This window comes from Ahaetulla prasina, chromosome 3 (genome assembly GCF_028640845.1).
Source record: "Ahaetulla prasina isolate Xishuangbanna chromosome 3, ASM2864084v1, whole genome shotgun sequence".
NCBI classification, from domain to species: domain Eukaryota; kingdom Metazoa; phylum Chordata; class Lepidosauria; order Squamata; family Colubridae; genus Ahaetulla; species Ahaetulla prasina.
In genome coordinates this window covers 122,012,450-122,084,538 of record NC_080541.1, presented here as the reverse complement: position 1 = coordinate 122,084,538, position 72,089 = coordinate 122,012,450, and the positions used below count along the sequence as shown (strand labels likewise).

General features: G+C 38.6%; 3 protein-coding genes across 3 annotated transcripts; all 3 read right to left on the bottom strand.

Moving 5' to 3' along the window:
* Positions 1-14,667: 14,667 nt before the first annotated feature.
* LOC131194569 (E3 ubiquitin-protein ligase COP1-like) lies at positions 14,668-18,651 on the bottom strand. Its single transcript, XM_058175704.1, has 3 exons — positions 17,780-18,651; positions 17,022-17,119; positions 14,668-14,907 (listed from the first exon to the last, which is right to left on the bottom strand). The coding sequence occupies exons 1-3, from the start codon at positions 17,821-17,823 to the stop codon at positions 14,753-14,755; spliced, it is 297 nt and encodes a 98-aa protein (XP_058031687.1). The 5' UTR covers positions 17,824-18,651; the 3' UTR covers positions 14,668-14,752.
* Positions 18,652-61,483: 42,832 nt separating this feature from the next.
* On the bottom strand, positions 61,484-62,605 carry LOC131195014 (uncharacterized). The gene is made up of 2 exons (XM_058176636.1): positions 62,354-62,605; positions 61,484-62,003 (listed from the first exon to the last, which is right to left on the bottom strand). The coding sequence occupies exons 1-2, from the start codon at positions 62,530-62,532 to the stop codon at positions 61,484-61,486; spliced, it is 699 nt and encodes a 232-aa protein (XP_058032619.1). The 5' UTR covers positions 62,533-62,605.
* A 2,143-nt stretch (positions 62,606-64,748) lies between these two features.
* Positions 64,749-66,766, bottom strand: LOC131195013 (uncharacterized). Its single transcript, XM_058176634.1, has 3 exons — positions 66,627-66,766; positions 65,645-65,782; positions 64,749-65,298 (listed from the first exon to the last, which is right to left on the bottom strand). The coding sequence occupies exons 1-3, from the start codon at positions 66,764-66,766 to the stop codon at positions 64,749-64,751; spliced, it is 828 nt and encodes a 275-aa protein (XP_058032617.1).
* Between the last annotated feature and the right edge of the window lie 5,323 nt (positions 66,767-72,089).

The following is a 72,089-nucleotide window of genomic DNA, read 5'->3' as shown; positions in this document are numbered from 1 at the left end:
CCAGGGGGTTTGCTTTTAAGAGCGAATTCCTGGATCTGAGATCCCGCTGAGCGTCGCTGTACTCTGGCTTCAAACGCGCTCCTGTTTTGTCAGGAAAAGGGAGTAGGGGTCACTTCTGCTCAAAAGGACTTGTCAAATGGATTGATTTTCTAAGCAGATGGGGGATTTCACAAGCGCTCGATCTTTGAAGTAGAAACAGCACGCAAATATCCTGACTTCCCCTTTTGAAATTGGAAACTTTTCTTTCTCTCCGCTTAATTGACTTTTAAAATGGCGTCTGAAAGCGAAAGTGAATTTTTCAGTACAACAAAGTAGCTCTATTTCTGGATTGTTATAAACGGAGCTCTCCTATACTGAAAGGAGCAAAGGAAAGTTTTTAAGTTTAAATTCTTGACTCTTTTGAAGATAGAATGACTGCTAAGCCATTAAAGCCCTCTGGAAGAAGGGGATCTGAAGCAAATCTTGAGGATATACTTAAAGAACAATTAAAACTTTCTGAAAAGAGGCAAAAGAAGATGATGCAAAAATATAATGGAGAAATAAGGGAACAGATGAAGGAGAATAATGAAAAAATAAGAGAAGATATTATGCTGGCTTTTCAAGGTTTGTCTAAAAAAGTTGAGAGATTGGAAGAAGAGATGCAACAGATTTCTCAGTCAAATAAGCACTTAGAAGATAAAATGCAAGGTATTCAGACAAAAGTGGATGAAAATAAAGATCAGGTTGTGATATTGCAGTAGAAGCTTATGGAAGGACCTCTTAGAAGCCCCGGTTTGCAGGAACAGAGAGGAGAGGACCTAAGAAAAATCATATCAGAAGCATTGGCTGAATTTATTGAAGTGGAACCCCAAGAGGTAGCTTATCAAATTGATAAAATATAGAGAGTTAATTCTTGAATCGCAAGACAGAGAAAGCTTCCTCGGGACATTGTGGTTTATTTTGTGAAAAGAACTATGAGAAATCAGATTTTGCAAGCTGCATATCAGACAACTTTGAAAATTGGAGAACAGGAGCTGAAGGTCCTGAAAGAGATTCCTTCCAAGATGTTAAGAGACAGGAAGGAGTTTGTTTTTTTTACACAAGAACTTAAAAAACACCAGATTCAATTTAGATGGGAGGTGCCAGTTGGTCTGACAGTATTTTATCAAGGAAGGAGATACAGAATTGACACTGTCTTAAAGGCAAAGGATTCTCTTTCTACAGTCTTGAAAGTTGAAATAGAAGTGATAGAAAAACTTCAAGAGATCCAAGAAGGCATGGTAACCCAAGAGGTTTCATTGCTGCCAGCACCAGAGGAGCCACAAGAGCAAAGGGTGACAAGAGGAGCTCTTAAGTGTAAAGAAGAGCAACAGCTTCAAAGTAAAAGTCAGGACCCCAGAATGGAAGCTATGGGAGGAGCTAGACGGAAGATACCGGAGGAGGATCTTCTGTTGTCTGCTTCAAAGCTTCAGGAGGCCAGTAATGGCAAATAGAACTTTGTCATGGAATGTTAATAGCTTGACTTCAGCTCAGAAAAGAAGGAAAATATTTCACTACTTGAAACAATTTAAAAATGATGTGATTTGCCTGCAAGAGACACATATCAAATTATCAGACCAAAAATACTTAATAAACTCAAAATTAGGTAAACATTTTGTTGCATCAGCTTTGGATAAGAAGCAAAATGGTATCGTTGTGTATATCAGGAAGGATATACCAGCTAAGCTAATTGAGGCAGATATTCAAGGAAGATTTATTGCTATTGAACTGGTGATAGATGCAAAAAATATTTTACTGATAGGTATTTATGCACCTAATCAGCAACAAGAAAAGTTTTATAAAATGTTACACGAGAGGGTGACCCTCTGGGATTACAGTTCGTTTATTTTATTAGGAGACTGGAATGGAGTAATTGATACAAGAAATGATAAGAGAACCTCTTCTAAGAAGATACCTATACATGCAAAATTACCAAAATCCTTTTCTGAAATGATGGAAGATTTTGAGTTTAGAGGTTACGGAATTCAGATGAGAGAGATTTTACTTTTTTTCCCGATAGGCATCAATCTTTTTTACGTATTGACTTTATCTTAATTTCTAATGACTTACTTTCCAGGGTGAAGAAAATGAAGATATTTCCGAGGTGTTTAACTGACCATAGTGCAGTATGGATGGAATTATTACAAGGGAAAAAAGGTGGTAGAACATGGAGGCTAAATGAAAATTTGTTTAGATATGAGGATAATGTAAATCAATGTAAGAAACAGATGAAGGAATTTTTTTATTTTAATATGCACAAGGGGACACCGATAGGAACTGTGTGGGAGGCGAGTAAAGCTTTTATTAGAGGGATATTGATATATTTGGACAATAGGCAGAGGAATAATAAACAAAGGCAGCGTAAGTAATTGAAAGAAGAAATTCAAAAGAAACAATTATTAATTCAAAACCCACAAGACCACAAACCTAAAGAGGCTATAAGGATATTACAGAGTCAATTTAATATGTTTTTTTAAAAATAATTTTTATTTCCATTTTCCAACATCATATTTATGTACATCATTAATCATTAATTTTTATTTATTACTAATTCAGGCCTGCCCGACTGCCACTTCCTTTCTTCACAACCTCCCTCTCTACCCTCTACTACTTTCACACCTTCATCTCCTTCACTTTACTACTTCCTCTCCTCCTTCTTCACTCCTCCCTTCTTCCACCCTATCTAACCTTCTTATTCCCCTCCTCCTTCTCAACTCTTTCCTACCTACTTTCTTCCCTCCTTCTATTTCTCTCCCCTTTTCTTTCTGAAATGGCAGTCGGGCAGCCCCAATATCATTTTAAATTTTAATTTCATATCTTCAAACATTACTGTACATTAATAATCAATCCATGTATCATTTCCCCCCCCTTTCCCCCCCTCCCCCCTCCCCTCCAGACTTCCCAGAGCAAATACCGGGTATTATGACCAACAATCACAAGCTAAAGTATACAAAATATACATAACTTCCCTCCTTCAAAAATTTAAAACTTTAAATCCCCTCACAATAAAAATAAAAAGATAGGAAAGAATAATAAAAAGGAAAAAAGAAAAGAAACAGTACTAACTTCACATATTACTTCTTCTTACAATCCATTTTTAAAATTAATCCATCTTCTCCAATTCAATTTTTTTCCACTTGCATATTCCTTCAAATTTCATAAGTCCATTTCTTAAATTACAGTCCATCTTCTCGAACTCAAATTTTCATCACTTATATATTTCTTCAATTGCCATAACATTTAATGTCCGTTCTTCTTACAGTCCATTTTAAAAATTAGTCCATCTTCTCAAATTCAAATTTCCCCCCCACTTGTATATTCCTTCAAATTTCATAAGTCCATTTCTTAAATTACAATCCAACTTCTCAAATTCAAATTCTCATCACTTATATATTTCTTCAATTTTCATAACATTTAATGTCCAATCTTCCAATACTACTCCATCCATCAAATATCAGTTCAAATAAAATCTCTCAAATACAATATTTCCAGCTTAACTTCATAACTTTTACTGTCTATAAACGTGTCAATTAAAACAAATAATCATTTAAACTACATACACAATATAACAGTAAACAGTTAAAATCATTACATCCACAACATTATCTAAATTCATAACTTTTACTTTCCATCCTTCACAATTAAATAATATCATCCCATAGATTTATACCATACAAATAGCAAATAACAAAAATCCTATAATATATATCCTAAACAAATCAATTCCAAAAATTAACCATAATCATCATATTCACATCTTAAACATTCCTCCCCTCTCCTATTCTATTTTCCATCGTTTCCAAATCAGTTAACTTAGCATCTAACAACAAAGGATTCCTACTCTTTAAAACATTAATATAAAAATGTCTTGCTTTCATAACTGAATTAAGAAAATACTTTCTGCCTCTAAAATTCACTGACAAACCCATTGGAACTTCCTATCTAAAATATATCTGATGTTTCTTAAACTCATCCACCAAAAAAAGCAAATTCTCTTCTCTTTCTTAACATTTTAGGAGGAATTTCCTTCATCATGTCCCAATATTTGAAATTTATTTTTATAAAAGGCTTGCAAAATTTCATACCTAATCTTTTTAGTTGTAAAATAAATAACCACATCCCTCGGTACTCTATTTTGTCTTGCCCACCAAGAATTAACACGATAAATTCTTTCAATATTAATCTCAAAGTCTTCTGGCTCCACACCCTTTATCTGAGCAAAGGTTTGCGTAAAAATCTCTTTTAAATTTTCCTTCCTACTTTGCTTCAAGCCCCTCACCCTTATAGCATATTCCATTAATCTATATTGTAATATTACTCTTTCTTCATCTGCCCTATCTACCTTTGCCTGTATATCTTCCATCTTATTATCTAAGTTCCAATTGTTTTGATTTTTTTGAATTTCCTCTATTTTCCTTTGCAACTCTAAATTAGCTTTATTAATTTCTTCAAGATTATCTTCCATCTGAATACAAGAGCTTAATATTTGCGCAATTGCATCCTTTACCATTTTCATTTCCCTCTTCTGCTCTTCCACCACTTCCTTAAAATCCAACATCTCTTTCTCTATTTCATCAAATTTTTGATCTATTTCTAAAAAACGACTCTCCAAAAACTCCTGTAAAGAATTCCTAATTCCTTTTTGATTTCTTCTTTTAATTTTTGAATCTGAACTGAAAAAAATTCAAAATTTTTAGTGACTTTTGCTACTATTTGCTTAAAAGCCATTTTTTAAAAATATAACCTAATAACGGACCAAAAAGCCAAAAAGAGTTTAAAAAGAAAAATTCAAAAAACTTTTCTTCTAAATCACTATAATCCCAAAGAAGAAGAAAAAATATAAATCATAAAATTCTCATTTCTTCCATTTAGTCAGTATCTTCCTATATATCTTCTAGTTCCACACTAGCTGTTAGTAAGCATTTCTTTAATTTTCGTTTCCAGTACACACATTCCACAAAACGCCATTTGCTTTCTTCTCTCCTATCTTCGCAACAAATATATCCTCAGGGGCTTGCAGTCTTCTTACAAACAAATGCTAGAACTCCAGTTTCTGCTCCGTCCACGTTACAATCCATCATAAATCAATTTCTGCCATGGAGACTGGACGGGACGTTTTTTTCCTGCCAAGGCAGCCCCCCCCCCCAGTCTGGAGCTTTTCAGGCTATGGAAGGAGCACTCCCCTCAAGTCTGTGGCTTTTTTGGGTATCTCAACTTCAGCCTGAATGCTCATCTCTCCCTCTTTGAGGGAAGAGATTTTACAAGCTGTCGGACGTGATTTACGATGTCCTGACAGCTCTACAGACTACGAGGTTAGCAGTCTAAACAAGACTGCTTTTTCAATGAAGTGGAGCCAAGCCGGAAGTCTCAATTTAATATGTTAATGGCAGACCAGATGGCAATGAATATACAATATGCTAAACATAATATATTTTGTAATGCAAATAAACCTGGGAGGTGGCTGGTATATAATTTAAGGAAAAAATAGAAAGCACGTGTCATAGAAAAAATAGAATATAAAGGTAAAGAGATATATCAACAGGATAAAATTAAAAAGGCCTTCTCAGAATTTTACACTACTTTATATGCAAAAGATAAAATACCAAATGGGGACATTTATGATTATTTGAAAGATTATAAGGTTGATACTCTAACATTAGAACAAAGGGAGGAGTTGAATCGGCCGATAGCTACTGGAAAAATAGTGGAGGCAATTAAACAATTAAAAATGGGGAAAATCCCTGGTACAGATGGACTTACAGCAAGTTATTATAAAAAATTACAGGATGAAATACTAGGCCCACTTAAGGGATTATTTAATCAGATACAATTAGGAGGGGGGATACCCCCATCGTGGAAAACATCGTTTATTTCACTGATACCAAAAGAGCAAGATTGCTCTAAACCCGGGAATTATAGGCCGATCTCACTTTTAAATAATTATAAGATTTTTGTTAAAATAATAGCAAATAGGTTAATGTTAGTTTTACAACAAAGAATTCATACTGATCAATCTGGTTTTATAAAAGGGAGGCAGATGAGGAATAATGTTAGACAGATTATTAATATATTGGAATATTTGGAAAAGAAGAATACTTCAGCAGTATTTATTTTTTTGGATGCGGAGAAGGCCTCTGATCGATTGCATTGGGATTTTTTATTTAGATTAATAGAGAAAATGCAATTTGGAGATTGCTTTGTTAGAATAATTAAAGCGATTTATGGAGAGCAAACAGCTCAGATTATAATAAATGGTAGTCTGACAGAAGTTATTAAGATTGCAAAAGGAACGAGACAGGGATGTCCTTTACCACTATTGTTTGTTTTGACTCTGGAACCATTATTGGATAAAATACGAGAGTTAACGAAAATAGAGGGAATTAAAATTAGACAATATGAGTACAAAGTTAGAGCTTTTGCAGACGACTTAGTGGTTACTTTAACAAATCCTATAAATTCAAGTAGATCTTTGTTGAAAACGATTGATAAATATGCAAAGGTATCAGGATTTAAACTAAATCAGAATAAAACAAAAGTGATAGTCAAAAATATGTCTATACAACAGAAACAAAAACTAGAGGAAATAACAGGATTTGAGGTGGTAAAAAAGGTTAAATACTTAGGGGTTTATATTAGCTCATCGAACAAGAAACTTTATAAGAATAATTATGACTTGCTATGGCAAAAAGTTCAGAATGACATGAATGTCTGGAAAAAAATGCAGCTATTGTTATTGGGGAGGATAGCGGCTATCAAAATGAATGTGTTACCTAGATTTTTGTTTCTGTTCCAGATGATACCAATAATTAAGAAAGATAAAAATTTGGAGGATTGGCAGAGTGGGATTAATAAATTTATATGGCAAGGTAAAAAGGCGAGGGTTAAAATGAAAATAATTCAGGAGTTACGGGAAAGAGGAGGCCTAAAATGCCTAATTTTAAACTATATTATGAAGCAGCAGCCCTTTCAGTAATAAGTGACTGGTTTAATTTAACGGAGGAAAGAATTTTGAATATAGAAGGCTATGAATTAATATATGGATGGCATGTGTATTTATTTTATGAAAAAAAAGTGGATAGGGCTTTTAAGAGTCATGTGTTGAGAAGTGCTCTTTTGAGGGTCTGGAAAAAATATTCCTATAAACTAGACTATAAGATTCCTATATGGGCGAGCCCCAGACATGCAATAGAGAATATAAATATAGAACAGAAACAGGAAATGATTACTTATAAAGAACTTTTGTATGCTGAAGGAGGTAGCTTGCAATTAAAATTATTACAGGTACTAAATGAAGAAGGGAGGAATTATACTTGGTTTCAATATGGGCAACTAAGTGCTAGATGGAAAGAAGATCAAAAAATTGGTATAATGCAAAGGGAGGAAAATTTAATAAAGCAAATTAGGAATCAGACCCAGGAGCATATAAAGAGATTGTACAATGTGTTGCTTGAAATAGATTCGGAAAAGGATTTGGTAAAGGACTGTGTGATAAAATGGGCACAGACTATTCAGGAACCAATAATGTTGGTAACATGGGAGAAAATCTGGGTTAGAAATGTTTACACAAGCATAGAATCTAAGGGAAAATTTTTATAAGATGTTTTATAGATGGCACTTAGATCCCAAAAAATTATCATGTATGTATCCCAATATCCAAGCAAAATGTTGGAGATGTGACTGTGATGACGCTACATATTTTCATATTTGGTGGACTTGTAAGAAAATCAAGGCCTTTTGGATAAGAATTTGGTGGATTATTCAAAATGTCCTGAAGAAGAAGATAAAGTTCCTGCTGCGATTTTTCCTTTTGGGAATTATAACGGATTGTACAGTGACTGAGATTAAATTGATTTTGAACTTAATAACAGCAGCAAGGCTCTTGATTGGACAATATTGGAAGAAAAAAGAGTTACCTACAATAGAAGAATGGATATTGAAAGTTACTAACTTGGTTGAGATGGCTAAAATCTCAGCCTTTTTGAAAGACAATACGCAGGAAAGATATTTAATTGAATGGAAAAAATGGATTATTTACAAAACAGATATCAGATTAAGAGATATCAGATTGCCTTTGAATAATTAGGATGTATTATTTTATATAATGGGGGTTAGGAAATGAAAAGATTTGGATGAGGTTAATTGGATTAGAAGGGAAAATTTTATTCTATGTTTGGTTTATGTATAACAATACCTTGTGATTGACCCGGGAAGCCGGGGGTGGGAAGGGAGGGGGGAAGGGGGTTTTGATGGGGGGGAAAGGGGGAAAATGTTTTTGTTTGTTAAAACTTTTTCAATTAAAAAAAAAAAAGATTGTCTTGGTCTGTTCCCAACAAATCTTGAAATATTTGCCACCTGTGTCCATTCTAAAGAGGGGAAAAAAAAGGAAACAAATAATCAAGATATGTTTCAGAGCCTTAAGTCAATATAGCTTAGACTTGTCATAATAAAATAAAGCGATCACAGTAATCCAATGGAAGCATACCATTCTGAGAAAAATTGTAAGGAAAGGATAAATTTACTTCAGGCTACTTTTTACTTTTTCACTATGGATGTGGTCAAACAAGAGATAAAAAGACTGAACATCGACATCTTAGGAATCAGCGAACTAAAGTGGACAGCAATGGGTGAATTTAATTCAGATGACTATCAGGTATACTACTGTGGGCAAGAATCCCTCATAAGAAATGGAGTGGCCTTCATAATCAATAAAAAAGTAGGAAAAGCAATACTGGGATACAATCCCCAAAATGACAGAATGATCTCAGTCCGAATCCAAGGCAAACCATTCAATATCAAAGTAGTTCAAGTCTATGCCCCAACCACTGGTGCTGAAGAAGATGAAATTGACCAGTACTATGAAGCCCTACAGCACCTGATAGAATTAACACCAAAAAATGATGTCCTTATCATAATGGGAGATTGGAATGCTAAAGTAGGAAGCCAAAAGATAACCGGAATTACAGGCAAATATGGCCTTGGAGTACAAAATGAAGCAGGGCACAGGCCGATAGAATTCTGTCAAGACAATACGATGGTCATAGCCAACACTCTTTTCCAACAACCTAAGAGACGACTCTACACATGGACATCACCAGATGGTCAACACAGAAATCAGATTGACTATGTGCTCTGCAGCCAAAGATGGAGAAGCTCTATACAGTCAGTAAAAACAAGACCAGGAGCTGACTGTGGCTCAGATCATGAGCTTCTTCTTGCAAAATTTAGGCCTAAATTAAAGAAAGTAGGGAAAAGCACCAGGCCACTCAGGTATGAACTAAATCATATCCCTGATGAATATACAGTAGAGGTGACAAATAGATTTAAAGAATTAGATCTGATAGACAAAGTGCCTGATGAACTATGGACGGAGGTTCGCAACATTGTACAAGAGGTAGCAACTAAAACCATTCCAAAGAAAAAGAAATGCAAGAAAGCAAAATGGCTGTCTGAGGAAGCTCTGCAAATAGCAGAGGAAAGAAGAGAAGCGAAAGGCAAGTGAGAAAGAGAAAGATACACCCAGTTGAATGCAGAATTCCAGAGAATAGCTAGAAGAGATAAGATTGCATTCTTAAATGAACAGTGCAAAGAAATAGAAGAAAACAATAGAATAGGGAGGACCAGAGATCTATTCAAGAAAATTGGAGATATGAAGGGAACGTTTCATGCAAAGGTGGGCATGATAAAGGACCAAAATGGCAGGGACCTAACAGAGGCAGGAGAGATTAAGAAGAGGTGGCAAAATTACACAGAAGAACTATACAAGAATGAGCTTAACATCCCTGATAACCACAATGGGGTGATCACTAACCTTGAGCCAGACATCCTAGAATGTGAAATCAAATGGGCCTTAGGAAATCTGAGCAACAACAAAGCTAGTGGAGGAGACAGTATTCCAGCTGAGCTATTCAAAATCTTAAAAGACGACGCAGTAAAAGTGCTACACCCAATTTGCCAGCAAATTTGGAAAACTCAACAATGGCCACAGGATTGGAAAAGGTCAGTTTACATTCCAATTCCAAAGAAAGGCTATGCCAAAGAAAGTTCAAACTATCGCACCATTGCACTCATTTCACATGCTAGTAAGGTTATGCTTAAAATCCTACAAGCTAGGCTCCAGCAATACGTGGATCGAGAACTACCAGAAGTACAGGCAGGATTTTGTAGAGCCAGAGGAACTAGAGATCTAATTGCCAACATACGCTGGATCATGGAGAAAGCTAGGGAGTTCCAGAAAAACATCTACTTCTGCTTCATTGACTATGCTAAAGCCTTTGATTGTGTGGATCACAACAAATTGTGGCAAGTTCTTAAAGAGATGGGAGTACCAGACCATCTTATTTGTCTCTTGAGAAACCTGTATGCGGGTCAAGAAGCCACAGTGAGAACTGGACATAGAACCACTGATTGGTTCAAAATTGGGAAAGGAATCCGGCAAGGCTGTATACTATCACACTGCCTATTTAACTTATATGCAGAACACATCATGAGAAAGGCGGGGCTAGATGAATCAAAAATTGGAATTAAGATTGCCGGAAGAAATATCAACAACCTCAGATATGCAGATGATACCACTCTAATGGCAGAAAGCGAAGAGGAACTAAAGAGTCTCTTGATGCGGGTGAAGGAGGAGAGTGCAAAAGTTGGCTTGAAACTCAACATTAAGAAAACTAAAATCATGGCATCCGTCCCTTTCAATTCCTGGCAGATAGATGGTGAAGAAATGGAGGTAGTGACAGATTTTATTTTCCTCGGCTCCAAGATTACCACAGATGGGGACTGCAGCCAAGAAATTAAAAGATGCTTGCTCCTGGGGAGGAAAGCTATGGCAAATCTAGACAGCGTACTAAAAAGCAGAGACATCACCCTGCCAACAAAAGTCCGTATAGTCAAAGCTATGGTTTTCCCAGTTGCAATGTATGGCTGTGAAGGTTGGACCATAAGAAAGGCTGAGCGCCAAAGAATTGAGGCCTTTGAACTCTGGTGCTGGAGAAGACTCCTGCGAGTCCCTTGGACTGCAAGGCGAACAAACAAGTCAATTCTAGAGGAGATCAACCCTGACTGCTCTTTAGAAGGCCAGATCCTGAAGATGAATCTGAAATACTTTGGCCACCTAATCAGAAAGAAGGACTCACTAGAGAAGAGCCTAATGCTGGGAAAGATTGAGGGCAAAAGAAGAAGGGGACGACAGAGAATGAGGTGGCTGGATGGAGTCACGGAAGCAGTAGGCATGAGTTTAAATGGACTCCAGAGGATGGTAGAGGACAGGAAGGCCAGGAGGAATGTTGTCCATGGGGTCGTGATGGGTCGGACATGACTTCGCAACTAACAATAACAACAATTTGCAGAAGCAACGTCCAATCTCCTTGAGGTGAGTCAGGACAAGCATTACTACAGTTGTGCAGAATCTCACACTTTGCTGTAGCAATGAGCCCTGAATAATATAATCCCAAACTTATACCACCTCCTTCCTTCACTCCCGTGCCCTCAAAATATTTTTGGAACACTCAATTGTTATTAGAGCTTCAATTATCCAATTCAGATCCAGAGAGGACTCTAAAGTCACACACATCTGACAGATTCTCTCATGTCTCCAGTTTCACTTGCCATCCCATACAAAATACTATGCTTAAACTCCCAGGTACAGCTAGATTGATGAATGGGCATGAACAGCCACATGCTGAAGAAGGGGGGAAAGCCCAGCGACATGCGCAGAATGTTCCATAGATTATTTAGGTAACTAATTCGGGTAATTAGATATGTAATGGAAATTGTGATATTTCAGATGAAATGTTAATGTATCTGTTTGAACTTGTAGGGAAATAAAAGAATGTAGTCTCTTGTTCCAAATAAAAGTTTAACAGAAACTGTATATATGTTTACTTTAATATGAAAGTGAAACCTTTTAACCAAACTATTTCAATTTCTTGTGTAAATACAATATTAAAATGTTTTTAATTTTTGTGAATTTTGTTTTTTATTTGGCTGTAAACCGTCCTGAGTCCTCTGGGAGAAGAGCGGTATAAAAATTAAATTAATAAATAATAAATAAATAACAGTCCAAATACAGTAACGTTAGCATTAGCCCATAGCTATACAATTATATTTGGCATCTGTTTATGATTATCACCTGAATTGCAACAAAAATTGTTCCCATATTTACATTTGTGGATTAACTAGTTCAATAATATACTCAATGTGCTATGATCTCATGATAGATTTATTCAGTATGGCCCCTTGCTGGCTTTTTTAAAGTCCTCTGTGCCAAGGCCTGGTGGTCCAAGTGTGTGCAGACCCATTTTATGGTTAATTTAGTTATTATAATGAGTGATTTATTCTTGGCTCCTACATATTTTTTTAATGTCATTAGTCCCTAATAATTATTAGTCACTTGGTGAGATAGGTGGCCAAATTAAATAAATATACAAATAAATGCTTCCTGGAAGAACCTTAGAAACTATCGGAATGGCATAAGCACACCACATTCACCTAAGTTCTCAAAAGAAAGATATAGATGTTATGATATGTCCTCATGCATTAAGTTTCATGTGACTTCCCTCTTTATACATGTTATAATGACTAATGTTTGCAGTTACACTGGCCACCATGATGCCGCATGTGACTTCTCAGGCATATACCACCAGATATTTCCTATGGGTACCAAAGCTTAATCAGGACTTTAACTCATGGACCATTATATTATATAATGATCTGAACTGGAATAGTCCAAGACTTCAGTCTCCTGTAGACAATTTGAATTTCACAGAAAAAGATCTGACTATGTGAATGAGAAGTGTAGTATCAGTTTTAATACTTTTATCTAAGTCTTATAAAGCATAACTTTCACAATTATCTCATTGTCATAACTTGTAATAATTACAAACTGCACTGGAAAATACAGAACATTTTGAATCTATATCAGGGTGGATTTGATTTAAATTGACTAGTAAAAAGGCTTGATTTAAATCAATTTGATTTAAATCATAATTTTTAAAGAGCAACAGTCATCTCTGCTACTCCTCTGACCCACTATTGACTTACTGACAGTCCCAATGTTGTTGTTTTTTTTAAATTTACATTTATATCCCGCCCTTCTCCGAAGACTCAGGGCGGCTTACAGTGTGTAAGGCAATAGTCTCATTCTATTTGTATATTTACAAAGTCAACTTATTGCCCCCCCAACAATCTGGGTCCTCAATGTTGCAGAATATACAGCCTCATGCTACATAACTAAGCTCCGTTCCATGCTGAATAAACTAAATTATTTATGTACCTTAAATAGAAAACTACCTTTAGGTAGATTGTTGCTCCAAAACCGTTTTATTAAAATAAATTTGATAAAAATTTTAAAAAATCCAATTTAAATAAAAAATCATTTTTTTGACTTTTTTAAAAAAATCATCAATTTTTATCCACCCTGATCTATATTCACAAATCTATCAAAACCATTATTATATTAAAGAGTAAAGTTAGACTGTATAATGAAAATCCCAAATAACACTCCGCTTACACAGATTAATTGAGCTGTGTGCTAAACAGACAGATATTCTCAAATGCTTAGAACATAGGAATACATGTTCTCCATCCCTTAACCCGCCCAAATAAGCAAATGAAAGAAAGAAGATTGGGACATACGGTGCTACTCACTGAATGGTCCAATTTGAATCTCTTTGCTTCAAATCTTTGCTTCTGTTTAAGGATGAGCTCATTCACTACAGGGCAAAAAAGATCTAAGTAGTACATTTTAAGATGAGAGATGAAAGGCAAACTATCTTAGAAATAAATGCATACTAAGGAAATCAAAGGAGTAAACTTCAACACTGCACTTTTATTAATTCAGTAAGAGCAACAAATATTATTACTCACTTGCCAATCAGAATAAAAAGATTTTCAATTTTTTTCTGGTATATGTATACTGTACATACAGTATTTTTAATTTATACAGCAGTATTGATGAACACGGTCACTCATTTTTTTTCAGCAAACTATAAAGTACATCAAAATAAGATGCATCTTTACCATTCTGTAATGGGTTCATCAAATGTGACCATTAAATGCATTCAGATTTGTGGGTATTCAGCCTCATCTAACCTATTAATGACCTATACTTCATAGTTGTAGTGCACTTAAATAAAAAATATTTGAAAATAAATCATGCCATTGTTATCACACCTTTGGATTACTGTAAGCATTCTACATAGTTTTCACTTAAACACCAAAGCTACCATTGGTAAAGAATGTGACATCCATTATGCAAATGTTACTCTTGTCCTTTATTCACTACAATGGTTGTCAGTAGGTTTCAAAGTGCTGCTTTTGACTAAGTGGTTTGATTCCAGGGAGTCATTCCTCCCCCCCCCCCTCGCAGAATCTGCTCAATACTTACAGGGAGAGGATGCTGAGAATCTCATACCTACAAATATGCAAAGGGACATGGGCCCTAAGGCGGCCCTCTTCCTTGATGGCGTCCATATTTGGTACCCCCGTTATTAGCTTTCAAAAAGGCCACTGAAGCAATCTTGTTTTAATAAACACTTGAAGGCTGTTTAATAATACGGTAGCCATGCCTATTCTAGAATTTGGATTTTGCTGTAGTACTGTGATTTCCTGCTTTTTGATATTACCTTTTGCAAACTAACATGAGTAAAGTTAGACTGTATAATGAAAATCCCAAATAACACTCCGCTTACACAGATTAATTGAGCTGTGTGCTAAACAGACAGATATTCTCAAATGCTTAGAACATAGGAATACATGTTCTCCATCCCTTAACCCGCCCAAATAAGCAAATGAAAGAAAGAAGATTGGGACATACGGTGCTACTCACTGAATGGTCCAATTTGAATCTCTTTGCTTCAAATCTTTGCTTCTGTTTAAGGATGAGCTCATTCACTACAGGGCAAAAAAGATCTAAGTAGTACATTTTAAGATGAGAGATGAAAGGCAAACTATCTTAGAAATAAATGCATACTAAGGAAATCAAGGAGTAAACTTCAACACTGCACTTTTATTAATTCAGTAAGAGCAACAAATATTATTACTCACTTGCCAATCAGAATAAAAAGATTTTCAATTTTTTTCTGGTATATGTATACTGTACATACAGTATTTTTAATTTATACAGCAGTATTGATGAACACGGTCACTCATTTTTTTTCAGCAAACTATAAAGTACATCAAAATAAGATGCATCTTTACCATTCTGTAATGGGTTCATCAAATGTGACCATTAAATGCATTCAGATTTGTGGGTATTCAGCCTCATCTAACCTATTAATGACCTATACTTCATAGTTGTAGTGCACTTAAATAAAAAATATTTGAAAATAAATCATGCCATTGTTATCACACCTTTGGATTACTGTAAGCATTCTACATAGTTTTCACTTAAACACCAAAGCTACCATTGGTAAAGAATGTGACATCCATTATGCAAATGTTACTCTTGTCCTTTATTCACTACAATGGTTGTCAGTAGGTTTCAAAGTGCTGCTTTTGACTAAGTGGTTTGATTCCAGGGAGTCATTCCTCCCCCCCCCCCTCGCAGAATCTGCTCAATACTTACAGGGAGAGGATGCTGAGAATCTCATACCTACAAATATGCAAAGGGACATGGGCCCTAAGGCGGCCCTCTTCCTTGATGGCGTCCATATTTGGTACCCCCGTTATTAGCTTTCAAAAAGGCCACTGAAGCAATCTTGTTTTAATAAACACTTGAAGGCTGTTTAATAATACGGTAGCCATGCCTATTCTAGAATTTGGATTTTGCTGTAGTACTGTGATTTCCTGCTTTTTGATATTACCTTTTGCAAACTAACATGAGTCATTTTTAGCTGGGTAATATAAAATACAATCAATAGCTAAAATTTAACAGGATTTATCCCTAATGACATTTAGAGATGTGTTGTTGCAAATACAGCACAAGTACAAATATGAGTAAATCAAGGAGGAGATTGAAGCTCATCTAATATGTAGGAATATTAAAAGCTACACTTTATTGTACACAACAGTCTACTTATAGCAGATGTTAACTCGTTTATATTTTAACAACTTCAGTTGCTCTGTGTGACTTATTCATTATGTTACTAATTAATTTTATGAAACTAAGCATTTGAACATGAATCACATTTTATGGAATATGTCCCAATCCACATTACCTATATTAAAATATACACCATAAGTACAATTTTCCCATCATATTCAGAAGGTCGTTAAAATTGCTCTTTTAATAAGTCTGTAACTATTGTCAAATGTACTAAATGGATTTATTCACGATATACAACAAAATTACATAATTGCACTTTTTCCTACTGTCCATATTAGTTTCATGTATGTCTCTCTCCTATTCACACAAAATTAAAAGGAAGAATAAACTCTAATTCAGTTTTATTTTTCCTACTTCCAATTTAACATTACATGAAACATAAATGTTTAAAATAAATTATTGATCAGCAATCTGAGAGCTTGCAAGATCACTCGCAAACAGTCCAAGATCAGAAAAGACTATTATCAAACCATTATACAAATGCCACTATTTCCAAGAAAAGAGTAGAAAAAGTTTTGTAAACCTATCTTGGCAGGAGAATTGAGTCATAGGCACTATGACTTAAAAAGATTTTATGGCAAGTATACAATTCATTTAGCATAAGGCCTATTTTGATTTCATCCTTTTCTCTTCACATCTCAAAATAAAATATGACTAAGAATTATTAAATTATTTGGTTACTAATAGTTTTCAATGTGTTGCTTTCACAATCACGGTCCACCACAGACTTTCTCAACTTCATCACTTATTGTTTTGCAAAGGTAGAGTGATTTTTATAGATCAGATAATATCTGATAGATATTCAGATATTACATGTCCAGGAATGTAGTCTATGTTGTACAAAATCAACAGAAGCATGTGAAACATAATAAAGAAATAAACACCCAGCAATAAATGTTCAGTTATTGAGAAAGTTACCAAGATACGATTGAAGACTGTATTACTGAACACTGTAACTTACCTAAAAAGTTAGGATATAAATGATCAATGTTATCCACAACATAATTACATTTGGGACATCTCTTGTTATCTTCCAGGCTTTGATGAATACTTTTGTAACTGTTCAAGAAAAGTAACAGAACAGTGAAAAATACTGCAGAAATTTATTAAGATGTGCTTTTGAATATGATACGTTACATTCTGTTTGTTAGTTAAGGAATTGGAGCTGTGGTACCAGGTGGTTGGGTATTAAAGACAGATCAAATCAATGAAGCATCTTTAAGTTCTGGGCAATTTTGGGGGGGGATAACTAATATTATCTTGTTACAAAAAGCAACAAAATATTGAATATTAAATACGATTGCCTGCAACACCGATTTATCATCTTCAAAGATATTTCATAACATACAAAGTGGAGAAAGAATTGTATTCATCCAAACTTTCAATGAGACATATCACTTCAAAAAAATAAGCTTTTAAGAGTAAGAACTTTGAAAACCATTAATGGCTTTGAAGAATTCATAGTCACTTATAAGCATCTGATGCATGTGTCCTGTCCTGCTTCATCCACCAAATTGTTTTCATATATTTTAATAGTTATTTGTTTAAAGCTATGTCAGTGTTACCATTCAGAAATAGAAGATGTTTTATGTTATCCCAGGTTATCTCCAATGAAGATATTGAGTTAGAAAGATGCATCTAACAAAATAACTTTAGTTCAAACATTTTCATTTTATAATTAAATATCTCTTGCGAAACAGTTTTATCAAGCAACCTTACCAGAAACTGTGTCCACATTTTGTCATGTAAGCTTCTTCAATCATATCAAAGCAGATGGGGCTTGAAAGGGAAAGAAAAGCACATAAATATCAATGGAATCTTTTAAATAAACACCATTGCTTTGTTTAGAGAGAAGGAAATGAACCCAATAGTTGACAAAACTCTTATTACACATCACCAGCATTGAGAAGCATCTGTTAATCTCTTATTAATAGAAAGCCCAAAGACCAAAAGTTAATCTTAAAATCTAAAGAAAAATCTAGAAAAATAGGTTGAGACATAAAAGATGTGATACAAAAGACATTCAAATATACATCCAAGTTACTTCTTTATGTATATATCTGGAAAAAGTAATTGGTAGAAGTTATCTCAGGTACTACACTTAAAATTTAAATAGGGAAATGGTTAAAAATGAGGAAATAGATCAGTGGTAGTCAACCTGGTCTCTACCGCCCACTAGTGGGCGTTCCAGCTTTCATGGTGGGCGGAAAGGGTTTTGTCCGATACCGAAGCACTTTCTTTTTTTTTTTTATTGAGTTGACTTTTTAAAAACTTTTCATAGCATTTTTAAAAAAATTTTCCATTAGGTTTTCATAAAATTCCCCGTGACAATTTAAATTTCTGAAAATATACAACAACAACAACAACAACAACAACAACAACAACAACAACAACAACAATAATAATAATAATAATAATAATAATAATAATAATATTTTAATTTGTATACCGCCCTTCTCCCAAAGGACTCAGGGTGGTGAACAACCAAAATAAAATACAAAAGAAACAATACATACAATACTAAAAAACAAGCCTTAAAAAACTTATTCAAATGGCCAAATTTAAAATGTAAAAGCGCCCTATAAAACTGACAGAAATTTCAAACCCATAAAATCAAATTAAAAATTTTAAAAATCAAGCCAGTTCAGCAAGGCGGAATAAATAGGTTTTAAGTTCATGCGAAAGGTCCTAAGGTCAGATAGTTGTCGAAGTCCAGGGGGAAGTTCGTTCCACAGGGTAGGAGCCCCCACAGAGAAGGCCCTCCCCCTGGGGGCCGCCAGTTGACATTGTTTGGCTGACGGCACCCTGAGGAGTCCCTCTCTGTGAGAACGCACCGGTTGTTGGGAGATAGAGGACGGCAGTAGATGGTCCTGTAAGTATCCCAGTCCTAAGCCATGGAGCGCTTTAAAGGTAGTAACCAATACCTTGAAGCGCACCCGGAAGACGACAGGTAGCCAGTGCAGTCTGCGCAGGATAGGTGTTACATGGGAGCTTCGAACTGCTCCCTCAATAACCCGCGCAGCCGCATTCTGGACTAACTGGAGTCTCCGGGTACTCTTCAAGGGGAGCCCCATGTAGAGAGCATTGCAATAGTCCAAGCGAGAGGTAACGAGAGCATGAGTGACCGTGCATAGGGCATCCCGGTCCAGGAAGGAGCGCAACTGGCGAATCAGGCAAACCTGATAAAAAGCTCTCCTGGAGACGGTCGTCAAATGGTCTTCAAAGGACAACCATCCATCCAGGAGCACGCCCAAGTTGTGCACCCTTTCCATCGGGGCCAATGACTCGCCCCCAACAGTCAGCCGCATCTGCAGCTGACTGTACCGGGGTGCCGGCATCCACAGCCACTCCGTCTTGGAGGGATTAAGCTTGAGCCTGTTTCTCCCCATCCAGACCCGTACGGCTTCCAAACACCGGGACAGTACTTCGATAGCTTCGTTGGGGTGGCCTGGGGTGGAAAAGTACAGCTGCGTGTCATCAGCGTACAGTTGGTACCTCACCCCAAAACCACTGATGATCTCATCCAGTGGCTTCATATAGATGTTCAACAGGAGGGGCGAGAGAATCGATCAATGTTATCCACAACATAATTACATTTGGGACATCTCTTGTTATCTTCCAGGCTTTGATGAATACTTTTGTAACTGTTCAAGAAAAGTAACAGAACAGTGAAAAATACTGCAGAAATTTATTAAGATGTGCTTTTGAATATGATACGTTACATTCTGTTTGTTAGTTAAGGAATTGGAGCTGTGGTACCAGGTGGTTGGGTATTAAAGACAGATCAAATCAATGAAGCATCTTTAAGTTCTGGGCAATTTTGGGGGGGGATAACTAATATTATCTTGTTACAAAAAGCAACAAAATATTGAATATTAAATACGATTGCCTGCAACACCGATTTATCATCTTCAAAGATATTTCATAACATACAAAGTGGAGAAAGAATTGTATTCATCCAAACTTTCAATGAGACATATCACTTCAAAAAAATAAGCTTTTAAGAGTAAGAACTTTGAAAACCATTAATGGCTTTGAAGAATTCATAGTCACTTATAAGCATCTGATGCATGTGTCCTGTCCTGCTTCATCCACCAAATTGTTTTCATATATTTTAATAGTTATTTGTTTAAAGCTATGTCAGTGTTACCATTCAGAAATAGAAGATGTTTTATGTTATCCCAGGTTATCTCCAATGAAGATATTGAGTTAGAAAGATGCATCTAACAAAATAACTTTAGTTCAAACATTTTCATTTTATAATTAAATATCTCTTGAAACAGTTTTATCAAGCAACCTTACCAGAAACTGTGTCCACATTTTGTCATGTAAGCTTCTTCAATCATATCAAAGCAGATGGGGCTTGAAAGGGAAAGAAAAGCACATAAATATCAATGGAATCTTTTAAATAAACACCATTGCTTTGTTTAGAGAGAAGGAAATGAACCCAATAGTTGACAAAACTCTTATTACACATCACCAGCATTGAGAAGCATCTGTTAATCTCTTATTAATAGAAAGCCCAAAGACCAAAAGTTAATCTTAAAATCTAAAGAAAAATCTAGAAAAATAGGTTGAGACATAAAAGATGTGATACAAAAGACATTCAAATATACATCCAAGTTACTTCTTTATGTATATATCTGGAAAAAGTAATTGGTAGAAGTTATCTCAGGTACTACACTTAAAATTTAAATAGGGAAATGGTTAAAAATGAGGAAATAGATCAGTGGTAGTCAACCTGGTCTCTACCGCCCACTAGTGGGCGTTCCAGCTTTCATGGTGGGCGGAAAGAGTTTTGTCCGATACCGAAGCACTTTCTTTTTTTTTTTTATTGAGTTGACTTTTTAAAAACTTTTCATAGCATTTTTAAAAAAAATTTCCATTAGGTTTTCATAAAATTCCCCGTGACAATTTAAATTTCTGAAAATATACAACAACAACAACAACAACAACAACAACAACAACAACAATAATAATAATAATAATAATAATAATAATAATAATAATAATAATATTTTAATTTGTATACCGCCCTTCTCCCAAAGGACTCAGGGTGGTGAACAACCAAAATAAAATACAAAAGAAACAATACATACAATACTAAAAAACAAACCTTAAAAAACTTATTCAAATGGCCAAATTTAAAATGTAAAAGCGCCCTATAAAACTGACAGAAATTTCAAACCCATAAAATCAAATTAAAAATTTTAAAAATCAAGCCAGTTCAGCAAGGCGGAATAAATAGGTTTTAAGTTCGCGGCGAAAGGTCCTAAGGTCAGATAGTTGTCGAAGTCCAGGGGGAAGTTCGTTCCACAGGGTAGGAGCCCCCACAGAGAAGGCCCTCCCCCTGGGGGCCGCCAGTTGACATTGTTTGGCTGACGGCACCCTGAGGAGTCCCTCTCTGTGAGAACGCACCGGTTGTTGGGAGATAGAGGACGGCAGTAGATGGTCCTGTAAGTATCCCAGTCCTAAGCCATGGAGCGCTTTAAAGGTAGTAACCAATACCTTGAAGCGCACCCGGAAGACGACAGGTAGCCAGTGCAGTCTGCGCAGGATAGGTGTTACATGGGAGCTTCGAACTGCTCCCTCAATAACCCGCGCAGCCGCATTCTGGACTAACTGGAGTCTCCGGGTACTCTTCAAGGGGAGCCCCATGTAGAGAGCATTGCAATAGTCCAAGCGAGAGGTAACGAGAGCATGAGTGACCGTGCATAGGGCATCCCGGTCCAGGAAGGAGCGCAACTGGCGAATCAGGCAAACCTGATAAAAAGCTCTCCTGGAGACGGTCGTCAAATGGTCTTCAAAGGACAACCATCCATCCAGGAGCACGCCCAAGTTGTGCACCCTTTCCATCGGGGCCAATGACTCGCCCCCAACAGTCAGCCGCATCTGCAGCTGACTGTACCGGGGTGCCGGCATCCACAGCCACTCCGTCTTGGAGGGATTAAGCTTGAGCCTGTTTCTCCCCATCCAGACCCGTACGGCTTCCAAACACCGGGACAGTACTTCGATAGCTTCATTGGGGTGGCCTGGGGTGGAAAAGTACAGCTGCGTGTCATCAGCGTACAGTTGGTACCTCACCCCAAAACCACTGATGATCTCATCCAGTGGCTTCACATAGATGTTCAACAGGAGGGGCGAGAGAATCGATCCCTGTGGCACCCCACACATGAGGGACCTCGGGGTTGATCTCTGCCCCCCTGTCAACACCGTCTGCATCCGGTCAGAGAGGTAGGAGGAGAACCACCGATAAACGGTGCCCCCCCACTCCCAAACCCTCCAACCGGCGCAGCAGGATACCATGGTCGATGGTATCAAAAGCCGCTGAGAGGTCTAATAGGACCAGGGCAGAGGAGTAACCCTTATCCCTGGCCCTCCAGAGATCATCCACCAACGTGACCAAAGCCGTCTCAGTACTGTATCCGGGCCGGAAGCCGGACTGGAACGGGTCTAGATAGACAGTTTCATCCAGGTACTGGGGTAATTGATGTGCCACCGCACTCTCTACAACCTTCGCTGTAAAACGAAGGTTGGAGACTGGACGGTAATTTCCTAAAACAGCTGGGTCCAGGAAAGGCTTCTTGAGAAGAGGTCTCACCACCGCCTCTTTCAAGGCGGCGGGAAAGACCCCCTCCCGCAAAGAAGCATTTGTAATTCCCCGGAGCCAGCCTCGTGTCACCTCCTGCGTGGCCAGCACCAACCAGGAGGGGCACGGGTCCAGTAAACATGTGGTGGCATTCAACCTTCCCAGCAACCTGTCCATGTCCTCGGGAGTCACAGAATCAAAACTATCCCAAACAGTCTCAACAAGACGGGTCTCGAAACTCTCGCCTGGATCTACCCAATTTTGATCCAATCCATCCCGAAGCTGAATGATTTTATCATATAGATAACCGTTAAACTCCTCGGCACGCCCTTATAATGGGTCCTCCCGCCCCTCCTGTTGAAGGAGAGAGCGGGTCACCCGAAACAGGGCGGCCGGGCGGTTATTTGCAGACGCAATGAGGGAGGAAACGTAAGAACGTTTCGCATCACCCATGCATAAGTTTAGTTCACATTATTTGTATCACCCATGCATAAGTTTAGTTCACATTAAGTAAGTGAAACTAAATGGCGCTATAGTGTGACCGCAAACAAAACAGCCTCATCCCAGAATAGCTCCCACATCTCCCCCCACACCACCCAACTGTAACAGACAAGCAGAGCTGATAGCCGGCACCCCTCCCCCCAAACCCAATCCACGATGTGTGAAAGGCATGTGCAGACAACGATAAACGGCACATTACTGTGGAACTGGTGGGTGGTTAGAAAAGTTTACTACTAACAGAGATACAAAAGTGGGCAGTAGGTATAAAAAGGTTGACTACCCCTGAAATAGATGCTTTTTAAAAGTAATTAAATTATTTAATTTAATTTTAATATTAAATTACTAAAATTATGGCAGAAAACATATCCAACACTTCTTTTGCATAACAATGGTACTACATAAAAATATACTAAAAAGAACCCAATTTTCCAGGTCAATGTCAAGAACTAGTTGAAATCTTTCATGAGGTAATTCATTTTGAAAAATCAGAAAAACTCTAAAGCACTCATTTATATATGTGTTCCTCTTTAAAAATTTAAGATGATTTTTTCCTTTTAACTATCATTTTAAAATCTGAAAAGGGAGTAACAGTTTTTTTTTTCTAAGTGCACAAATTGTTAAAATATTGCAGTTTAAAAAAACCCTGAATTCTCAGTTTAATTTCTTCACACATTCCAGAAATACTCCAGATGGTATTTCTATCAAAGCCATATTCAACAAAAACAGAATCAAATATAAAACAGCAAGGACCACTTTCTCCTGTAGTATAGAAACAGCAAAAACACCCACTCAAAGAAATATAAACAAGTGAAAATGAAATGAAATGAAAGCGGGGCTGCTCAGCTGCCATTTCAGAAGGGAATGGAAAGGGAGAGGAGTGAGTGAAGGAAGAAAGTAGGTAGGAAAGAGAGAGGTAGAAAAGGGGGAAAGGAGAGGAAGAAGAAAAGGGAAAGAGAGAGGGTTAGAAAGGGTGGAAGAAGAGAGGAATGGGGAAGGAGGAGAGGATGTAGAAAAGCGAAGGAGAGGAAGGATGAAGAAAGTAGAAGAAAGTAGAGAAGGGAGGAGGAAAGGTTTGTTAAGGAAGGAAGTGGTAGCTGGGCAGGTCCGAATAAGTAACAAATGAAAGTTAATGACTAATGTTGAATAAGAGACTGTACATTGAATAGGTTGTTGGAAAATGAAAATAAAACTTTTTACCAAAAAAAAAAAAAGAAAGAAAGATAAAAACAAATAAAAAAGAATAAAAAAAAGAAAGAAATATAAACAAGTATTTCTTTAAAATTTTTGCCAAGCATCTTAGTTTGCTTACAATTTCAACAACTTAAACATGTGTTTTTAAATATCCAGAAATACTTTCAGCTAGTCTTCTGTGATCAAGGATCAAGACTAAACCATTGTGTGTGTGTGTGTGTGTGTGTGTGTGTGTGTGTGTGTGTGTGTGTGTGTGTGTGTAGGGGAAAGGTCCATACAAAATACATTAACTGTATTACATCATAATGTCCTTTCATTACAAATATAAACATGCTGGAGCAACTTTTCTAAAAGCTTGATCTTGTGCCTTTTTTATTTGATCTTTGCTTAGATCTAAGATTTTATTTGTCTTCTGGAACTTGTTTTTGATATTCAGCTTTTTGTCTTGATTTCTAAATTAAGAATTTACCTATACTTGACTGTGAGTGCTCTGACATTACTATGAATACTCTACTTTAGAGGTCTACATCTCATCTTGAATTTCATCTCATTTGAAACTGAGCAGATAATTGCAGACATTTTAATTTGGAGGCTTTTTTTTTTTTTTCCATAAAAAGTTTTATTTTTACAATCATATCAAATAATTCATCCAATGTACAGTTATATACAATTAGTCGGGCTTGCCCAGTCACCACCACCCTTTTTAACACTCTTCCCTCTTCTACCTTCTTTTACTTTCCAAACCTTCCTCTCCTTCTCTTATCTACATCCGCTCCTCCCTCCACCCTACACCTTCCTTCTCCCTCTACTATCCCTCTTCCTTCCTCTTCTCCTCTTTCCTACCTCCTACTCTCTCTTTTCTCCCTCCTCACCGTTCTAAAATGGTAACTATGCAGACCCGATCCTACATTAATTATATTTCTTCAATAATCCCTGTACATTAACCATCACTCCATCTCTACCAAACCCCTCCCAATTCCCCTCCCCCTTACCCCCACCCCCCATCCCGACTTCCCAGAACAAAATGCAGGGTATCAAAACTAACAATCATAATCCAAAATAATTCCTAAATTATAATCTCTAGTCACACCACACTTAGTCACACTCTCAATTCCCCTCTCCTTCAAAAATATATCTAATACAAAATATTTCCTAAATTTACTCATATGCTATTCAATATTTTTTTTATCTGATACTTATTTTAAATATAATCAATCCACATTTTCCATTCTAGAATATATTTTTCTAGTGTATAGTCTTTCAAGTAAGCGGAGATTTTTGTCATCTCTGCCAGATTTGATACTTTGAGTGTCCATTCTTCGATTGTAGGTAATTCTTCTTTCTTCCAATACTGAGCAATCAAAAGTCTTGCGACTGTTATTAAGTTCAAAATCAATTTAGTCTCTATAGCTGTGTAGTCCATAATTATTCCTAGTAGAAAGAACTGGAGTAAACTTAATCTTCTTTTTCAAAATATTCTGCATGATCCACCATACTTTAATCCAAAATGCTTTAACTTTTTTACAAGTCCACCATATATGGTAATAAGTAGCATCTTCACAATCGCATCTCCAACATTTAGCAAGATCTAATATGTGTTTCTTGTAAACAGGTAATGTCATTTTTAAATTGTTTCAAATAATGAAATACTTTCCTTCTCTTCTACGGTGAGTTCAGGCCATTAACATTCCAAGATAGGAAACTTTTGGAACACCAGCCGCAGATCACATTTTACTTTAGGCCTTGCTCCTCCCACTGTTTCCGTTGTAGTAGTTGCCAGTTGTTGTTGTGCCTTCATCTCTTGTTCCTTGCGTTTAGCAGCAGCTCTTGTCAGCCTTTGTTCTTTTGAATCTAAACCCGTCGTAGGTATTTCCAACACTTGTGATAAATCTTTTTCCATCACAATCTGTTCTTGTACCTGCTTCACTTCTCTTTCCTTCACTTCAGCCTCCCTTCCTCTAGCTTCCAATGGGGGAAGACTTCCAACTTTTAATACCTCAACATAAAATTCTCTTGCTTTTCCAACCGTATTGAAACGATATACTTTCCTGCATAATATACTATTATACCAGTTGGAATATCCCATCTATATTCAATCTGATGTTTTTAAGTTCATTCACCAGGAAGGCAAATTCTTCCTAGCCCTTAACATTTTTGGTGGAATTTCCTTTAATATCAAAATATCTTGACCAGCAATCTGAATCTTCTCCCCTTATATGAAGCTTGCAAAATCTGATTTCTCACTGTTCTGTTTGTAAAATAAATAACAACATCCCTTGGCAACTTTTTGCCTTGCTATCCAAGAATTCACGATATATTTTATCAATTTGATAAGCCACATCTGCTGGACAAGCTACTAATATCTCAGCAAATACTTCAGAAAAATTTCCTTAAATTCTCTTCCTTATTTTCTTTTCAAACCTCGAATTCTAAGAGCAAATTCCATATTTCTATATTGTATCAAAACTATTTCATCCTCTGTTTTTTCCATTTTACTTTGAAATTCATCCATTTTATTTTCTAATTTTAAATTATATTGCTTAATTTCTTCAACCTCCTCCTCCAATAAAATCACATTCGTTGCCAAACTTCGTACTGCCATTACAAATCCTTCTTTAACTTCTTTATTTCCCACTTGAATTTCTGATATCTGCTCTTTCATTTCAGACATCTCATCAGTTATTACTTTAAATTTTTCTTCTATAAAGCCTTTTAAGTTCTCTTGTAACGCCTCTAAATTCAGTGTTCTAGTCTCTGCTGTATGAGCTGGAGAGGCACTAGCTGATAAAGTTCCAGAGCTCTTTGTTACAGTAGACTTTAATTGTTTGGCTGCCATCTTCTATAAAATTATATATTTATTTATTTCCAACTTAATATTCACTTTAAATCTTCTTAACCTCTAAAAAACACAGTCTTTTAAAGCAGTATTTAAAAATCTCCCCTAGATTCTATCAGCAGGCAGCAAAGAGTTAAAGAGTAAAAGCAGCAAGTAACATGCAAATTACCAACTGCAGACGGAACGCTGAAAGTATCGCTTTCGCTTTCCACTCCTTAACTTGTTAACAATTCGCCTCCATTTTTTTACTGTTTTCAAGCTTGTTACAAAGTATCGGGGAATCGGCTTGGCTACTTGCATAAAGTTCTCCCACTTTCGTTCTGTCCGGTATAATCCTTTATTGTCCAAAATAAATCTCGGTGTTTGGTCGTGGTGATTGGTTCCGCCAAAGCAGAAGAATCCTCGGATCTGGAGCACTTCGGGTTACTGGAGGGAACTTAACCCTTCAAACCCCTTTTTTCTCAGGGGCTTTAGGGAAATTCAACCTCTGCCCTCAGCTCACCACCTTCTCCTTCTCCCGAAGAAGGGGTTTTCCGAACCGCTGGACAGCAGATTTAAGCTGTCCTAGCGATTCCACATAATCCAGAGGTTGGTGATCGTAAAGATCACCGCCATCACCTACGGTGCCAAACCGGAAGTCTCTAATTTGGAGGCTTTTCATGTTTCTAAATTAATTTAAAGAAAAAAAATGATGGAATTTAAGTCCAAATCACACCAGCCAGATAGAAATCCACAAATATTTGCAGATACAAAATCAACAGAAGACTTTGATCTGAAATGTTCCTCCAATCACTCTGGGAGTACAACATACATTTTAAAATATTGTATTAACATTTGATAGTTACTTTGCAACCTTAGTCTGCCAACAAAAAAAGGGATTGGAAAATTGTAAAGTCTCAAATTCACTAATTCAGCTTACAGTGTTTGAGAAGGTAGTAGTTTTATAATTTCAGACATATCTGAATCATACTGATCATTTGAATCCATCTAAACTGGGCTTTTGGACAAGATATGAGACCAAGATTATTATGGTCACCTTTATGGCTGACCTACAACAGAAATGCCTCTATTGGTTATTCTGAATCTCTAAGAAGAGATTCAGTACTTTTGACACGGCATTTGCATGGACTATGATATTTTTGCAATGGTTAAGATCATTTTTGCCAGATGGTATTCAGCTAGAGATTGCAGTTCAATAAATAAAATTTTTGTTTATGCTGTAACACTGAGTTCCATCTTGTCCTTGTGACATTTAATACCTCCATGAAACTACTAATGATAAGAAACCTAGAAGTACGGAGTAAGATGCCTGCAATATATTTAAAATACATTGTTGTCCTTTGTCATCTAGTTCCAAATAACTGATTCATTCTTTTAACTGTTGCTTGCATTTAGTAATAAGTTAGATGAAATAAGTGAAATATAATCCAAAGGAGATGGAAGCGATGACTTTGTTGTTAACTTCTAGATAGCTTCTATGAATTGCACCCAAAGCTTTCAGGTGTCCCATGTTGCCCCAAAGTCTATACCCGTTTTTAAAGATCTAAAGTGATTTAACTTCACATAAGGTCATGGAACTACCAGCTCACTATGCACTTAAGCAAGCTTTAAAGTTAACAGATAGACTTCTTTAAGACACCTTTATCTCAAAGACCCAATGCTCACAAATAATAGAGGGACTTCCTCTGTATTAATTTTCAACTATAAAACATGCTCCTTCAGTAATTGAATTTAACCTCTATTTTCCCGACTTTAGAACAGGAACTTTCCTTTTCAAGCTTTCCGACGTGATGGACATTACCACGTTGCATAGTACATTCCTTACATGCACCTTTTGAATCTCCTATAATTTAGCTTTACTGGATGGTAGTATACTGCAATACTATATTCTAGACTTATGAGAGAAAAGTTTCTACTACTTCATACTGTACTAAATTTATAAAATATGTCTCTTTTCAGTTATTTTTTTCTAATTTGACAATATACAAGTATACACAAGTAACTATTGTTTTTAAAAAATATTTAAGGTTTATATTGAATATTGTCTTAAAGCATTGGATAAAAATACATTTCAGAAATATAAAATTAAGCACCTTTTAATTATATTTAAAAAGTCATGCGTTTGAGATGAGTAGCTATATAAATCTAAAAAATAAGAAACTTCATATTTATTTTACAGGGAGGGAAGAAGACTGGTAACTAGCAACTGTCTTTTACAACGAACCTATCAGCCCTTTGAGGTAGACCAGATCATGAAAGAGTGTCTATAGGATGACTTTATTGAGACAGGCTGTAATAACAGAATCTTGTAAGCCTGTGCTTCTCCTGCCAGCCTTCTTATACCCTAGTAGTGAATCAATCTCTTCTCAATAGTATCTACCTTCCCAGAGCTTAATGTTCTGGTCCTCTTTGTTTACAAAATAGCTTATGAATAACTTTAAGGTTGATTTCACTGAAATTATTTAGATTAAAGAAAATAAATTAAAGCTAATAGTTAAAAACCACACATTGCTGCAATATTGCTTTGGTTAATTGTTCAAAGAAAACAAAAATATAGAAGTTTAACATGGAAGGGTAAGTTAAAAACCATTGATGATCCTTGTTCTCCCGATATAGCATGACAAAAAACCCATGAAGCTACAAATACACATTTCTTGTGTTACTAAATCAACAAGCTATTATCTAATTTAAAATGAAATTTAATCTGAAACAAAATGAGAACAGCAGTTATATCTTAAACAATGACTTAATTTCCCAGTAACAATAAATTTAAATAAATACACCTTCAAAGAAGTAGAAAGGAATCATTAATCAAAACCAGAAAACCTTTCCTTAAAATTGACATCTTTGCCTAAGAACTTTTAACTTTAAGGAAGGGCTTGAAGAAAGAGGTTCAAAATAACTGATTGCTTTAAAATCTCTTCTAGGTAAGTTTGAAGAAAACATTACTAAATGTAAAGTAATTAAACACACCGAACACATAAAATAACAAATCTTCTTAAGGAATAAACTTTTTTCTGCAAAACAAGTTACATTTGTTTTAAAGTTCTTTGCTAAAATCAGCAAGCATGTGAAAGTGGGGATCTTCTTCTTTCTAGATCTGAAGGATTCACTTCTTCTTAATAGACTCTTAAGAATTCACATACCAAAGGCCCTTGAGCAAAATTAACCATCTCTGAAGTGCAGATTCTCTTATGTTTAGATACTGTCTGAATATCACTGGAGGATAACAGGCATGATAGCCTGAAACTAGTTTCCAAAGCTTATGTCTTTAAAAATGTGTTAGTTGGAAAAGGTGCTGCCAGATTCTTTCTGATAGTCTGAAGGATGATAAACCATATGTGAGCAACAGGGTCTTTGAAAACCCACATTCTTAAAATGTTAGAGGCAAAAAATAAGGCAGCCAATAATTTGCATGACAAAAATTATTTAGAACAATAAGCAAAGGGTTCCAGATTACAGAATAACAGAGTCGGAAGGGTCTTCTAGTCCAGTCTGCTATTCAAGCAGGAGACCTTATACCATTCCAGACAAATGGCTGTCCAATCTCTTCTTAAAAACCTCCAATGATGCAGCATCACAACTTCTGGAGGTAAGCTGGTCAAGTGATTAATAATAGATCCAAATTAGAGGAACAGGAACTAAGATGAAATGCAAGTAAGGATAAAGACTTTCACATTAAAGCAAAACATCTTAAACCTTCTACAATTGATAGTCTGATCTGGTGATAGTTAACCAGAAAAAAGATATTAGGTTTGTGGTAGATGACTTGATGCAGATGACAGTACAACTACTATGTAAATGTTTTCTTTTGTAGATTATTGCAAAATAAGCCTACAATAAATTTTGTAACATCATATTATAATTCCATGATTCAACATTAATATTGTTGACAGTTTTGGTTACACAACTTCCAAAATACAATGTCGAAATAGATCCAGAAAGAGCCAACTTAGTGGTTTAGACCTAGGTGGAGCAACTATGCAAGGAAGAAAATAAATGGTGGGGGGGGAAGGCTCAGTACATAGTATAGATACACAGAATGATGCACGTTGAAGAGAAATTGAATAATCCCCAAAAGGCAGAAAGCATGTTTGCTGATCAGGCACTTGGGGACCTAAATTAAAATGTCTATTCCATTAATTAAAAGACTTCTTTAAAAATAATGTATCAAATTTATATTGCCCAATTTAGAGATACTGTTTTAGAAGAAAAGACAGAAGTTTGAGGCACATTCCTTGCACAAGCATCTTCTGTAAGAAATGTGGATTAAAGTCTCTTTTGTCTGGGGTAGTTAAAGAAGTCCTGTTGACTGGTTCTGCTGGAATAGTGCTCCCAGGTAAACGCACTGAATTAATTGGTGAAGGGCTATGAACCCACCACATGATTTCTATGCTGATTTCAGAAAAGACAATGGAAAATTAAAATGCCCAAAACAATTTTTCTTCCTGTCACCCAGTAATCAAAACAGATTCCTGCTACCAACACAGATATTTCAATCCTGGTTGATTTGTAATAATCTGATGTCAGGCAAATGCAGGGCAGCTGAAACCTCACCATCTACTTTTCCGACCGGGAGCTTGCAGGATGACTGCAGTAGTAAGCCCCCCTTAGCTCCACAGAACTTATTCTTAAATCGCAGGTGTGCCCGTGTGTGGGAGAAAATCACAAGCTACCAAATGCACAGCTTAAATCTTACGTCAGCCATGAGTTCGCCGAGCGGTCATTCCCTTCTCCCTTCCATGCCCAACGCTTTGATGCGGTCGCAGCTCCCAGGCACTTAGACGAGCTAACGCGGACACGGCAGGCGCCACCAACACGGGTCGCCAGGGGACCGCTGAGGAGCCCATCGCCATCGTCGTGCCCAAGAGCCCGAGTTGGTGATCGAGGAGGAGCCCGGCCGGAGGGTGGACATGGGCGATTCTTGCCTGGGCCAGCTACTGCGGCTAAGAAGAGCCTTTCCTCCTCCCTTACCCGCATCGCTTACCGCCCCTCCACCGCAGCACCGGCGAACTGCGAGCAGAGAGGAACCAACGGACTTCTATGAAGTAAATAAAAACCGCCACTGTCGTCCCGCCTCTGGAAACCAGTACTCCGCATCTGATTGGTTCCCGGATTCCCTCTGGCTCTTCTCCTCCCATCCAAAGCAAAAGGGGCGGGGAAATGACACCCGCTTGTCTAATTCTACCGACACACACAAAAACACAAGTACTCCGGAGGGGGGAGGGACTGACTAACAACAACGCATGCGCCGCTGAATAACCTCGTCTCTCCCTCTATGCGCGAGGAAAGCGGGAGATCGCGTGCTTGTGACAAACTGTCAGACCGGTTGAATCGGTGCTCTTGCGGGGGGGGTGTTCGCCTTCCTTGCACGACAACGACTTGCGAGGAAGGACGAACTCTCATTGGCAAACTCCTCCATTTCCAAAGCCCTAGTCTTTCCTAGGCTAGTTTGCGTGGCCTTCGGACACCCAGTCGCCTAGAATTTCTGGTTATCCGTTGAGGTTGGCCTTTGTGCTGTGGTCGCGTTCAGCTATTGCCTTTATTAAGACGGAGAAGGGCGTCATTCCTGAGGTTTTTTCATAAAATGCCTTTTGGGACTTCTAAACAAGTTGGCCTTTTCCCTTTGGAGATCAGTTAGATTTCTGCATATCCATTGGCAGAGTACCTGTCTCAACAAGAGACCGTTATTATCAAATTTTACAGTTTCAGTGTGCAAGAGCCCTTGACACCGCATTGCCTGCTAGTTATATGTTCGCCCTTTCTTGCAACAGCTGAAACCTCTGGTTCTAGCACTGCCTTTGAGGACTGCCATGGAGAACCTGTATACTGCACAAGTCAAAAAGAGGGCTGTGAAAATATTTACAGACCCCTCACATCCTGGACATAAACTCTTTCAACTCCTACTCTCAAAACGACACTACAGAGCACTGCACACCAAGACAACTAGATACAAGAACAGTTTTTTCCCGAACGCCATCACTCTGCTAAACAAATAATTCCCTCAACACTATCAAACTATTTATTAAGTCTGCATTACTATTAATTTTCTCATCATTCTTATCACCCATCTCCTTCCACTTATGACTGTATGACGGTAACTTTGTTCTGGTATCCTTAAGATTTATATTGACTGTTTCCTAATATGATTTGATTGCTTATTTGTTTCCTGTGACTATCATTAAATGTTGTACCTTATGATTCTTGAAGAGAGTATCTTTTCTTTTATATACACTGAGAGCGTATGCACCAAGACAAATTACTTGGGTGTCCAATCACACTTGGCCAATAAAAAATTCTATTCTATTCTATTCTATTCTATTCTATTCTATTCTATTCTATTCTATTCTATTCTATTCTATTCTATTCTTCCTCAACTGGGAGCAAGATATCTTTGCCTTCAGAGTCATCAGCTTCTTACAGCCAGATACCTTTGGAATAATTCAGAGGCTCTGAGCGTGGATAATATATATATGTATGTATGTATATATGTATATATTTTCCCAATATGTATATATTTTCCCAATATATTTGCAAGTAAGAAAACCAATTCATTATTATACCTTCTGCCTCTAATTCTGATTTAGCTTTTAACTCACCCAGACCATTTAACAATTCATTATATCTAACAATATGTTCCTTTCTAAATGTTACTGAATATGAGAATGCCTCAATAGATGATACCCAAGTTGGGATTTTCAAGAAATGGCTTTTCTTTATCTTTTCCCAGTTTGATAACTTTTTGTTTTTGAAGGGCTCGCATTAATTCCATCATTGTTATATTTCCCTCCAACATCTTTTTGATATCTTCAGGAATCGGGGGTAAATTTGCTTTATATAAATAGTGTTTCACTTCTTCCTTGTCAATCTTCTTGATATAGTTGCGTGTAGAAGTTCTGAGCCATTTTTTTCTTTTCCTCATTCATAAATTGAATTTGGCCTTTGTCATCTTCCAATTGAACTATTCTATTGATAGATCGTTCTCCGTATGGGTTCGAATTTCCCGGCTGGGAGCTCCTCTCCAGCAGATTGGAGCGTTGCCGAAGTATTAGAAGGAATTGAGATCGAAGCGAGCTGCGTGAAAGCGAGGTTTCTTTATTTTTCAGGAAGACGAATCCAGCAAGCGCACGGACCGTGTTCCTGGGTGAGCTGACAACCATATACAGTAAGTGTACATTTTTTATACTCTTTTTCCCTTTACATTTCTTTGTTTTGGGAGTACTTGATGGGATTTCCCTTTGTGTGTGTGCTTGCTAAGTTTTCTGTGTTTTGTCTTTCTGATTATGTTAATGTGGGTGGGTTTCGTGTTCGGGCGTGCATTCCGGTTTAATCTGTTCATTCTAACGATTTGATTTCCTTTAAGTATTCTCCCTTCCGTTAGTTGTTTTCCATATGCTTTGACTGAAGTTAATCTATACAGGCTTGTGATTGAATCTTGTCCTGATCTAATCTATTCCTTTATTTGGTCGGCTATGTCTGTGTGACCTAATTATTTCCTTTCCTGTATTTCTTTTAAATAGCCTTGAGGTTTGTGGGTTTTTCCCTGGCCAGATTTAATTCTGAGCCAGTGTCGTTTGTTATTATGATGTGCCCTTTGCTTGGTTTCCTTTTGCTCAACACTGCCTGGGTGAAGTTCCCTTCCTACAATCCTTCATTTTTTTTTATTTTTTTTTTAATCTTGGCATTCCTCCTTCTCTCCTGTGCTCATTTGGTTGCTATCTGAGTATACCTGGTATTCTTGGTCAATTTGTATCATCATAAGGGCTGCTTGATGTTTCCCTGTGTTTGGTCTAGATGAATTTGGTTTGCAACTCCTTAAGCAGCTAAGGCATAGGGGAATACAGTAACAGAGACAGCACATGAGAGCTCCTAGTACATAGATAATGATTATGCCTGTCAGGACAATTTTTAGCCAAGAGAAGTCTGGCTGCCAGGAGAAGAGCCACGAGAGGTCAAAGGCTGGCTGGTTGTGGCCAATATCTTGGGTCAGCTCTTTTAGGTGGTCAATGTCTTTATTTACGCTTTCATGCTTTCTTCTAATTCAAAGCAGCAAAGCCCTCTGAATTCTTGGCAGCCATGATTGTGCTTTAATAGCAGAAAATCAATCGCCGCCCGATTCTCAAGGGTTGCCTCTCTGACTTGTCTTAGTTCTCTATTTAGGGCATCTAAGGCATGGGAGGTCGAATTTAGGCCTTTCACTAGGGTACATGCCAAGCTGTTCAAGTTTCTTGAATTTCGGACTGCCAGTCCTGGCACTCCCACTAGCGATACAGCCAATGAAACATATTCTGCTTTTGTGAGTAGGGACACATGTGAATCACAATCTGGGTCTAGGGTGTGAAATGCTCTCCTGTGTCGTCTCTGTATGGATGACAGTAACATGGTTAGCTTTCCTAGAGTACAAGGCCCTCCTGTTGAATTTGCTGGTAGGTATGAATAGGCTTGTAACCCACACAATATAAACCAACCATGAGGTAGCCTCAGGTAGCTATAAGAAAATGGAACAAGTTCCGTGTGATTGCATCTTAGTTCTGTGTTATTTAGGTTGATGCAATTTCCACTGCCCTTCTTGCTACATCCAAAAACCTCAAAGCACCAGGAGGAGGTGGAGACGGCAGCTATATGAAGAGTGTACATGTCTAGTTCTTTTGTTGAGGAGACATTTCCCCAATCATAAATGGTTGAATATGTCATTGTGATAGGAATGTGTCTGAGCCTAGTGTCATTGAGTATAGCTTGAGGTCTAATTGCTACTCCCATTAGGCATGTTTTTAAGATATCTTTCACTGAGTTACCCCCTGATAGGCAAAATTCTGTGGTGTTGAGTATCTCTCTTGCTAGATATTCCCAGATGTTTCCCTTTTCTGGGATGAGGTTTGGTTCAAGGAATGCTGTTATCTGGGTTACAGTTAGCAATATACAATATAGGTTACATATAGTGTTAATAACTGGTTTTTTTCCTCCCATTATATAGTTAAATCCTCCCCCCTCCCCTCTCTTTTTTTTCCCCTTTTTCCCCTCTAAATATTACAAACTTAGATTAAAAGAAAAACAAACAAAAGACAACAATATATACATATAAGAAGAAAGGTGATGGTGGAGACAGTCCGGGTTATATATTTTTCTTCTTTTTCTTATTCAGTGGTGTTGTTAAAAAATGTTTCCAAAGTCCATTCTTTTGTCTCTGGATGTTTCTTCAATTTAATCGGTGGGATAGCTGGGCTGTTGTCCACAACTGCAGGTTTGGCGTGTGTCCAATGTATCCAGCAGTCCCTTTCTGCAACCCGGATGGCAGTCTGGGTTGTTAGTAGAATCTGATACGGTCCTGTCCACTTGGGTTGCAGTGGTGAGTTTCGCGTGAAGAACTTTATCCACACCCAGTCACCTGGCTCAAAGGGATGTAGATTGTCCTCCAGAGGTAGCGTCTGGGTCAGGGCGCTCTGTGTCCACAGGACCTGTAATCTCTTATGCAGGGCTGAAAGATATGAAGAGAGAACTATGTCCCCCCTATCTAAGCTGAGGGACTGGGGATCGAGGCCCTGCAGGATATCAGGTGGGCGTCCAAAAAGGATTTCAAAAGGGGATATTCCTATATCCTTTCTAGGTCTAGTTCTAATGTAAAATAAGGCAATTGGTAAGACTTGTGGCCATGAGAGGTGTGTCTCTTGGCAGAGCTTACCTAATAAGGTTTTTACCTCTCTGTTTGCTCTCTCTGTTCCACCTGATGAGGATGGGGAGTAGGGGCAATGCAGGTTCTGGGTAATGCCAAGTGCTTGGTATATATAGGTAAGAACTTGGGCTATGAAATGTTTGCCCCTATCCATATCTAGTACACTTGGTACCCCAAATCTGGGTACAATGTCTTTAATGAGGTGTTTGGCAGTTTCCAAGGCTGTAGCATGGCGACAAGGGAAAGCCTCTACCCAGTGTGTTAGTTGGTCTCTACATATGAGGGCATATTGGTATCCATTTGCTTTAGGTAATTGAATATAGTCCATTTGAACCCGTTCAAAGGGTCTTTGTGCCCATGGTCTGCCCCCCTCATGGATGCTTTTTCTGGAGGTACTGTTATTAGCCTGACATGTTTTACAGGTGCTAGTCACTCTGGTTGCCTCTGTATAAATTCCAGGAGCATGCCATACCCTTCTAGCAGCATCCACTATTGCTTGGGTCCCACAATGGCCTTTCGAGTGTAGCCTCTGGCAAATTAGGCGTATGAGGCGACGTGGGGCTATGGGTCTGCCATCTGGGACTCTCCAAAATCCATTAGAAAATGTTGCACCTAATTTTCCTTCCCACATTTGGGCTTCTCCTTCTTCAAGGAAGTCCTTATATGGGATTTCTGGGTTGGCTCTTATTGCTGGAGCAATAGTGACTTGTGGAAGGGGTTCGGTGGCTACCCATTTGGCTATTGCATCAGCGTATTTGTTTCCTTTTGTAATCAAAGAGTCATCCGTTTGATGGGCTTTACAATGAATGACTGCTATTTCCCCTGGTAATTGAATGGCTTGTAATAGTTTGGAGACCAGAGCTGCATGTACGATTTGTTGACCAGCTGATGTGAGGAAACCCCGTTGTTTCCATAGTGCTCCTGTGGCATGGCAAACACCAAATGCATATCTTGAATCAGTATATATGTTAACAGACTGATTTTCTGCTGCTTCACAAGCTTTGGTTAGTGCAATAAGTTCTGCTGCCTGAGCGCTATGTGAGGGGGTTAGTGGCTCAGCCCAAATGATTTCATGGAGAGAGACTACTGCTGCTCCTGCAACCCTCCTGTCCTCATGCATATAAGAGGAGCCATCTGTAAATAATTCAAGGTCTGGATTTTCTAGAGGGTTGTCAGTTAAGTCTGGGCGCGGTAGCTCTGCATCCTGTATTAGGTGGAGGCAATCATGGAGGTTATTATCCGATTGTTCTGTGGGTAATAGGGTAGCAGGGTTTAGGTGCTACACCGTTCAAATGTGATGTGGTCAGATGTGAACAATTCCGCCAGACACGCTAGACGCTGCTGTGTGAAGGCTTGCGTTTGCGATTTTAGGAGAATAGCAAACACTTCGTGGGGTACTTTTAGAGTCAGCGGCCGTCCGAGAACTAGGTCCTTGGATCCTTTTACCATTTCTACTGTGGCCGCTACTGCCCTCAAGCAAGGGAGTGTTCCCCGGGCTACCGGGTCTAACTTTACTGAATAGTATGCCACGGGTCGCTGAGCTAGACCACAGCTCTGTGTTAGAACTCCCGATGCAATGCCTAGTTTTTCGTGTATGAAGAGGGTAAATGGTTTTTTGTAATCAGGCAAACCCAATACCGGGGCTGAAGCTAGTGTTTTTTTAATCCTCTCGATATGCTGGTCTAAAGATTTTGTCCATTCTATAAGATCTGGCATGTTTTTAGTCGTTAAGTGTATCAGGGGTTTTGCTAGTTCCCCAAACGACGGGATCCAGGGGCGACAAAATCCCAGGACCCCTAGGAGTGCCCTTACTTGTCGTTTCGTGCTGGGGTTTTTCATGGCCAATATAGTTTCTATGCGGCTTGGAGCTAGTTTCCGTATTCCCGGCGCAATTATGTAGCCCAAATACGTTATTTCTTGTTTCAAATATTGCAGTTTGGTGGGGGAGGCTTTATGTCCCTTCTCCGCTAAGGCATTCAATAGATGTAAAGTATCACGTTTACATGCCTGCTCACTTTCTGATGCTAGCAACAAATCATCTACATATTGGATTAATATAGATTTTTCTGGTAAGTCTATGGAAGATAAATCGTTCCTTAAAATTTGGGAGAAAAGGGTGGGAGACTCCGTGTAGCCTTGAGGCAAACGGGTCCAAGTATATTGCTGTTCCTCCCAAGTAAAGGCAAATAAGTATTGTGATGCTGAATCTACCGGAATGCTAAAAAAAGCAGAACAAAGATCCACCACGGTGAAGTGAGTGGCGGAAGCCGGTACTTCCGTAATTATTGTTGCGGGGTTCGGCACTATCGGGGCTCTAGGTATCACGTGACTGTTGATGGCCCTCAAATCGTGCACAAAACGATAAATGGGGTTCCCATTCTCATCCACCTTTGATTTTTTTACGGGAAAAATTGGGGTATTACATGGGGAGGTACATTTCCGCAAAACTCCCTGTTCCAGATAGGCTTTAATCAGTTTGCGTATTGGTTCAATGGCCTCCGCTTGGATCCTGTATTGTGGGATGCATGGTGGGCGCCCAGTTTTCACTTTTATTGTCACCGGGGTGGCCCCTTTTAAAAGTCCCACTTCAGTTGAATCCCAGCCCCAAAGTGAGGGGGGCAAAGTTGCTAAATCCGCATGTAGCGGGGGTGGGTGGGTGGCTAGTAGGAAAATTTTGCTTTCCGGGGATGTCTAGGGTGAGGCCCCTTTTCCCACATTTTATGGTTGCTTCCAATTTACATAGGAGGTCTCTTCCTAAAAGGGAGACTGGAGATTGAGGGCAGATGGTGAAGCCATGTTTTAACGAAAAGGGACCTAATTCAACTGTTAAATCTTTGGTAAATTCTACCGGGATGACTTTCCCCCCCACTCCTACTATATTATCTTGAGCACCTTTCTTTATTGAGTCTTTGTGGGGTGGGTTGATAATTAGTGAGGCTAATTATCCACTAGGCAGTTATATTCTTTTCCCTCTATGAGAAGGGAGATCATAGGCTCCCCTTCGGGACCGTCCCTTAAGGGAATTGCGAGCCCTTGGAGCATGGCCATGAACTCATTCTCTTCTTTCTCTAGTCATTGAGTATCTGGGTCCCTTTCCAGTTCCCAGTCCGGGTTTCTTGGACCATTGCGGTCGTTTAGGTGGGCTGGATTATATTGTGGAAGTGGGGCTGTTGGTGGTTCCCGATGATAATTGTTTCTCCATTCGGAGGGATAATGAAAATCATTTTCCCCCCGAAAGGTTTTTTGCGGTGCGCTATACCGGGAACGGTTTTGGGTCTGATTACAGTGCCCCCTTATGTGTCCCTTCCCTCCGCATCTGAAACAATGTCGGCATTGTTGTGCTGGGACTCCAATTGCGTCACACCGCCTGCACCGAGGCCGTCTATCGCCCCATTGCTGTTGCGGTGGCCTTGTGCTGTCACGCAGAGCCGCAAATATTTGTAATTCCTCATGTCTTTCTGACTTCCTTTTTTTCTCTTTGTCTTTTTCCTTTTCTAACTCCCTCCTTTCTTTTTCCTCCTCCTTCAGTTTGTCTCGCTGGTCATAAACGAAGTTGGCAATTCTGCGCAACTCCGATATCTCTAAAGAGGACCAGTTAGACACTATTTTGTGGAAATGTTCTTTTATATCACGGGCAGATTGGTCAACGAAGGCTGAGGCTAATATCCTCTGGTCCTTCTGGCAGCTGAGATCGAGGTGGGCATAAGTCGTGGCTGCCTCAGAGAGTCGGACCCAAAAGGTGTCTGGGTTCTCCTGCTCTCTTTGGGTTATTCTCTGGAATTCTGACCAATTTAAGGGTTTTTTCCCAATTTCTTCCAGGGCTTCCAATAGGTTTTCCTTTGCCCTGGTATATGTAGCCCAGTGGTTGTTATCATTATAGTCCCAGTCAGGGCGCTGTAATGGCCAGACTACTCGGGCCTGGGCTACCTGGCCTGGAGCGGCTATAACTGGCTGTTTGGCAATCTCATCAGTTTTCTCAAATAATTTTAATAACTCATCTTTTGTTAAGAAGACATGCAACAGCTGGTTCATGTCTCCCCATGATGGATTATGGCTCTCTATTATGGCCTTGAGAGTCTGAATTACTGTAAGGGGGTCAGCCCTAAAAGATGGTGCCTCCTTTTTCCAGATTACTAGGTCTGAGGCTGAAAATGGGGTGTGTGATAGGATGTATTCTAGCTGACCCCTCGGTCTCCCAGGCACAGGTTTACTTATTAGTGGGGCCATTATTTTTGCTGTGTTTTCCTTCTCCCTGCTGGTTGGATTTGTTTCCCTCAAAGGTTCCTTATTTTTGGACAGTTCAGCCCAGCAATACCAGTAGGGTATATGGCTAGGCTTTAATCGTGGTCTAAGTGCTATCAGGATTTTCATATCTAGAGTACCGCCATAAGGCCAAATTTGTTTCCCAGTGTCATCTTTTAGCAAAGTCCATTTATTACACAATTTTCTCAATTTCTTTTTCCGCATACCAGGTAAAACTGGCAGCCTCCGGGCACTCCAGGCCCCCAGCAGGTCTTCCAGGGGATTTCCCTCCACCCTCGAGCTACTGCTTCCCATGTTTCCCTCTCTGATGTGAGGTTTTATTTTTCACTTTGGCTTAGCCGGGTGGATCCTCCTACAGTTTTCAGAAAAAAAGGTTCTGGGAAGGACTTCGACTCCCTTCTGTCGAAGTATGAGCACCTTCCTGTTAAGGGAGCTTCCGTTTTGGATCAAAAAAGGTGATCCCAGAGGACCTACTGCCCTGCCAGTAGGTACGAGCACCTCTTCAACACTGCTTCCTGCTTCCTTTTTCGCATACCAGGCAAAGCTGGCAGCCTCCGGGCATCCAGGGCCCCAAGCAGATCTCCTGCTTCCTTTTTTTTCCCTCCTTTTTCTCCTTTTTTACTCTCTTAATTGCTTCATTCACACTTACTTTCCTCTCGCTCGGCTTCCGTTCCTAATAAACACAAAGTTCCACGTTTGGCTTCTCCCCCTTGCTTTCTCTATCCTACCGGTCACAGCTCGGTGGAGCTAGCAGTAGGCAGAGGTGCGGCTAGAGGTTGCTCAAAGAGGTGGAATCAGACTGTTTCCTTAGGTGGAATCCCACTATCACACACACATGCACACATACATACATTCGTTGTTCTGGGAATTATTCTTTTTAAAATAGTAAATTTAAGGCGGTACTCACCTGCTTTCAAGCAGCTGTTGAGGGCAAAGCTCAAAAACTCCCTTTCTCTACCCGACACCTCCCGGGCAGGGTCCGTGGATTCTTCCCCGGACAAAATGGTCCGTGCCGGCTGGGTTGGATCTTCGGGCCCCGTCCGGTGGCTGGGTTGGCTGGGAGTCCCTTCGTGGTCGCCAATTGATAGATCGTTCTCCGTATGGGTTCGAATTTCCCGGCTGGGAGCTCCTCTCCAGCAGATTGGAGCGTTGCCGAAGTATTAGAAGGAATTGAGATCGAAGCGAGCTGCGTGAAAGCGAGGTTTCTTTATTTTTCAGGAAGACGAATCCAGCAAGCGCACGGACCGTGTTCCTGGGTGAGCTGACAACCATATACAGTAAGTGTACATTTTTTATACTCTTTTTCCCTTTACATTTCTTTGTTTTGGGAGTACTTGATGGGATTTCCCTTTGTGTGTGTGCTTGCTAAGTTTTCTGTGTTTTGTCTTTCTGATTATGTTAATGTGGGTGGGTTTCGTGTTCGGGCGTGCGTTCCGGTTTAATCTGTTCATTCTAACGATTTGATTTCCTTTAAGTATTCTCCCTTCCGTTAGTTGTTTTCCATATGCTTTGACTGAAGTTAATCTATACAGGCTTGTGATTGAATCTTGTCCTGATCTAATCTATTCCTTTATTTGGTCGGCTATGTCTGTGTGACCTAATTATTTCCTTTCCTGTATTTCTTGGTATTGTCTTTTAAATAGCCTTGAGGTTTGTGGGTTTTTCCCTGGCCAGATTTAATTCTGAGCCAGTGTCTTTTGTTATTATGATGTGCCCTTTGCTTGGTTTCCTTTTGCTCAACACTGCCTGGGTGAAGTTCCCTTCCTACACTATGATTTTCTTTCTCTTTTTTAAGCTTATAAGCTAGCCATCTACCAGATTTATTGGCATTTTCAAAATAGTTTTGTTTTGCCCCTTTGATTTTTTGTGCTAACTCTTCCTTTTCAGTCAAGGCCATTTTGTGTTTAACTAAAGCCATTCTCATTTTAATTTCTTTTCTCTCTGGGTAAGTTTGTAATTCTTGTTCCATTGTCCTGTAATCATTTTCTAATAATCTAAAAAATTGTTGTTTCTTCTGATTCCTTTTCCTTATAGTCTATCATCAAACCTCTTGCATAAGCTTTCATCGTATCCCCACGATTTTGAGTTGAGGAATCTTCCTTTTTATTTTCTTTGAAGAAAAAGGTCAATTCTTTCTCTATTCTTTGTACAAGTCCTTTATCCTTTAAAATCATGGTGTTTAAGGTCCAACTAGGTATTTTCCTCTGGCCTTTCCATATCAGCGTCATGGGGTTATGATCTACCCAGATATTGGCTTCTATATCTACTTTTCTTATATTAAGACTGATTTCTGTTGTCATCCATATCATATCTATTCTGGACCATGACAAGTGTCTATTAGAATAAATCTTTTTATCTTTTAAGTTCAATTCCTCTACCATTTTAAAAAAGGATTTCGGAAGCGTCTTTTTATTTTGCCTGGTTGTTTTTTGTGTTTTATAGTCCATTTTTACGTCAACTACACTATTAAAATCACCAAGGATACAATTATTCTCATAGTCCACTTCAAGTGTCTTCATGTGCAATTTTTTATAAAATTCTTCTTGATTTTCGTTAGCAACATATATTGCTATTAAGAGCATTTTTGTATTGTCATCTATTATTTCCAGCATTAAAATTCTTCCATTCTCATCTAATTATATCAACTTTGCCTTAAGTGTCTCTTTTATATATATAACTATGCCTCTTTTCTTACATTGTGGTAATAAGGTAAATACTTTTCCTAATTTAGGTTGAATTAATATTTGTTCATGTTGTTTTTTAATATGTACTTCCTGCAAGCATGTTATAGCCAATTTCAATTTTTCAAATATTTTCCTCCTCTTAGTAGCTGAATTTAGTCCATTTATGTTTATTGATATCCATTTTCTCTCTTCTATGTCTATGCTTTGTAGTTAGGATTTATCGCTGTCAGGCCGTCTCTGATTATATTTAGGAAAGAAAACACCTTGACCTCATTTGGAAATGAAGAAAAGTACTTTTACTAAATACATCTTGACTACAGCCGGGTAAAGTTGGATCTGAGACAAAATATGGCTAACATTCCATATCCCCTCGTTAGTCCCTCCTCCCCTCTAAAGGTCAGAGGTCTGGTCCAATGCCAGCTCCTTCTCGGCCCCCGTGGTAATCTTCTTCCACCGGTTTCTGGCTGTTAATCATCTCAGGAATGCAGTCGCCATTGAAAACCCCGCGCTCTAACATTCTTGCTGATTACAAAATGTTAATCTCCCCTCCCTTTCTGTTATGTCAGATGACACTCTTAAAGGGCCCTCTTCACTTAACCTGAATAGGACAGTAATACATCTTATATCTATGAGCTATTTACATTACACAAAGAACCCATTGCAATTTAACTACTGAATATAAATTGTCCAAAAGTATGTGAGGATTGGAGTGGAGGCTGACATTCGGCCCTCCTGCAACAAGGACGTTAGTCCTGGAAAAGAAAAGAGAAAGGTTAGGGTTTGTCAGGATATTTTCTATAGAATTGTGCTATCTTGTCTGAAGCACGAACATCTTCTTTGTTCACCCATTCGGCTTGGGACAAAGGGCGAAAACGTAAGACTCCCGTCTTCCAGTTAATATGGGGGTTCCACTTCCGCAGCCATGACAGGCCTAGCAACAGAGGTTGGTCCATCCCCGGGGCTACTATGAAGTTTAGGACCTCTCGATGGTCTCCCATCATCATTTCTATGGGTTCTGTTACAAAATGGGCGAGCCCTCCCCCTGCCACAGAGCCATCCAACTGGGCAAAGGCTATGGGCCTACTTAGGGTTCTCAGTTTTAATTCCATTTTCTCTACTACCTCGGGGCTGATAATGCACCTAGTACACCCAGAGTCTAAGAGCGCTAGCATTTCCCCCTTATTTCCCGAAGAACAGACATGCAGTTTGACCGGGATGTTCAAAGGACCCCGTGTCCAACTCACCAGAAGATCTTCCTTGGATTCTGACGTGGTTTCACTGTCATCAGACTCGGTCGGCGTTCCACGCTCCTCCCTGATGGGAGTGGCTTTCTTGGCGACGCCTTCTCCCACCTTTGCCGGCTTTCGCGGTAAAGCTCTAGGGAAATAGTATAACAATGTAGCAATTTCCTTTCTGTAGAAACAGTTCCAGTTTATAAATGTGCAGAGGGAAAAAAATAAAAGGCCAATAGATGACAGTCTTTTGCCTCTCCCTTCTCACAGCCACTCCTCCTCCACCCTCATAAAAATTTAAGAAAAATAAAAAAATAAAAAGAAAGGGTCAAACAGAAAGGATTAATTAAAAAAAAAAAGAAATTTAGAAATCAATTTAACATCATAACAATTATTGGTAGTTAGCAGAGAGCAAAAATAAAGTTTTTCTTTAGGCAATAAATCCAAAAGCAGTAAAACAATAATTCCCTTCACTCCATCCAAAATGGAGACACTCTCAAGAGAAAAAAAACGTTCCCAAAATACATTTAAAAAGATTTCTCCTTTTTAAACCTTTAAACTTTTTAAACCGCCATTCAAGTCAATTATTTTTAGCTATTTTTCTTTCATTCACCACTTAGGATGGTTTAGCAAAGTCCATTAGACAGTATTTTCTCACCCCTGTCAGCACGTTCCTTCGGCTCTTCCTTCGGAGCTGTCCCAGCTTTGACAGCCAAAGCTGGATTTGATCGCCACGAAAAAGGGCTTCTCCTGGGTCAATCGGGGATTTTGCGATATCCCCGAGACCAGCAGGAAGTACCCTACACTATCACTGTCCTTCCGGGACAGTGAGGTCCAAAAAAAGGACCATCATGGCGAAAAAACATCGGCAGCAAGTCTGGAGTTCAAACTTGCATGCGATTTCGCCGCAACGCCAGCTCTGCCCCCCTCTCTCCAGCCTCTTTAATCAGCTGTGGTCTCATCACTGGGTAGAAAAGCAAGCCAAGCTTCCTATCCTTGGCATGTGCCACAGTGTGGCTTGATGGCTAAGTAGTGCTGCAGCCTGCTTTGGGCTGCCTATGCAAGGCCGGACCCATTCTGGTGGTCCACCCCAGATATTTTATGGACACAATTGATTTATGGTCGACAGCCTGGTTTGCCAGTGATCTTGTTTTCTTGGCACAATTGCTTCTGAATAGTACATTTGTTTGGGTGGCTCCTTTGTTTGTTTGTAAATTTACTTTGTTGTTCAAAGTAAATAAATCTGATAGGTTTCTCTCTCTCTCTCTCTCTCTCTCTCTCTCTCTCTCTTTGTGTGTTTTGGCCAAGTGTCAAGCAATGGCCAGTTGCCAGATAAATGGCTCTTTCAGGATCAAAACGAAATGAATAAGGAGATTTCAAGTACCTGTAGCATGCAAATTAAAAACAAGAAATACCAAGTCCAGTGATAATTCTTTAGCTGCTGGGAACTCCATTTCAAGCAATGGAGATACTCTGAGGTCCTGGGTATATAGCCCTGAGTGCTCAAACCAGTGCAGATCTCGGAGCTGAAAGGGCAATTTCATGGTTTTAATTAAGATTTGGCACCCAAATTCCAGGGTCATGGCAAGACCAGGCCATGACCCTTAAGTGTAAGATGGGCATGGAAGTCTCAGAACTTTCCTGATAAGGCACATCTTCCCTTCCACAGAGGCTGCATTGTTATATTAGCAACACTGCAGTCAGAGGAGCAATCTTGATTTTGGTTGGTTCCTTTTCACCTCGAAAGCTTCCAGATCTGGTTCACCCCAGATACTTTATGGATACAGTTGATTTCTGGTGAGAGCCTATTTGCCAGTGATCTTGGTCTCTTGGCTCAATTGCTTCTGAATAGTAAATTGAATAGGAAATGAAAAGACTTGGATGAGGTTAATTGGATTAGAAGGGAAAATTTTATTCTATGTTTGGTTTATGTATAACAATACGGTGTGATTGACCCGGGAAGCCAGGGGAGGGTGAAGGAGGGAAGGGGTTTTATGGGGAGGGGGGGAAAAGGGGGAAAATGTTTTTGTTTGTTAAAACTTTTTCAATAAAAAAATAAAAAAATAAATTTGAATTTGAAAGAAAAAGTCAAGATCACTATCTAAATATTTCTCACCGATAAAGTTCGTCTTTGAGGTCATTATTTTCTCGTAGGAGCTCTGCTTTTTCTTCAGCGTATTTCTGCACCTTGCAGCTGAGACTCTCATTCTCTCGTCTGAGTTTTTCCAGCTGCCCAGACTCATCTGAACTATTTTTCCTGTAAAATATCAAGAGCAGAGTGCAATTAGCCCCCTTAGGTTTTTTAAAAATTTGATTTGATTATTTGGTGTTTTTTTTTTTATTTAAACTTGTTTAAAATTAAAACTAATTAAAATAGCTGAGAAAGGAAGAGAAAGTCAGGGTTGCTATCTAAAATTTTCTCACCTGCTCAACTTTTCTTCATACTCTTCGCAAAGTTTCTCTTTTTCTTTGGCCAATTGTATATTTTTATTTGTAAGCTCCTGAATTTTTAGTTCCAGCTCCTCTTTTTCTGCCAGAAGTTTTGATATTTCCATTGTCTTCCTGCAAATTATGAAGACCGGAGAGAAATTAGCCCCCTTTACTTGAATTATCAACCTTTTTATTCAATTACAACACGTTAAAAATACCTTCGTGTGTGTAAATACAGAGGAAATAATACTTTAATCAATTATTTTTATTTTTTATATATATACATTCCACGAAAGGCACAAACAAATTCAAAATGATTTTCAGAAGCAAAGTAAACTTATGGATGTAGAATATGGGGAAAGTTCTCACTTCTCACAAATGTCTAACTGTCAACATATCCCAACAAGTTGCTTCCTCAGTGATTAAGGCAGTTCCTTGTTTATGAGGGAGCACAAGGCAGTCATTATGAAAGGTTCTGTTTAAAAATCAGATTCAACTGTTGCTATTCCCACCTTATTTCCCAAACTTTACTAGAATATAATTTCCATCACTTGTTTGATAAAATGGCCAGTCCTATTGCCAATGTAGAAATTATGAATGTTTTATTGAAAGTGTGAACTTAATAGGATTATGCAAAGATTTGATAAACTATACCAAGACTTACATATAACTCTGGCCCCTCGCTCTCTTCAGATCTACTTCCAGTCTTTCAGTTTTTGTCTGAACAATCTAGAGAAGCCGAAATACATCACAAATCAGGAACATATTTCCATATCAGCCCACGCACTCCCCCCCAACTATCCGATCACTCAAAGTGATCGGTCTCATTCGAGACAATGACGAATCCGCATATAGACGAGAGGTCGAATGACTAGCCTTGTGGTGCAACCAAAACAATCTGGAACTGAACACACTCAAAACCATAGAAATGGTGGTAGACTTTAGGAGAAACCTTTCCATACTTCCACCTCTCACAATACTAGACAACACAGTATCAACAGTAGAAACCTTTAAATTTCTAGGTTCTATCATATTGCAAGATCTAAAATGGACAGCTAACTTCAAAAACATCATCAAAAAAGGACAACAAAGAATGTTCTTTCTGCGCCAACTCAGTAAGCTCAAACTGCCCAAGGAGCTGCTGATTCAGTTCTACAGAGGAATTACTGAGTCTGTCATTTGCACCTCTATAACTGCCTGGTTCGGTTCTGCAACCCAACAAGAAAGACAAAGACTTCAGAAGATAATTAGAATTGCAGAAAAAATAATTGCTACCAACCTGCCTTCCATTGAGGACCTGTATACTGCACGAATCAAGAAGAGGGCTGTGAAAATATTTACAGATCCCTCACATCCAGGACATAAACTGTTTCAACTCCTACCCCTCAAAACGACGCTATAGAGCACTGCACAACAGAACAACTAGACACAAGAACAGTTTTTTCCCGAAGGCCATCACTCTGCTATACAAATAATTCCCTCAACACTGCCAAACTATTTACTAAATCTGCACTACTATTAATCTTCTCATAGTTCCCATCACCAATCTCTTTCCACTTATGACTGTATGACTGTAACTTTGTTGCTGGCAATCCTTATGAATTATATTGATGTATTGACCATCAATTGTGTTGTAAATGTTGTACCTTGATGAACATATCTTTTCTTTTATGTACACTGAGAGCATATGCACCAAGACAAATTCCTTGTGTGTCCAATCACACTTGGCCAATAAAAATTCTGTTCTATTCTATTGGGCTTCTTCGCCTCTTCTTCTGACATGAACTATTTCTCAGTAATGTACACTCAAAAGATTCCTCAAATGCTAGATTGCTTACCTGAGGGGAACGCATCTTTAAATTTAATCCTGGCCCACGCGCATTTCTGGAGGTCTGGAAACCTGGGAGTTCTGTGAAGAATGAAAAACATAAAATGAATTTTAGATGTTTGCTTGATAATTTTCTTCATTTCATGGTCATGAGAAGATTTACATGAATTTGTTTTCCATAAATTCTCTGTCATGTTAGTGTAAAGAAGATATTAATTGAAACTTCTTCTTTAGAAAAGAGTCTGGGGTGTAGACAAGCATATTTGAGCATATTAAAATCATGCATGTCAAGATGAGCACAAACATGTGCAACTCCCAGTTTATTGCTGTAGATGTTCAATACAGGCAATAAAGATTATTCATGCTGGGATGGAAAGCATCTTGGGGATAGGAACAGGACAGATAGGGAGTCCTTCTACTATATCCCCAAACAGCCCTTTCATTTTAAGTAGAAAGTGCAGAGAAAACAAAAGTACTCCTGCCAAAGTCATATAAAATTTCATTAGCAATTTGGTCCATGAAATATGTTAAATCAATATTTACAATGACCTAAGCTAGCTCTGCAAGTTCATTGATTCATTCATCCAACTTATATGGCTGCCCAACATGCAATGGAGACTCTGGGTCTCTCTCTTGGCTTTCCTTCCATTTATTTGTGTTTGGTTCTCAGGGACTGGCTGGACGAGTCCCTGCCATTTTTTTAGCAAGGTTTTTCAGAAGTGGTTTGTGTTGCCTTCTTCCTAGGGCTAAGAGAAGGTGACTGGCCCAGGGTCACCCACTTGGCTTTGTGCCTAAAGTGGGACAAGAAATGTCAGTCTCTGGGTTTGCAGGCTGATGCCTTAACCGTGATACCAAACTGGCTTTCTTGGGTTGCTAATAGAAGCTATCAATGTATTTCAAAAATAAAGTCCAAAACAAAAACCTATACTGGCAATTGAGGATAAACAGAAAGCACAATTAATATTCTGTCTGTCTGTCTCTAACTACCTACCCTACCTACCTACCTAAAATTTCTATATGTTCCACCACACATTTACTGTGACAGCCTATGAACAAATGTTTTTTCTTACCACTTGAGTAAGAACACGTTTCATGTTTTCTCTTAATTTTCTCAACAAATCAGTGTTTGGAAACTAGAAGATAAGGTAATAGGTGAGAATGCAGAATAGCTTTGACATTTTTATTTCAAAAATTAAAATGTAGACTTGAAAGACAATGTCTAGAATAGCACATCATTTTTAAATTATATTATATTCTTCTAATCTGATCCTTTAGGACAAGCCTTGAACACAACTAACATAAAAAGATAAGGAAATAAATAATGTTTCTGTCCTAAAGGATCTAGAGGAATAGTCACAATAATGAAAAATGTGATTGGTAAATTAAAATCCAAACCATAAAAACATTGGCCTCTAAAGACCATACTAAAAATAAGTGTTTTACGTATGTTAGAAAGACAGAGCTGTAGCCAAATGCAGCTGCCTCAAGAGTGCCTTTTAAACTCTGGGAATGATGCAGGAAAAGGCCATCTCCCCTCTGCCTAATAGTTTAGTCTCAAAAGAGCAGCGGAGCTTCTGGGTTTCTCCCGCAGACTGTTTTTTTTTTAATTTCATTTTGTCACAACAGTATACACCAACATCGACATAAAACAACAACACATCATAAAAGAAAAAAATATATATAAGCAAAAGTATGCAATCACTATGTTAGTTTGATATAATGAAGGGAACAATAGGACAGGAACGGTAGGCACTTTTGTGGTCTTATGCACGCCCCTTATAGTCCTCTTAGGAATGGGGTGAGGTCAATAGTAGACAGTTTTTGGTTGAAGATTTTGGGATTTTGAGTAGAGACTATAGAATCAGGTAATGAGTTCCAAGCGTTAACAACTCTGTTACCTCCCCTAATAACATATTATTATTATTATTATTATTATTATTATTATTATTATTATTATTATTATTATTATTATTATTATTCAATATAATAATAATAATAATAATAATAATAATAATAATAATAATAATAATAATAATGGTTGATCTAATAATGCTGATAAAAACTTAGAAACAAGAATAATAGCTATTGAACAAAACTTAGAAAAAAGATTACTAGCTATTGAACAAACTTAGAAAAAAGAATACAAGCTATTGAACAAAACTTAGAGAAAAAAATTCTAACAGTTATTGAACAAAGTTTCACAAATCTGATAAAACAAATTACAACACAAAAAAATGAAAACTCAAAAGATCTAAATCTCTTCCCAACTCATCTAACATTACATAATACACAACCTACAATACAACCTAGACAACAAATAACTACAACACAACCTAAACAACAAATAACTACTAATCAACTAATTAGAGATGCCATGGAGAGAGGACAAAAAATAAATAATGCAATATTATTTGGATTAGAAAACATTAACGAACCTGATATCATTAAGATTCACAGCATCATTGGAAATTATAATTCATCAACCATCTCTCCAAGTGAAATAATTGCAGTCTCCAGAGATGGACCAGAATATAAAAACAGTGATGGATCAATAGCACCAAGATTTTGTAGAGTCATATGCATAAATGAGGACAGCAAACGTAAATTCATTTATACTATAAAAATTGCTAAAACCAACCCTGCCTACAGTAAACTTAGATCACGTCCTGATCTATCTTTTCTGCAACGGATACGTTCTCGTGAACTCCGCACAGAACTTAAATGAAGACAAGACAATGGTAAATCCAATCTATACATTGACTACCATGCTGATTGCATAAAAAATCAAACCTACAATCAAAAAATCACCTCCAAACCCCCTATTACCCAAAACAATCAACCAGCCATCTCAATATTCAATCAAGTATCCATCACCCTACCATCCATCCAACCATCCATCCAACCAGCCATCCAGCCAGCCATCCAAACAACCATCCAAACAGCCATCCAAACAGCCATCCAACAATCCATCCAACCAGCCATTCAACCAGCCATCCAACCAACCATCCAAAACTAGCATCCAAACTATATATCCAAACCATCTCAATATTCAATCAAGTATCCATCACCCTACCATCCATCCAACCATCCATCCAACCATCCATCCAGCCAGCCATCCAAACAACCATCCAAACAGCCATCCAAACAGCCATCCAACAATCCATCCAACCAACCATCCAACCAACCATCTCAACAAACAGTCAAGTACCAACATCCAAACACTCACCTCCCAAAACATCCATCCACCCATCCAACCACCTATACAACCACCTGTTGTACACAACCCTCAGCCAACTAACATCCAGAACTAGGTATGCACGCCCCTTACCTCTTAAACACCAATCACTACAGATCTCAAATGCAAATTGATAAATGCAAGAAGCATTGTTAACAAATTACCTGAATTTATCCTCTTGTTAAACAGTGGTGCATTTGATATCATATTTGTTTGTGAAACATGGCTGAACTCATCCCTTCCTGACTCCATTGTTTCAAACAAAGAATATCACGTTTATCGATCAGATCGTGAAAACCGAAGAGGTGGTGGAGTGGCTATCTTTTACAAAAAGTCACTGAATCTAAAAAACATTCAAGTTGCACATAAACTTTCTCTTCCTGAAACTATTGTATGCGATCTATTTCTTAATACCACACTTAGATTCTTACTATGCTACAGAGCCCCTGACTACGACATTACCCATGCAAATATGTTAACCTCACTACTAACATGGGCTACCTCTTGCCCATATCCTCTCATCTTCCTGGGTGACCTAAATTTACCTCTTATTAACTGGATAACTAATGAATGTACAACCGATCCAATCCATACTACACTATACAATGCTGTTACAAACCTAGGTCTTGAACAACTTGTAACTAACAATACAAGACTCAACAATTGCCTTGACCTCATCTTCTGCAACAACACAAACTCAATTTATGGACTACAAATTAAAGAACCCTTTTCCAACAGCGACCACTGCACGATTGACTTTCGTCTCAATATACGCCCTTACATAAATCGTCATAACAATAGCATTCCTAACTACAACTTCAACAAAGCCAACTATGACCTTATAAACAACGATCTCTCATCTCTGGACTGGCAAAATCTGTTCGCAACCTGTATAACTGCTGAAGACCACTATAGAGTTTCCCTACTTGAAATCAATAGAGTCATTAAACTTTATGTACCACAAACAACCACCAAGATCAGGAAAAGCAAACTACCCATATCAATAAAAAAGCTTCAATCAAAAAAAAATCCCTCTGGAGAAGAAACAAAAAAGGCTATGTAGCAAATTTCAAAAACCGCTACAGAAATATATGCAACCAAATAAAAACTGAATGCACAAATTACCACACCAAGCAAGAAGAGGACCTTCTGCGCACAAATTCCAATCGTGCCTTTTATAATTTATAATATAAGATCCATCCCACCACTAAAAGATTCTAACGGCAAAGAATGCAATGATGAAACAGTTAAAGCAAACCTCTTCAACATATTCTTTGGCTCAGTTTTTCTTAACAGTGATGACACATATCCGACATTCCCAAATCGTACCAGCAATGATTATGACGACTTAACAAATATAGATTTCACAGAAGATAATGTTGGAAAAGCTCTTCATAACTTGAAACCATCGCTATCTATTGGACCCGATGGACTATGTGCATACTTCTTAAAAAAACTTTCCACTAATATAGCAGAACCCCTAAGCATAATCTTTGATAAAGCTTTCACGACCAGTTCCCTTCCCAAACTTTGGTCATTAGCCACAGTCATCCCAAGCTTCAAAAAAGGAGACCCTAGCTTAGTTGAAAATTACAGACCAATCTCTCTGTGCTGCGTCACCTGCAAAGTTATGGAATCAATTATCTATCAATCCATTACCTTCCACTTAGAAACAAACAACCTACTCTCTAATAAACAATTTGATTTCAGGAAAAAATTATCATGTAACTTACAACTTCTCCAGCATAAAAACATATGGACTACAAATCTTGATCAAGGCAAACAATAGATGCAATCTACGTAGACTTCTGCAAAGCTTTTGACTCAGTAGTACATGATAAACTTCTCCTAAAACTAAAATCCTATGGCATTTCAGGACCCCTTCACAAATGGATATCTGCTTTTCTGTCTAACAGACAACAAGTGGTCAAAATTGGCAACGCTCTATCAAATCCTGTTCCTGTCAAGAGTGGCGTTCCTCAAGGCAGCGTTCTTGGACCAACACTCTTCATACTATACATAAATGATCTTTGTGACCATATCTCAAACTATTTAACACTACCGACAATACATCTACCATTCAAAAAGACCTTGATCAACTAACCGCTTGGTCTAAAACTTGGCAACTCCAAATCTCAACCAGCAAATGCTCAGTCTTACATATTGGAAAAAAGAACCCAAACACTAAGTACATACTTGATGGACATTACCTTACAGATGACCCCCACCCTGTTAAAGACCGTGGAATTTTCATATCAAATGATCTAAGTGCCAAAGCCCACTGCAACTACATAGCAAAAAAGGCTCTAAGAGTTGTAAACCTAATCTTGCGTAGCTTCCTTCCCAAAAACACTACACTACTAACCAGAGCATATAAAACATTTGTGAGACCAATTTTAGAATACAGCTCGCCTGTCTGGAACCCTCACCACATTTCTGATATCAATACAATTGAACGTATCCAGAAATATTTTACAAGAAGAGTTCTTCACTCCTCTGAAAACAACAAAATACCTTATCCCACCAGACTTGAAATCCTAGGCTTAGAAAACTTAGAACTTTGTCGCCTTCGACAAGACCTAGGTTTAATTCATAGAATCATCTATTGTAATGTCCTTCCTGTTAAAGACTACTTCAGCTTCAATCACAATAATACAAGAGCAACCAATAGATTCAAACTTAATGTTAACTGCTTTAAGCTAGATTGCAGAAAATATGACTTCTGTAACAGAATCATCAGTACTTGGAACACTTTCCCTGACTCTGTAGTCTCTTCCCATAATCCCAAAAGCTTTAACCAAAAACTTTCTACTATTGACCTCACCCATTCCTAAGAGGACCATAAGGGGCGTGCATAAGAGCACAAACGTGCCTACCGTTCCTGTCCTATTGTTTTTCTTTTTTCTTCATACCATAAAAGACACAAACAATTTCTAGAGGTAAAACTTTTGATTTAATGTATGAAAAATGTTTTCACTTTGTTCCCAATTGCCAATCTGCAAAGGTAGCCGAACAAGTTGCTTTCTCACAGTTTAGGCAGTACCTTTTTGTTAGATTGCATGAGATCACAATCCCATCAATAAAATTTGCAATAGTAATGAGAGCTTCCTATGAAAAACAAGCTCATTGTATTGGGGCCACCAACGAATAGCAGAGGTCTTCTTGGTATTCTATATTTATTCTATAATTTATCTGTCTTTAAAATGGGAATTAGCAACAAACTTTTACCGACTTCCACCGAGGTGTCTGCCCCCCAATTTCGAAGTAAAAACTAAATACTGAAAGCAAACATGTCATCAAGGCTTGGTGTCAGGTGGGTGATGACATCTCAGTGCTTTCTCTAGAAGTGTGTGACCTGTGACCCGCTGGGTCATCTCTCCAGAGGTATGTGTGTGCTTACCAGGATCCTCAGCTCCTCCACACTTCAGCACCTCTGCACCTCAGCTCCACAGCATCTTAGCTCCTAAACAGCTCTGCAATTCAGCACCTCAGCTCCTCCACAACTCAGCACCTCAGCTCCTCCACAACTCAGCACCTCAGAACCTCCGCACTTCAGCATCTTAGCTCCTAAACAGCTCTGCAATTCAGCACCTCAGCTCCTCCACACTTCAGCACCTCAGAACCTCCGCACTTCAGCACCTCAACTCCTCAACACCTCAGCACAAGGATTGGACTCCTGGAGATATATATATATATATATATATATATATATATTTATATATATATATATATATATATATATATATATATATATATATATATATATATATATATGCTTATACCTCCTCATATTTCTTCATATATATGTTTATATACTATATAAACTTTTTGTGTGATGCTTATGTATATTATGATGACAAAATAAATAAATAAAATAAAATGAAATAAAATAAAATAAATAAAATAAAATAACTGAGGGAAACACAGTCCAGTGTTCCTGGATAGCACCTGGTTGCCCATCCCTCTCCAGCAATTCCCACTTTCCACATTATAACAAGAAACATCAACACTAACTTTGCTTTAAAAACGTAAATCCTATTATGTAGGGGATACAACCATGGATCTGCTAAACTATCTGGAATGGATACAATCATGGATCTGCTAAACTATCTGGAATGATCTATATAACTGGCCACGAATATTCACCATGAAGAGTCTTTTAAGTCAAGGAACTTTTTTCTCTTTCATACCATAAAAGACACAAACAATTTCTAGAGGTAAAACTTTTGATTTAATGTATGAAAAATGTTTTCACTTTGTTCCCAATTGCCAATCTGCAAAGGTAGCCGAACAAGTTGCTTTCTCACAGTTTAGGCAGTACCTTTTTGTTAGATTGCATGAGATCACAATCCCATCAATAAAATTTGCAATAGTAATGAGAGCTTCCTATGAAAAACAAGCTCATTGCATTGGGGCCACCAACGAATAGCAGAGTCTGTCTTTAAAATGGGAATTAGCAACAAACTTTTACCGACTTCCACCTAGGTGTCTGCCCCCCAATTTCGAAGTAAAAACTAAATACTGAAAGCAAACATGTCATCAAGGCTTGGTGTCAGGTGGGTGATGACATCTCAGTGCTTTCTCTAGAAGTGTGTGACCTGTGACCCGCTGGGTCATCTCTCCAGAGGTATGTGTGTGCTTACCAGGATCCTCAGCTCCTCCACACTTCAGCACCTCTGCACCTCAGCTCCACAGCACTTCAGCACCTCAGAACCTCCGCACTTCAGCATCTTAGCTCCTAAACAGCTCTGCAATTCAGCACCTCAGCTCCTCCACAACTCAGCACCTCAACTCCTCAACACCTCAGCACAAGGATTGGACTCCTGGAGATATATATATGTAGCAGTCAAAGTCATCACAATCAGTGTTTCATGACCCATCCTAATATGTCTTAATCTTTTATCTAGCTGTGGATAGATGCTAGGGGTGCGTCTTATATGCCCTACAGGAACTGTACTTTGGTGTCCTCAGGCCACCAAAGTAGACATATCACAGTTCCAATACCAAAAGCGAATGGCAAACCTTTACCCTAAAATCCCCATAGTTCCTCATATACATGGTGGTCTCCTCTGCTTTTTGGCTAAGAATCCCACCTCAGAAATGGTTTCAGTGGTTTTGAATTTGATGGGGGGATCTGAATTCAGCCTGTTTCTGAAGTGCCAGATCAATTAATCAGTGGAACGGCTTGCCTCCAGAAGTTGTGGCTGCTTTATCACTGGAGGTTTTTAAGAAGAGATTGGACAGCCAGTTATCTGGAATGGTATAGGGTCTCCTGCTTGAGCAGGGTGGGTTGGACTAGAAGACATCCAATGCCTCTTCCAACTCTGTTGTTCTGTTAAACAAAGACAATGTGAGAACTGTATTAGATGTCGTAGTATAGGTACAACATAAAAAGAAGGCATGTTCTGCCGAGAAAGCTTTTAATGATTGGAATTGGTCCTTTTTGTTGAAAGTTTTGAAAATTATGGACTTTGACAACAATTTTATTCAAGGATTTAAGTCAATATATACATCTCAGAAGGTTCAAATTATGATAAATGGTGATCTAACTAAACCTTGTGATATCCAGAAGGGGGCAAGATTAGGATGTCCTTTGACCCTTTGGCTGTTTATTTTGGCTCCTGAAGTATTGACCAGTCATGGCCCATGAAAGGAGAAAGAAGAGCAGAAGGAAGGTTCCGTTAGGTTAGTTGCCTAGCAATAGAGTAAAGATTCAGATAGTGGCAGTTAGCTACAGCAGCAGCCCACAGAACAGACTTGGTTCCCTCTCTTCTCTTAGCAGGAAAGGAGGTTTAGCTCGGATGTGATCCACACTCGAACCTTAGACCCTTGGACTGGCTGACAAACCTGACTCTTCTCTTAAGCCTTGGACTGACTTTACTCTTTTGCATGCTTGTCTTTGGAAAACACACTTTGTAGAATGAAATTTCTCTGAACATCCAGTTTCAGGAAGGCTTGGTAGAAAGACTTAGCAGATACCAAGGATCCGGGCACAATTCAGCTTATAACAATTCAGCTGTGCTTGCAGGCAGATGGGCACTAATAACAACAAAAGACCAGGCAAAATCCAATTAGGCAAACTGCCAAAGGCCCTTCCTGATAAATATCCAGAAGTCACAAACACACGAAGCAGAGGACGCAGCTACAACGTTGTTTTCCGGCAAACTGAAACACTGGTCTGTTATTAAGCCTTATGGGAGGGGCCATCCTCTCTGCCTGAGCTGCTCTTGCCTTTTGGCAGCTCTTCTCATGCATGCATTAGGAACAGGCTGCTCCAGTTTCTTTTCCTCACTATTATCAGTCTCTGGAGGCTCTGGAGTCCACACCTCACTTCCCGATGGCCCTGGCCTCACCTCAGCCTCATTGCTGTTGGACTCCATTGCCAGCTCCCTAGTCTGCTGACGGACCACAACAAGAAGGTAAATTAAATTGTTGTGCCTCGCTCGCCCCCCTCTCCGCAGCCAGGCCCCTCTCATCTCCTGTTACCTCAGCCAGAAACGGATAATGAAGACGAACAGCCTGGCATGCCTCCAGCCTCCAGTCCTGGCACCATGCCCAGGCAAACCGAGCAGATAAACCCCTCCCCCACAGCATGTGAACATGAGGAATATGAGGCCAGTCACGAGCTGGGATTGCCGGCAGCCAGAGGGTGGAGGGATCCACGCTTCCAGAGAATGGAGAGGCGACATCAGCAAAAGGAAGGGAGGGGCAGGCCTGGATAAGTGCTGAATCATGGAGCCACACCCTATGGCCTCTATAAAGGATCTGCTTTTTGGCATTCACATCTTGGACTCCTGCCTGCCCTGAGAACTCTGACAGAACTTTGGCAAAGCTGCAGAGGCTTTGTAGCCACGCTTGATACAGACTTCCCCAACCCGGCCGTCAGAGGAGGAGTGGGACACGACATAAATAGAAGAAAACTGTTGTGTCTCGCCCGCTCCCCCTGCCGCAGCTGGGCCCCTCTTATCTCCTGCCAGACGCTGATAGTGCTGAAGAATGTCCTGGCATGCCTCCAGCCCCCAGCCCTGGCACCATGCCCGGACAGGCTGAACAAACAAACCTCCCTCCGATAGCATGTGCGCCTGAAGCCAGCCACGAGCTGAGATGACCAACAGCTGGAGACGAAACGATGCAATGGATAGACCCACGCTTCCGGAGAATGGAGAGGCGACATCACCAAAAGGAAGGGAGGGGCAGGCCTGGATAAGTGCTGAGTCATGGAGCCATACCCCATGGCCTATATAAGGGATCTGCTTTCTGGCATTCTCTGAGTTAGGCAAAGTCTAACTTGGATTGCTGAAGTCACTTCCTGGTCTCCTGCCTGCCTTGAGAACTCTGATAGGACTTTGGCAGAGCTGCAGAGGCACGCTTGATACGGACTTCCCCAACCCGGCCGTCAGCGGAGGAGTGGGACACGACAAAAACATCAAGTCTTAGAAGACGTTTCCCTTCTCATCCAAGAAGCTTCTTCAGTTCCAATTGGATGGTGGAAATGGAAGGACTGATATTCCTTGCAGACAGCTGGTCGTTTGCATTCTGTACAGAGTTGTTGAAGCCACTTGGAGGTTTGCCTGAGTAGTGCAAATGGGTGTGGAGCCTTTTTGGAACTGCTAAAAGGGTTCCTGTAGTCTGCAATTTTTCTGGAAATCCATTCATACTCCCGCACCATCAAGTCCAATGATCTCTCTTCGGCTGCTGGGAAGCCCATTTCAAGCAACGGTGATACTCTGAGGCCTTGGCTGAATAGCCCAGACCAAGGACCAGACCATAGTCCATAACTGTCTGATGGGCATTAAAGTCTTGAGAGGTTTCCTGATAAGGCATCCCTTCCCTTCCACATAGGCTGCATGGTTGTGCTAGCAATGCTGCAATCAGGGGAGCACTCCTGATTTTGGTTGATTCCTTTTCACTTTCAAAGTTTTGTTTGTCTGTGCTCTACTGTTGTCTATCCATTCTTGGCATTTTGGCATAATCATGCTTGCTGTTTGGCCCTTCTTTCTTTTTCTTCCTCCATATCAATCTCTCCTTCATTCCTTTTTCCTTCCACTCTCTTTCTTTTCTCCTCCCACCCAATTTAAGGCAGCATCTAGACAACCACAATTGTTCATGACAAGTGTTGATTGGTTATGAAGCTCTTGCTGTAATACCATCGTCCATTAGGAAAACAGTATGTCACTCACTCCAAAAAGGTCCAGTTTTTTCCCGAACGCCATCACTCTGCTAAACTAATAATTCCCTCAACACTCTCAAACTATTTACTAAATCTGCACTATTAATCTTCTCATCGTTCCCATAATCCATCTCCTTCCACTTATGACTGTATGACTGTAACTTTGTTGCTGGTAATCCTTTTGATTTATACTGATATTGTTTCCTGATTGCTTATTTGTACCCTATGATTATCATTAAGTGTTAAATTTGTACCCTATGACCATCATTAAGTGTTGTAAGTGTTGTACCTTGATGAAGGTATCTTTTCTTTTATGTACACTGAGAGCATATGCACCAAGACAAATTCCTTGTGTGTCCAATCACACTTGGCCAATCAAAATTCTATTCTATTCTATTCTATTCTATTCTATTCTATTCTATTCTATTCTATTCCTCAGAGTTCTTTTCATCTCCACCGTGGACTTCTGTAGATCCTGAATGCCTTTAATAGAGGCTTCAAGCCATTCCTGAGTATCTAGATGTGGTGTTTTAGGTCCTTCCTCCTCAAAATCCTTTATAGATATTTTGACCCATTTTGGGGCACCTTGTTTAGATACATCAGGACCTTCCTCTTGCAGGTTTTTCAAGGATTGTTGAAGCCATTTTTCAAGAACTGGTCTAGGTTCCCCAGAAAGTGACAGGCTTTCTATGGATCCTTGAATTCATTCTAATATATTCACCACAGATCCTTCAGGACATTACTTCTTGAAGTTCTCTATTGATTTTTCAAGCCATCCCTTTTATTTGGCTTCTTCAAAACTTTGACTTGGACTTTAGTAGGTGTTGAATGCCTATAATAGATGCTTCAAGCCATCCCTGCACATCTAAATCACAGGTTTCTGGCCCTTCTTCTTGGAGATGATTTATCGATCCTTCTAGCCAACCATTCACATCCTCCCTGGATGCCTCAGCACATTCCTTCGGGAGGTTGCTGATGGATGCTTTAAGCCATTCTGGCAGGGTGTACTGTTCAGAGGAATCCTCTTTCAGGACTTTCAGCGATTGCTGAAGCCACCTCAGGATATTTGGCCCGGGTTCCTTCGATTTTTTTATTTTGAGGTTGTCCACTGAAGCTTTCAGCCATTTCTTATTTAATTTATATTCCATTTGAGGCTTCATTTTATCTTGCGCTTCCGTCTTGTTTTCTGCAAAATCTGCACTTGTTTGGCAGACACTCACAGCGCCTCTTTTGCACTCACTACTGCCAGGTCTCTGGTCCATCCGGTTTCTGCCCATCAATAAGGTGCAGCAGCCCTTCCTCAGTTGTGTCTCTCTGGAAAAAATCAGAATGTTAGCAGTGACTCTGGACCAACAACAAAGCATTCTTAGTTAAAAATGATGGGAACTGCTTTGATGTCAGGAAACTCTCACTCTCAAAGTATATAAATATTGTTGGGTAGTTGGGTTGGAGGTTGAAAGATCTCTCCTATACATATCTTCCCATTCACTTCCATGAGACTAACTCCTGAGATTTGTATATGTAAAAGTATAATGAGCCGTAATTCATTCATTTCTTTCTAAAGTAAGGAAAATGTAGGTTTTTCCAAGCTTTCTAAGATAAGGAGAACCTAATATGAAATTCTGGAACAAGAAGTTAGTGGTGGCGATCTACAAATTTCTCACCTCCACAGTCTTTCTTCATACTCTCTGCAGAGCTCCTCTTTCTCATCAGTCAATTCAAGGTTTTTGAATGTCACCATCTCGGCCTTATTTTGGAGCTCTTTGTTTTCTAATGTCATTAATGACATCAGTGTTGTCTTTCTGTAAATTATGAGAACCAGAGAGATATTAGCCCACTTCATTTTTTACTTGAATTACTAAGCATACCTACATTCCTCATTATTTTTGCATGCCATTATACCTATTGCTCTTCTCTTATTCAGGTATACATACAGTACATATAAAAGAATGGAATATTTCTTTAAATTAAAACTAATTAAAATAGCTGAGAAAGGAAGAGAAAGTCAGGGTTGCTATCTAAAATTTTCTCACCTGCTCAGCTTTTCTTCATACTCTTTGCAAAGTTTCTCTTTTTCTTTGACCAATTGTAGATTTTTATTTGTAAGCTCCTGAATTTTTAGTTCCAGCTCCTCTTTTTCTGCCAGAAGTTTTGATATTTCCATTGTTTTCCTGCAAATTATGAAGACCGGAGAGAAATTAGCCCCCTTAGGGGTTTTTTACTTGAATGATCAACCTTTTTATTCAATTACAACACATTAAAAATACCTTTGTGTGTGTGTGTGTAAATTCAGAGGAAATAATACTTTAATCAATTATTTTTCTTTTTTTTATATATACATTCCACGAAAGGTACAAACAAATTCAAAATGATCCTTCAGGACATTACTTCTTAAAGTTCTCTATTGATTTTTCAAGCCATCCCTTTTATTCGGCTTCTTCGAAACTTTGACTTGGACTTTAGTAGGTGTTGAATGCCTATAATAGATGCTTCAAGCCATCCCTGCACATCTAAATCACAGGTTTCTGGCCCTTTTTCTTGGAGATGATTTATCGATCCTTCTAGCCAACCATTCACATCCTCCCTGGATGTCTCAGCACATTCCTTCGGGAGGTTGCTGATGGAGGCTTTAAGCCATTTTGGCAGGGTGTACTGTTCAGAGGAATCCTCTTTCAGGACTTTCAGCGATTGCTGAAGCCACCTCAGGATATTTGGCCCGGGTTCCTTCGATTTTTTTATTTTGAGGTTGTCCGCTGAAGCTTTCAGCCATTTCTTCTTTAACTGATATTCCATTTAAGGCTTCATTTTATCTTGTTGCGCTTCTGTCTTGTTTTCTGCAACATCTGCACTTGTTTGGCAGACACTCACAGCGCCTCTTTTGCACTCACTACTGCCAGGTCTCTGGTCCATCCGGTCTCTGCCCATCAATAAGGTGCAGCAGCCCTTCCTCAGTTGTGTCTCTCTGGAAAAAATCAGAATGTTAGCTGTGAATCTGGACCAACAACAAAGCATTCTTAGTTAAAAATGATGGGAACTGCTTTGATGTCAGGAAACTCTCACTCTCAAAGTATATAAATATTGTTGGGTAGTTGGGTTGGAGGTTGAAAGATCTCTCCTATACATATCTTCCCATTCACTTCCATGAGACTAACTCCTGAGATTTGTATATGTAAAAGTATAACGAGCCGTAATTCATTCATTTCTTTCTAAAGTAAGGAAAATGTAGGTTTTCCAAGCTTTCTAAGATAAGGAGAACCTAATATGAAATTCTGGAACAAGAAGTTAGTGGTGGCGATCTACAAATTTCTCACCTCCACAGTCTTTCTTCATACTCTCTGCAGAGCTCCTCTTTCTCATCCGTCAGTTCAAGATTTTTGAATGTCACCATCTCGGCCTTATTTTGGAGCTCTTTGTTTTCTAATGTCATTAATGACATCAGTGTTGTCTTTCTGTAAATTATGAGAACCAGAGAGATATTAGCCCACTTCATTTTTTACTTGAATTACTAAGCATACCTACATTCCTCATTATTTTTGCATGCCATTATACCTATTGCTCTTCTCTTATTCAGTTATACATACAGTACATATAAAAGAATGGAGTATTACTTTAAATTAAAACTAATTAAAATAGCTGAGAAAGGAAGAGAAAGTCAGGGTTGCTATCTAAAATTTTCTCACCTGCTCAGCTTCTCTTCATACTCTTCGCAAAGTTTCTCTTTTTCTTTGGCCAATTGTAAATTTTTATTTTTAAGCTCCTGAATTTTTAGTTCCAGCTCCTCTTTTTCTGCCAGAAGTTTTGATATTTCCATTGTCTTCCTGCAAATTATGAAGACCGGAGAGAAATTAGCCCCCTTAGGGGTTTTTTACTTGAATGATCAACCTTTTTATTCAATTACAACACGTTAAAAATACCTTTGTGTGTGTGTGTGTAAATTCAGAGGAAATAATACTTTAATCAATTATTTTTCTTTTTTATATATATACATTCCACGAAAGGTACAAACAAATTCAACATGATCCTTCAGGACATTACTTCTTAAAGTTCTCTATTGATTTTTCAAGCCATCCCTTTTATTCGGCTTCTTCGAAACTTTGACTTGGACTTTAGCAGATGTTGAATGCCTATAATAGATGCTTCAAGCCATCCCTGCACATCTAAATCACAGGTTTCTGGCCCTTCTTCTTGGAGATGATTTATCGATCCTTCTAGCCAACCATTCACATCCTCCCTGGATGTCTCAGCACATTCCTTCGGGAGGTTGCTGATGGAGGCTTTAAGCCATTTTGGCAGGGTGTACTGTTCAGAGGAATCTTCTTTCAGGACTTTCAGCGATTGCTGAAGCCACCTCAGGATATTTGGCTCGGGTTCCTTCGATTTTTTTATTTTGAGGTTGTCCACTGAAGCTTTCAGCCATTTCTTATTTAATTTATATTCCATTTGAGGCTTCATTTTATCTTGTTGCGCTTCTGTCTTGTTTTCTGCAACATCTGCACTTGTTTGGCAGACACTCACAGCGCCTCTTTTGCACTCACTACTGCCAGGTCTCTGGTCCATCCGGTCTCTGCCCATCAATAAGGTGCAGCAGCCCTTCCTCAGTTGTGTCTCTCTGGAAAAAATCAGAATGTTAGCTGTGAATCTGGACCAACAACAAAGCATTCTTAGTTAAAAATGATGGGAACTGCTTTGATGTCAGGAAACTCTCACTCTCAAAGTATATAAATATTGTTGGGTAGTTGGGTTGGAGGTTGAAAGATCTCTCCTATACATATCTTCCCATTCACTTCCATGAGACTAACTCCTGAGATTTGTATATGTAAAAGTATAATGAGCCGTAATTCATTCATTTCTTTCTAAAGTAAGGAAAATGTAGGTTTTCCAAGCTTTCTAAGATAAGGAGAACCTAATATGAAATTCTGGAACAAGTTAGTGGTGGCGATCTACAAATTTCTCACCTCCACAGTCTTTCTTCATACTCTCTGCAGAGCTCCTCTTTCTCATCCGTCAGTTCAAGATTTTTGAATGTCACCATCTCGGCCTTATTTTGGAGCTCTTTGTTTTCTAATGTCATTAATGACATCAGTGTTGTCTTTCTGTAAATTATGAGAACCAGAGATATTAGCCCACTTCATTTTTTACTTGAATTACTAAGCATACCTACATTCCTCATTATTTTTGCATGCCATTATACCTATTGCTCTTCTCTTATTCAGTTATACATACAGTACATATAAAAGAATGGAGTATTACTTTAAATTAAAACTAATTAAAATAGCTGAGAAAGGAAGAGAAAGTCAGGGTTGCTATCTAAAATTTTCTCACCTGCTCAGCTTCTCTTCATACTCTTCGCAAAGTTTCTCTTTTTCTTTGGCCAATTGTAAATTTTTATTTTTAAGCTCCTGAATTTTTAGTTCCAGCTCCTCTTTTTCTGCCAGAAGTTTTGATATTTCCATTGTCTTCCTGCAAATTATGAAGACCGGAGAGAAATTAGCCCCCTTAGGGGTTTTACTTGAATGATCAACCTTTTATTCAATTACAACACGTTAAAAATACCTTTGTGTGTGTGTGTGTAAATGCACAGGAAATAATGCTTTAACCATTTATTTTCCTTTTTTTAATATACATTCCACGAAAGGCACAAACAAATTCAAAATGATCCTTCAGGACATTACTTCTTAAAGTTCTCTATTGATTTTTCAAGCCATCCCTTTTATTCGGCTTCTTCGAAACTTTGACTTGGACTTTAGCAGATGTTGAATGCCTATAATAGATGCTTCAAGCCATCCCTGCACATCTAAATCACAGGTTTCTGGCCCTTTTTCTTGGAGATGATTTATCGATGCTTCTAGCCAACCATTCACATCCTCCCTAGATCCCTCAGCACATTCCTTCGGGAGGTTGGTGATGGAGGCTTTAAGCCATTCTGGCAGGGTGTACTGTTCAGAGGAATCCTCTTTCAGGACTTTCAGCGATTGCTGAAGCCACCTCAGGATATTTGGCCCGGGTTCCTTCGATTTTTTTATTTTGAGGTTGTCCGCTGAAGCTTTCAGCCATTTCTTCTTTAACTGATATTCCATTTAAGGCTTCATTTTATCTTGTTGCGCTTCTGTCTTGTTTTCTGCAACATCTGCACTTGTTTGGCAGACACTCACAGCGCCTCTTTTGCACTCACTACTGCCAGGTCTCTGGTCCATCCGGTCTCTGCCCATCAATAAGGTGCAGCAGCCCTTCCTCAGTTGTGTCTCTCTGGAAAAAATCAGAATGTTAGCTGTGAATCTGGACCAACAACAAAGCATTCTTAGTTAAAAATGATGGGAACTGCTTTGATGTCAGGAAACTCTCACTCTCAAAGTATATAAATATTGTTGGGTAGTTGGGTTGGAGGTTGAAAGATCTCTCCTATACATATCTTCCCATTCACTTCCATGAGACTAACTCCTGAGATTTGTATATGTAAAAGTATAACGAGCCGTAATTCATTCATTTCTTTCTAAAGTAAGGAAAATGTAGGTTTTCCAAGCTTTCTAAGATAAGGAGAACCTAATATGAAATTCTGGAACAAGAAGTTAGTGGTGGCGATCTACAAATTTCTCACCTCCACAGTCTTTCTTCATACTCTCTGCAGAGCTCCTCTTTCTCATCCGTCAGTTCAAGATTTTTGAATGTCACCATCTCGGCCTTATTTTGGAGCTCTTTGTTTTCTAATGTCATTAATGACATCAGTGTTGTCTTTCTGTAAATTATGAGAACCAGAGAGATATTAGCCCACTTCATTTTTTACTTGAATTACTAAGCATACCTACATTCCTCATTATTTTTGCATGCCATTATACCTATTGCTCTTCTCTTATTCAGTTATACATACAGTACATATAAAAGAATGGAGTATTACTTTAAATTAAAACTAATTAAAATAGCTGAGAAAGGAAGAGAAAGTCAGGGTTGCTATCTAAAATTTTCTCACCTGCTCAGCTTTTCTTCATACTGTTCACAAAGTTTCTCTTTTTCTTTGGCCAATTGTAAATTTTATTTTTAAGCTCCTGAATTTTTAGTTCCAGCTCCTCTTTTTCTGCCAGAAGTTTTGATATTTCCATTGTCTTCCTGCAAATTATGAAGACCGGAGAGAAATTAGCCCCCTTAGGGGTTTTTTACTTGAATGATCAACCTTTTTATTCAATTACAACACGTTAAAAATACCTTTGTGTGTGTGTGTAAATTCAGAGGAAATAATACTTTAATCAATTATTTTTCCTTTTTTTTTAATATACATTCCACGAAAGGCACAAACAAATTCAAAATGATCCTTCAGGACATTACTTCTTAAAGTTCTCTATTGATTTTTCAAGCCATCCCTTTTATTCGGCTTCTTCGAAACTTTGACTTGGACTTTAGCAGATGTTGAATGCCTATAATAGATGCTTCAAGCCATCCCTGCACATCTAAATCACAGGTTTCTGGCCCTTTTTCTTGGAGATGATTTATCGATGCTTCTAGCCAACCATTCACATCCTCCCTAGATCCCTCAGCACATTCCTTCGGGAGGTTGGTGATGGAGGCTTTAAGCCATTCTGGCAGGGTGTACTGTTCAGAGGAATCCTCTTTCAGGACTTTCAGCGATTGCTGAAGCCACCTCAGGATATTTGGCCCGGGTTCCTTCGATTTTTTTATTTTGAGGTTGTCCGCTGAAGCTTTCAGCCATTTCTTCTTTAACTGATATTCCATTTAAGGCTTCATTTTATCTTGTTGCGCTTCTGTCTTGTTTTCTGCAACATCTGCACTTGTTTGGCAGACACTCACAGCGCCTCTTTTGCACTCACTACTGCCAGGTCTCTGGTCCATCCGGTCTCTGCCCATCAATAAGGTGCAGCAGCCCTTCCTCAGTTGTGTCTCTCTGGAAAAAATCAGAATGTTAGCTGTGAATCTGGACCAACAACAAAGCATTCTTAGTTAAAAATGATGGGAACTGCTTTGATGTCAGGAAACTCTCACTCTCAAAGTATATAAATATTGTTGGGTAGTTGGGTTGGAGGTTGAAAGATCTCTCCTATACATATCTTCCCATTCACTTCCATGAGACTAACTCCTGAGATTTGTATATGTAAAAGTATAACGAGCCGTAATTCATTCATTTCTTTCTAAAGTAAGGAAAATGTAGGTTTTCCAAGCTTTCTAAGATAAGGAGAACCTAATATGAAATTCTGGAACAAGAAGTTAGTGGTGGCGATCTACAAATTTTCTCACCTCCACAGTCTTTCTTCATACTCTCTGCAGAGCTCCTCTTTCTCATCCGTCAGTTCAAGATTTTTGAATGTCACCATCTCGGCCTTATTTTGGAGCTCTTTGTTTTCTAATGTCATTAATGACATCAGTGTTGTCTTTCTGTAAATTATGAGAACCAGAGATATTAGCCCACTTCATTTTTTCTTGAATTACTAAGCATACCTACATTCCTCATTATTTTTGCATGCCATTATACCTATTGCTCTTCTCTTATTCAGTTATACATACAGTACATATAAAAGAATGGAGTATTACTTTAAATTAAAACTAATTAAAATAGCTGAGAAAGGAAGAGAAAGTCAGGGTTGCTATCTAAAATTTTCTCACCTGCTCAGCTTCTCTTCATACTCTTCGCAAAGTTTCTCTTTTTCTTTGGCCAATTGTAAAATTTTATTTTTAAGCTCCTGAATTTTTAGTTCCAGCTCCTCTTTTTCTGCCAGAAGTTTTGATATTTCCATTGTCTTCCTGCAAATTATGAAGACCGGAGAGAAATTAGCCCCCTTAGGGGTTTTTTACTTGAATGATCAACCTTTTTATTCAATTACAACACGTTAAAAATACCTTTGTGTGTGTGTGTGTAAATTCAGAGGAAATAATACTTTAATCAATTATTTTTCCTTTTTTTTTAATATACATTCCACGAAAGGCACAAACAAATTCAAAATGATCCTTCAGGACATTACTTCTTAAAGTTCTCTATTGATTTTTCAAGCCATCCCTTTTATTCGGCTTCTTCGAAACTTTGACTTGGACTTTAGCAGATGTTGAATGCCTATAATAGATGCTTCAAGCCATCCCTGCACATCTAAATCACAGGTTTCTGGCCCTTTTTCTTGGAGATGATTTATCGATGCTTCTAGCCAACCATTCACATCCTCCCTAGATCCCTCAGCACATTCCTTCGGGAGGTTGGTGATGGAGGCTTTAAGCCATTCTGGCAGGGTGTACTGTTCAGAGGAATCCTCTTTCAGGACTTTCAGCGATTGCTGAAGCCACCTCAGGATATTTGGCCCGGGTTCCTTCGATTTTTTTATTTTGAGGTTGTCCGCTGAAGCTTTCAGCCATTTCTTCTTTAACTGATATTCCATTTAAGGCTTCATTTTATCTTGTTGCGCTTCTGTCTTGTTTTCTGCAACATCTGCACTTGTTTGGCAGACACTCACAGCGCCTCTTTTGCACTCACTGCTGCCAGGTCTCTGGTCCATCCGGTCTCTGCCCATCAATAAGGTGCAGCAGCCCTTCCTCAGTTGTGTCTCTCTGGAAAAAATCAGAATGTTAGCAGTGAATCTGGACCAACAACAAAGCATTCTTAGTTAAAAATGATGGGAACTGCTTTGATGTCAGGAAACTCTCACTCTCAAAGTATATAAATATTGTTGGGTAGTTGGGTTGGAGGTTGAAAGATCTCTCCTATACATATCTTCCCATTCACTTCCATGAGACTAACTCCTGAGATTTGTATATGTAAAAGTATAATGAGCCGTAATTCATTCATTTCTTCCTAAAGTAAGGAAAATGTAGGTTTTCCAAGCTTTCTAAGATAAAGAGAACCTAATATAGAATTCTGGAACAAGAAGTTAGTGGTGGCGATCTACAAATTTCTCACCTCCACAGTCTTTCTTCATAATCTCTGCAGAGCTCCTCTTTCTCATCCGTCAGTTCAAAGTTTTTGAATGTCACCATCTCGGCCTTATTTTGGAGCTCTTTGTTTTCTAATGTCATTAATGACATCAGTGTTGTCTTTCTGTAAATTATGAGAACCAGAGAGATATTAGCCCACTTCATTTTTTACTTGAATTACTAAGCATACCTACATTCCTCATTATTTTTGCATGCCATTATACCTATTGCTCTTCTCTTATTCAGTTATACATACAGTACATATAAAAGAATGGAGTATTACTTTAAATTAAAACTAATTAAAATAGCTGAGAAAGGAAGAGAAAGTCAGGGTTGCTATCTAAAATTTTCTCACCTGCTCAGCTTCTCTTCATACTCTTCGCAAAGTTTCTCTTTTTCTTTGGCCAATTGTAAATTTTTATTTTTAAGCTCCTGAATTTTTAGTTCCAGCTCCTCTTTTTCTGCCAGAAGTTTTGATATTTCCATTGTCTTCCTGCAAATTATGAAGACCGGAGAGAAATTAGCCCCCTTAGGGGTTTTTTACTTGAATGATCAACCTTTTTATTCAATTACAACACGTTAAAAATACCTTTGTGTGTGTGTGTGTAAATTCAGAGGAAATAATACTTTAATCAATTATTTTTCCTTTTTTTTTAATATACATTCCACGAAAGGCACAAACAAATTCAAAATGATCCTTCAGGACATTACTTCTTAAAGTTCTCTATTGATTTTTCAAGCCATCCCTTTTATTCGGCTTCTTCGAAACTTTGACTTGGACTTTAGCAGATGTTGAATGCCTATAATAGATGCTTCAAGCCATCCCTGCACATCTAAATCACAGGTTTCTGGCCCTTTTTCTTGGAGATGATTTATCGATGCTTCTAGCCAACCATTCACATCCTCCCTAGATCCCTCAGCACATTCCTTCGGGAGGTTGGTGATGGATGCTTTAAGCCATTCTGGCAGGGTGTACTGTTCAGAGGAATCCTCTTTCAGGACTTTCAGCAATTGCTGAAGCCACATTAGGATATTTGGCCCGGGTTCCTTAGATTTTTTTATTTTGAGGTTGTCCACTGAAGCTTTCAGCCATTTCTTATTTAATTTATATTCCATTTGAGGCTTCATTTTATCTTGTTGCGCTTCTGTCTTGTTTTCTGCAACATCTGCACTTGTTTGGCAGACACTCACAGCGCCTCTTTTGCACTCACTACTGCCAGGTCTCTGGTCCATCCGGTCTCTGCCCATCAATAAGGTGCAGCAGCCCTTCCTCAGTTGTGTCTCTCTGGAAAAAATCAGAATGTTAGCTGTGTAATCTGGACCAACAACAAAGCATTCTTAGTTAAAAATGATGGGAACTGCTTTGATGTCAGGAAACTCTCACTCTCAAAGTATATAAATATTGTTGGGTAGTTGGGTTGGAGGTTGAAAGATCTCTCCTATACATATCTTCCCATTCACTTCCATGAGACTAACTCCTGAGATTTGTATATGTAAAAG

Bases quoted from the DNA above. Each gene is read 5' to 3' on its own strand.
- LOC131195014 (XM_058176636.1), bottom strand. From the start codon at position 62,532: ATGAAGTGGGCTAATATCTCTCTGGTTCTCATAATTTACAGAAAGACA. The intron at 62,004-62,353 runs GTGAGAAATTTG...GATTTTTTCCAG, and splicing joins TATGAAGAAAGACTGTGGAG to AGAGACACAACTGAGGAAGG.
- LOC131195013 (XM_058176634.1), bottom strand. From the start codon at position 66,766: ATGGAATATCAGTTAAAGAAGAAATGGCTGAAAGCTTCAGCGGACAAC. The intron at 65,783-66,626 runs GTACACCCTGCC...CATAATTTACAG, and splicing joins AAAGAGGATTCCTCTGAACA to AAAGACAACACTGATGTCAT. The intron at 65,299-65,644 runs GTGAGAAATTTG...GATTTTTTCCAG, and splicing joins TATGAAGAAAGACTGTGGAG to AGAGACACAACTGAGGAAGG.
- LOC131194569 (XM_058175704.1), bottom strand. From the start codon at position 17,823: ATGATTGAAGAAGCTTACATGACAAAATGTGGACACAGTTTCTG. The intron at 17,120-17,779 runs GTAAGGTTGCTT...TTTCTTGAACAG, and splicing joins AAATGTGGACACAGTTTCTG to TTACAAAAGTATTCATCAAA. The intron at 14,908-17,021 runs GTAAGTTACAGT...TTTGCCCTGTAG, and splicing joins TTTATATCCTAACTTTTTAG to TGAATGAGCTCATCCTTAAA.